Source organism: Hakea prostrata, chromosome 7 (genome assembly GCF_041222555.1).
Source record: "Hakea prostrata isolate BN-2017 chromosome 7, UWA_Hpros_2, whole genome shotgun sequence".
In the NCBI taxonomy this organism is placed as follows: Eukaryota; Viridiplantae; Streptophyta; class Magnoliopsida; order Proteales; family Proteaceae; genus Hakea; species Hakea prostrata.
Window position 1 is genome coordinate 39,321,327 of NC_142606.1, and position 62,024 is coordinate 39,383,350.

The 62,024-nt window shown below is 37.8% G+C and overlaps 3 protein-coding genes across 5 annotated transcripts; 2 read left to right on the forward strand and 1 right to left on the reverse strand.

The window, feature by feature from the left end:
* Nucleotides 1-7,176: 7,176 nt before the first annotated feature.
* On the reverse strand, nt 7,177-20,145 carry LOC149011101 (rhomboid protein-like protein). Of its 3 annotated transcripts, none has more exons than XM_089161839.1 (9): nt 19,836-20,145; nt 19,449-19,616; nt 17,400-17,524; nt 9,747-9,807; nt 9,368-9,534; nt 9,067-9,181; nt 8,750-8,952; nt 8,521-8,658; nt 7,177-7,580 (listed from the first exon to the last, which is right to left on the reverse strand). In XM_089161839.1, exons 2-9 carry the CDS (start codon nt 19,470-19,472, stop codon nt 7,475-7,477), a joined length of 939 nt encoding a protein of 312 aa, XP_089017965.1. In that variant the 5' UTR covers nt 19,473-19,616; nt 19,836-20,145; the 3' UTR covers nt 7,177-7,474. The 3 variants fall into 3 exon arrangements, with proteins under 3 accessions (XP_089017965.1, XP_089017967.1, XP_089017966.1); XM_089161841.1 differs by having other exon boundaries at nt 19,797-20,145; XM_089161840.1 differs by having other exon boundaries at nt 19,786-20,145.
* Nucleotides 20,146-28,102: 7,957 nt separating this feature from the next.
* LOC149011102 (uncharacterized) lies at nt 28,103-28,779 on the forward strand. Its single transcript, XM_089162560.1, has 2 exons — nt 28,103-28,357; nt 28,474-28,779. Exons 1-2 carry the CDS (start codon nt 28,103-28,105, stop codon nt 28,777-28,779), a joined length of 561 nt encoding a protein of 186 aa, XP_089018686.1.
* Nucleotides 28,780-29,677: 898 nt separating this feature from the next.
* Nucleotides 29,678-41,791, forward strand: LOC149011103 (uncharacterized). The gene is made up of 5 exons (XM_089162561.1): nt 29,678-30,154; nt 30,253-30,457; nt 30,574-30,643; nt 30,770-30,911; nt 41,606-41,791. Exons 1-5 carry the CDS (start codon nt 29,678-29,680, stop codon nt 41,789-41,791), a joined length of 1,080 nt encoding a protein of 359 aa, XP_089018687.1.
* The last annotated feature ends 20,233 nt before the right edge of the window (nt 41,792-62,024 follow it).

Consider the following 62,024-nt stretch of genomic DNA (forward strand, 5'->3'; position numbering starts at 1 on the left):
AAATGTCAAGATAAACTATCCCAATGATTAGGCCTTGAAATGAGCTTTCTACCCTCCTGAAGCCCATTTGAATCGACCTTCGAATGAAGGAGATAGAGGGCTAGTTGATTGGGGCGTTGCACAGTTGGATTGACCACCCCCTACCCAGGTGCTGAGCAAATTCGGATTTTGGGTTTAGAAACCCTATTTTATGATTCTTCCTCCACATGAACGCATTTTTTTTATGCTAGAGAGAGGCTGAGAGCTTGGGAGTGGAGAAAACCTTGGATTTTGGTGGGTTTCTTGCACATGGTGAGGTGCTGAAGCACAATTCATTGCGATAAACACGTGTAAAGATAAGAGTTCATGAAACCCTTCTTTTCCAACTACTTTGAAGGTATGTATGGATATTGAATGGTATGTTGTGGTGGTTGTTGATATTGGGTAGTAATGAATGCTTAATTTTGTCTCCTTTTTTGGTCTCCCAACCCCATTGAATGTTGGTTCATGCAATCCTTTGCATTTGATATGGATACAAACTCTTTAAGACACTTGCGGGGTGACTTAGAGGACCCAAATTGGGGCTTTTCATTTGGTAACTAATTGGGGTGATTGAAAGGTGTTTTGAGGACCCTATTATTGTTCTATTGAAAACCCCAAAACCCCCTTTTGAGTTGGTATCAAAATGAGGTCAAAATCAAGGAATGTTGGTTGCAACCCTAAGGTATGCGGTCGACCGGTCTTGGGAGGCTCAATCAACTGCCCCCTAGTCTGGTTGTGTGTTTTAGCCCCTTTGACCCCTGGTCGATTCATGATTAATACCCATTTGATTTCTCATGTTTCTAGGGTTATTTTGGGTCACTTGCACTCTCTTTTGGGGATTCCAATGGACTTTGAAGATTATTATTGTCTTTAACAGGTGAGCTAATACATTGCCATATTATGTATTTGATTGGTTTCTAAATTCTCATTTTTATTGATATTGGATATTTATTATGAATTGCGTGGGACTTTGCACGAATGGAAGGTAATGTGATGTTTATGTTAATTTACTATTGAAATTACTTGAATGATGATTGTGGAAATGATGTGATTAGATTGGATGGGGGGACACTGTCCTCTTATATTTATATATCGACTAGGGTTGTGGGTTCACCCATTACCCTGGTGACTCTATATTCACTTAGACCTACTAGGTGCATAGTTGATAAGTGTCTAGATGTGTTGGATAGGGAATCCTTGGGTACTACTATCTTTTGGTAGGGGTATTGAAATTGAGTGACCTGTGGTGGTAGTTGTTGGGTCCTGTAAGCATCAAGCAGGCCCATTGTCATCATGTAATGGTAGGATTGCATATGTTAGAGTTGCGCTCATGGGGTGTCCAATAGACAACTTGAATGTCATGAAGAGACATGAGAGGCATCCACCCCAACATATGTAAATGACCATAGGGTTGAGGAATGGGGTCCAATAGATGCCTCCCATTGAGAATACCATTCCTAGGTGGAGAAGGATATTGGACTAACATGGCACTAGGCATGAGGAAAGATACCTAGACCACATGTAGTACTAGACTTTATGACTTTGCATTTGGCCTAGGGTTACCTTGACACATGCCAGTTCTCAAACCAATGGTGATGTGAGAGAGTGTGACCTAATCCCCAGCCATGGTTTGATGTGACTTGACCCAACTACTTCGGAGAACCCAAGAGACGTCTCATGTTGAGGGAAGAGTGACAAGACCACCTAGATGAGGCTGGTGTGTATCTTAATGTGTGTTGATGAACACATTTATGTGTGAAATCTTATGATATAAAGCATGCATTTTATACATTTAGAGTGGAGCTACTTTGGGTTATGTTGTTTTTGCATATTTTAGGGTTTTCTCAGGATTTGAGCAAATATTTAGAGTTTTGGGTATGAGACATGCAATTTTACACATAAAGATGTCCAATTCAAATTCTTCCAGTGCTAAAATGGCCTGATTTGGAGCATGATGAACTGGAGATGTGATTATGGACCAACTCCAAGAATATTGTAATTTAAAAAAATATATTGGTGTATGTATAGGACCCACAAGTAATCAAAGATTAGGATTTTCTATTTTTTTTTCCATAGATTTTCTAGAAGATTTTATTTATTTTCTTAATTATTTTTCTCTCTCCCTACTTTTTATTTCTTTTACTTTATTATTTCCTTAATAAACCATTTCTTTTTTGTTAAAAAATATTTTATTTCTTTATTTCCTCCCTCTTCCTTCTCTACGTTTCTACATTACCTTATTTTTATTCTTCTTTTCTACCACTCATTCTCTCTCTCTCTCTCTCTCTCTCTCTACCCTTACATTCTCAAATGATTTTTTTTCTTTCTTTATTTGTTTTCTTTTCCTTTATTCTTTTTAACTCCTGTTTATTTATTTATTTATTCAATTATTATTATTATTATTATATTTTTTTCTTCTTTCCTTATTTCTAGCACATTCACCATCCCCTATAAATACGCTCTCCTCTTAGACCTAGGTTACACTTTTTTTTCTCTTTAACTTGTTTAGGTTTTCTCTAGTTCTTTGATTGCTTTGTGGGGTTCTAGATTTTAGATTTAATGTTTAGGTTTAATTTTTATATGTAATGCAATGATTATTCAAGTTATTTAATTTTTTTTATGCAAATGTAATTTCTTTCTTTCGATTAATGCAATTTTAATTTCAATTTCAATTCGAGTTCAAGCTTCAAGTTTTAATTTTGAAGATGATTTGTTTTCTCTGGGTCTAGCAATTCCAGATTTGGATCATTCCAAATGTGGTTGTTAGGGTTGGTTGAGATCCGAATCGATCATTTAAGGTTTGTTATTTATTTATTATTATTCAAGATTCGAGAATGCAAGTTGCCTGGTTGCCTTCATTGTTAATCTTCTCTCCCCCTCCATTCCCACTTCCATTTACCCCTCCATATTCTTAACTTAGGATTTACTTTTTAGTATTCATTTATTGTTTTCCTATCCCTTGGGCCCCTAATCAAAAGATGCATGTAGTCGTGCCTCTCTTTGGTTAATGTTTCCTTTTCCATTTATTGTTTTGTTATTTGTTATGTTATTTACTTTCTACATTTACTTTTTTCTTTAATATGTATTTCCCGATCAGTGGTGTAAGCTATGCAAAGGGTTCATGGTCAAAGTCATCTTAGTTATGCTCCCATTCCCTCGATCCAGAGCTGACACTCGAATTGCTTCCCTTTTATTTGTTTATTTATTTATTGTTTGCATATTTTATTCTTGTTTTTTGTTTATGCACTATTTATTTCTTTATTAGATGATGAATGGTTAGGTTATGTCTGTTTTATTTTTATTCTCAACTCGACTGCATTAGATGTATGTGTTAGGACCATTCATTTAGATCTGCTAATTTAGTTTAATTAATTAGTAAAAAAATTTGAATCCTTGCACTCTCGCATTACCATTAAGAGGTTAAATTCTAAAGTGGTATCTCCTTAAGATTGACCCATTAACTACACGATACCGTGTGCTTGTGGTTACTTTTATTTCAAGAACGCGCATCTACCATCGAGACCTCATGGTTAGAGTTAGGAGCATACTTGCATACTCATTCATTTATTCATCTTATTATACCTATATACATTGATTGATTATTGGAATGTGTATTGGTCATGTTGACCTCACTAAGTTTTGTTGAGCTAATTCCTTTTACATTTATATGCCTTTGTAGTTCTTATTATAGGTTATGAGGACTCCGTTCAAGTGGAGGGTTTGCCGCCGCCAAAATTCTATGAGGGACCAATTAGTGAGGAGGCGGGAATGCATGGGGACTTGTGCCCATGTTCGGATTGCTCATACGGAGACAAGTACTATTGAGGCCACATAGATCACTTATGACATAGTAGTTGCCCTAGTGACCATGTGCTATATTATTCTCATTGATCGATAGATGAGGGCACTAGTTAGTATTTTGAGCATCTCAAGAACATAGACTTTCGCTGATATGTAATCTTTTCTTAAACTTTGACAATTTATTTGACTGGACTAATTTGGGATAATGACTGCAATTTCAAATTATGGATAACTATAATAATATTTTAATACTTGATTAATACTTGCATCTTTAATCTTTTCTTGCTTTTTGATTATACTAAATCGTGTTGTGTTATGAATTTTAGCCGCGAACCTAGATCATGTAGTGTATCACCCCCGCGCAGTTCGGGATGACCGGAAGCCGGGTGGGGTGGATACCAAAGGCACTATCAGATACATGGTTGACAGTGGGAGATAGGGAGTAGAAGATACAGGGAAATTAAGCACATCGGGGGAACATCCGAGGGAAAAGGAGGATGGGGTGGGGATTGGACTTGTGGGGTAGAGGGTAAACTTACCGAAAACCACCTCTCAACGGGTACATCATCATGGGGGTGGGGAGTGAGCCACAACATATCCCAAAAATACACTCGGCCTAGATCTTGGATTTAGTTTATGCTTAGAGTATGGTTTAAGCCAGGGATACCAAAGGCACCCGAATACTCTAAGAGGACAAGTTCGGAGAGATGCCAAATAAAACTTGAAGAGGAGATGCCCTATGTAATGCACGCAATGGTAGTCTATTGAACAAATACACATCAAATCGAAAAGCAACACTTCAAAAAGACTGAAATGTGTTCCAACAATTATCCTTACTTGTATGATGTCTTTTCCAAAGACAATTTTCATAATCCTAGGTACACTAAGTACCAAGACTTACAGAAGTCATTAACATTTTATTTCTTTTTTCTTTACTCTTTTTTTATATTCAATTTTAGTATTGCATTACCATGTTCTGTCTATTTCAATGTACATTTTTCATTTCAATCATCATTTACTCTCATCTGGATAAAACTAGACACAATTCATACAATCCAATCATTTAAATATGAGAGCATGATAATTCTACATTTAACAAGCATAAACATCATTTCAAATTCATAATTCAACATCTCAAGAGTACTATCGACATTTCAATCTAGACAGTTCAATCAAGTCATTAAGCTATCATCCGATCCCATGTATTTCTATTCCATTCACAAAACAATATATCATGCATTTTCATAAATTACATAAGTGAGTAAATAAAATCAATTCTATATTAACATGTGAATGCTACATGTCTACTAAATAGAATCATCTACTGATAACATACATGGGTTGGTCAATATCATTTACTTGTTCCTATTCCATGTGTGTGTGTCTTGATCCTAATTCAGTTAAAAATCCACTCTCCTTCCTGTATCCCAAATAATTAACGACTATTTCGAATATGTGGGAGCTAACAAGGGTTTCTTCTTCTCTCTCCTCCCCTCATTCATCCTCTCTCTCTCCTCTCTGTTCCTCTTCTCTTTCCTCTAGTCTCTTTCACTTCTCTCTCTCCTCTAGTCTTTTCACTTCTCTCTCTCTTCCTCTCTTTTTCACTTCTTTCTCCATTGTACTCTTCCTCTTCTCTCTCCTCAGCCCTAACGTTTTCTTCTCCATTCCTCTTGTCTCTCTTCTTTCTTGTCTTCTTCTTCTCTCTCCTCCTTTATATGCTGCAGCACATGTATTTTTGAAGGACAGTTACATAGATTGTGGTTTTCGTAAAAAGAGAGAACCTACATAATAATTAAAAGATGAGAAGAAGCGGAGAAAAGAAATAAAAAGTGAAGTCGATGTGCTGTAGAACCAGAATAATTAAAAGAGGAGAAGAAGTGGAGAAAAGAAATAGAAAGTGAAGTACATGTGTTGTAGCACTTTCTATTTCTACAGCACATGTACTTTCTTTTTCTTTTCTCCACTTCTTCTCCTCTTTTAATTTTTCTGTGGGTTCTCTCTTTCTACGAAAACCACAATCTCTCTTAATGGCTGCTCTCTCTTTCTTCTTAACTCCCTATCAACTCTTTCTCTCTCTACTACATGCATAAAGGTAATAGAGAAAATATGTTTTCATCTTAAGATTCACTCTAAACACCTCACACGTATGATAGGCCACCTATTGTAAAAATCAACCACGCAGGTGGGAGGGAACCTCCTCCCTCTCTCTCCTCCTAATTCTCTTACGTGTGATGTAATGTATATATAACATATATAATATATACTATATTATGTATATGTATAATTAATTAGTAGCTTCTTTATGGGCTCGTGGGCCCGCTCTATTATCTTACGCAGTGCCACTCTGAGGTGTGAATATTAATACATCCGGGTTCAGAAATTTATGTCGATCATTTCTTCGTTTTCAGTTCAGTCTAATTCCACTATTATGGGACCCATAAGCAATGTCTAACCTCAACTAAAATATCAATTAGAATCTAGTCTCATTTAAACTATTTTTTAACTACACTCGAGTCATTTGATTAAACCATCAAACCAACTATCAGGATCCTTTAATAATCTTAAGAAAATGAGGGACATCACAATTTTGCATAGCATATTTTTATCATTTTGGATTAAAAAAAAAAACAGCCTATTGGTAGTAGGAATTTCCTAAAATTGGTAATGTCAAATTAAACAATAAATAAATAACAATCTATTAGAAGTAAAAACTTCTTAAAATTGCTAACATTAAATTGGAAAGTAAATAACAAAATTAAAACTAACATAAAAAAATTAAAAATTTTTTTTATTACCAAATTGAAAAGTACATATTTAAATTTGAAAATGAGTTTTTTTTTTTTTTCACTCATTCTTTTGACTAGAAAAGAAAATTGTTTAATTAAGTTTAAGTTTTCCCTAATTACTGAAGATAGTAATGTAATTTAATCTAAAGTGTAAATAAGTAATATAAAACCTAGGGTTAATTTGGAATTTTTAAATAAATAAAATATGCCAAAAAGTGGAGCCCACGGATGAAAATAAAAAAAAAAATTTCTTCCAAAAAGTGTTTTCACCGTGGACCTCACTGTTTTGTGTGGTCGGGAACCCGTTGGGGGAGCTGATCCCGACTCCACGGAAGTGGCATGAGTAGGACAAGGGTAGAGTGTCGTGGTGGTGGGATTGGAGGGAGCAAGATGGAGTTTTGGAACCAATGAATTTTGCTTTTGAAAAAAAGTAAGAAATGGGTGAAGGGCATATTTCTTTACCCACTTTATGACGATCAGGGAAGAAAGGGTTTGGGGGTTTAAATGAAATGCAAACAGTTATAAACATCCATACCGTTGGGTAGGAAAAAGTTATTAAAGGAGATGCTGGCAAAGAATACAGTATAAATTTGGTTTCAAATGGTTCTGAGTTCTGACATGTGACAAGAGGAAAGCAATCTACAACTGTTCCACTTAGCGTTTCTAACATTTTACAGCAACTAAAGAAGGTGGACACTGATGAAAGCAACATGTAGGCATTCTCCGTTTCAGTCTTGTCAATATACAATCCAAAACAAAACTCTTGACAATTCCAAAGCTAGGTATGCAAAAACTGCCCACTTCACGAGGGGTTACAGCACAGCAGTACAATTTTGTTTCGCTTGGGGCATAATTATGAAGAACTTTCAAACACTTTCTGCAGCATCTTTGTTTGGCAAATTCTCTGAACTTCCCCCTTTGGCCAATTTCTCTCCTGCTAATCTTTCTTCCAGTGCTCGGGCTCCTCTCTCTCTGTAAATGGAATGAGCAAAGCAATAAGAAGCTAAAAAACTAGTACCAACAAAAGAACAAGAAGAAGCATATCATGCACTTGTAACTGTTTTGTAAAGAAAATATGGAAGAGGAAATACTCAAATATTTAGTCAAAGAAGCTCTGAATCTCACAGAACTTCATGTAAAAGGCATCTTTTTTAACACTAAAATCAGACATGAAAACTGTAATCAATTCATCTAGCTGTAGGTTTATCTTGGAATGTTCTAGAACAACTAAATACTGAAAATAAGTAGAAGTTGTTGAAATGGAAGCAAGCCTTCACATATATGCTCAACTCGACCCCGACAACTTTCGTTATTATTGCACAAGAACAAAAGGACATCAGGTAACCCTAGCCATCTAGATTTGAGAGAACAAACCAACTCCCACTCCCAAACCACGAGGCTTAACAGAACCAAAAGTCAGTTGGAACTGCAGGCGCAGTTCGTGTGATTGTGACTGTCCCTCCAATCTGCATCAGACATCCTCAATGATATTTTGGTGCACTCCAGTTTTCAGAAGCGTACAAATTGCACTTCAATATTATAGATTGCAATTTATTTTGTCATAACCTGAAATCTTCTGACATAATTCTAAATTAGTTGTCCCTCAAATTTCAGATAACTCAGTGTAAATTCTATACAAATCATGGAACTTAGATCGATTTTAAATTTCTTTTGAGGTGGTGAGACAATAAGTCATTTACACAAAATCAGGACAAACACAAATACAGCACATATAAATATACACAAAAAGAAAAGGCACATTTAAATATGGTTCAAGCAGCTATTGCATTAGTGAGGACGGCTAAAGAAAAGCATGTACAGACTATATTGCACTACATAGATTCCAAGTACTTTGGTGCTACATGCAGCAAATAGGATTTTCATAACAGAACCAAGAAATAAGAAATACTACCTTCTTCTGGTTGCCTCGATAGGATCAGAACCTGGCAAGGAAGTGCCTCCTACAGTATATCCTTTGGCCTCATTTGAAGCCCGGAATCTTCCACATAGCATCCAACCAAATACTGATGCAATGGGGTCAATAACAGGTCTGCAAGCTCAAATAACAGAAATACAGACAGCATTACTACAAGTCCAGTTAGTGTTTGACAGAAGAAAAGGTAGAAATGTATCATTTTTACCGCAAAAATTCAGGGAAGAATGTAGAGAAGGCAAATTCTTCACTTGGGTCTCCCATGAGGTTGGTTTCAGGATTCCTCTTAAGATACCGTAGGTAAATCCAACTAGTGTAAGTGCCAAATATTAAGGTTGGAAGGTGTGAAGCTGACTCTTCTGTGAAGAAGCTTAGAGCTATGGAGATCAATAGCACAAGAGAAGGAAACCACTGGACATTGCAAGAAACAACAATAAGGGGTGAACGTCAGACGCATTCCAGATGCCATTAAAACTAAAAATGAAATGGCAGTTAAAGAATCCATTTAAAGAAAACAAACTACACCTTTGCTTTTATTTTCAACACGGGAATTGCAGAGAATTCCTGGTCTGGTACAATTTGCTTGATGCCAACCAGGAACCCTGCGAGGACACCATGGAAGCCGGAAAGAGGTGTATAACTACCAAGAAAAAGGAGATTCAAGTCAGAAGATCTGAAGGGTATATGCCATGAAGACAAAGACTTCAACCCTTTGATTGGTGTTTTGGAGAGGGGGGGGGGGGGCAGGTGTTTTCTAAAGCAAAGCAAATTAACACAAAGTGAAGCCCATGTGCAAGAATAACAAGTAAAGACAAAAATCACTTACAGGTAAAGCTCTTGCGTCATTATATAGTATAAGGCAATAGAAGTGACGAAGACACAGACGTAAGTCAGAAAATTAACCACAAAAATGAACTTCACGAACTCCCCAGAACCCCATATGGGTTCAAGAACCTTCCCAAGGAAAAGAAGACCAACTGCACTACTAACCACCTGAAAAACCATTTGACATTATTATTTGATAAGATCTAATAGAAAAAAAGTGTTCACCCTTGGCCAAAGAAGTTAACAATGAAACTAGAGGTAAAACATTTACTACAAAGGATCCATTTGTTCCACATGCTCTACAAAGGAAAATTTTCACGTACAATCGTTTGCACAGGAAACATTCAAAACAGATAAAATAGACTATAGGATAAGCATACCCCAAAAATTGATTGCTCAATGTAACCAGCAGTTAATAGGTTCCACCCAAATGGAATAGTCCTGCAAATAAAATTTCAGGGTACAAACATCAACTCCTGAGGTAAAGATCATAGTTATACATGTAAATGCTCTTGACAAGTTATGAAAATGATCTCTACATATTATTTGGGTGAAAATACACCCAACTTCTATTTTATTTTATTTTATTTTTTCCTAAGTGAAATTGAAGGTTAATTTGGTCAAAAGTGAGCATCAAATAATAATAAATAAAAAAATCACTGTTATCAGAGCGTCCAAGCTCCTTGGTTGCCTTGGGAGCCTAGGCCCACGACTTCTGGGGTTGGCCTGCCTCTCTGACCCTCTCCAATGCCTTGGTTGCCTTGCTGCATTGTAACTATGAAATAGATAGAGAATAGTGATGCAACCCCTTAAACTATTTTAATCAAACTATGGCTATTTTATGATGCAGCAGCATTATCATGGCTCAACCAGCATAAGCCACTCTTGAATCTCAGACCAAGGCAAATCTGAACCGAACCAGGTTTCTTAGGTTATTTGAGTAATTTCATTTTTCTTTATATTGTAGAGACCATTATATTAGGAGTCATTTTGGATTCCTGATAGTGTCCTTGTGTTCAAAAGGCCCAAAGAGGCTATAGAGCAAGTGTCGGACCCACCCCTCCCCATCAAAATCCCACCAAGATTGCCAACCAAGTTGGTTGACCGACAGTTCCTAACTCAGCAAGATCTTGTCAAGATATTGATCCAACTCAGTTTTTGGCCCACCAAGGTTGAGTTCACAACCATTGCATGCCTTTCACTCTACCCTACCCCTACTCTTCTCTCTATTTCTTCTCTTTAAATCTTTTTCCCCGAAGAGGCTTTTTACTCCTCTTCTTCCTTCTTCCTCATCTTTCACTACTGTAATTTCTTAAACCCATGTCCACAACAGCTGTTTCAGCAATGCTAATAGATCTGCAAGGTGCAGAAACAATCTCCCTTCTCTATTCTTCTTTCTACCTGGGATTTTACACAATAGTTATTATCTTAGGGGTGATACAAGCTGCCAAGTCTTCACTGTAAGTGTCGTGAGTTTGTGTGTGTGTGTGTGTGTGTCATGCACGTGTGTTCTGTGAGTCTTACTGTGCATCAGGTCTGAAGTTCTCCACCAGACACTGTTTCACCCATCTAGTCGGATTTCATCTCATGACCAGTTCAAGAGGGGAGGAGTTTATGAATCATACCTCCAGCTCCTCAGGATTTAGACTAGAAAAAGTAGAACCTAATTGAGTCTACTTTCCTGGTTTTACTGCTGGTCTTATTCCCTTCAGAATTGTCAGGTTGAAAAAAATGGTGACAACTCTCTACATATCTCATCATAGCTCTCCCTCTTTCCCTAGATTATCTTTGTGTTCTCTAGTTATTCAAAGTCAGTGACTGGCAGTAAATCTCTTGCCTTTGCTTCCAAGTATGTCCTTGCACAATAACTCTAATTCCTATTACGTCCCATCTTCTTTACTAATCAACCTTGCCCCCAGAAAAATATGGTTATTATGAAATTGCCATTAGATTCCTAATATTTGGATCTTTGTTAGTTCGTTGGGCATATGAATGATCCAAGTCAGGTTTTCAAACCCGAAATCTGCATCGATCCCACAACTGCAACTGAAAAGAAAAGGTTTGATATGACCCTAAAGTCAAGAACACAATCACAAGTGAGCTTTCCAAAGTTGAACTTGTCCAGGTCATGAGCTTCAAGACCTCAGAAGAGACGCGGAACCATTGGGGTGGTGCCAAAATTAAGGGGCCAAAGCTTTAATCTCAAGATGCACAGTTTCTTGAAAATGAATGAAGAAGAGAACATAGACAGCAACATGTAAAGGGTTAATGTCATTATAAACGCTATCGGAGGACTTGGGAAAGATATCAAAGATTTGACTCCGTGATAGCAAAGAAGGAACTCAGATCAATGCCAGATTGATTCCACGGTCTCAGCAATTAAAGATGCTAAAGACTGTAATTGGCATCAATATGAGGAAGAGTTTAACAACTCATAAGGTGAGGGGGCATAATCAAACCCTCTGACACAAGCAGCTTTTGAGGCATAAAAAATACAACAATCCAAGAAAGAGCATGATGAGGGAAGCATTAATGATGAAATGGAAGGCAACTTTCTCAGAATACTGAAAAAGGTCAAAGGCAAGTGCAGAAGGAAATTACCTTTCAAGTGCTTCAACTGTGGAGATGTGGGACATTTTGCTTCAAAGTGTAGACTCAAATAGAAAAAGGAAGATGACGATGACACCACTAAAGGAAACCATAACAAGAAAGAAATTTTCCAGAAGGGAACCCGGAAGAAGTTTCATCTCGAGGAAGTGCACCAGGTCCTCAGCTGACCAGTATGTCACTCTAAGGATAAGGGAAATGAGGCCTTCCACATGGCCTATGAAGAATAAAAGCAAGAGGGGGAAGTTGTAGTCTGATTCCAAGGAACAAGAAGTTGAAGTTGACTATGAAGAGTGAACTCATTGTAGAGCAAAAGGCAGAGAAAAAACATACAACAAGAAAGCAAACAACCACCTCTAGAAAACAAAAGAGACGATTCTTGAGTTAAAGGAACTTGAAATTTCAGAAGATTATTGAGGGACTTGAGATTCAACTCTATCTGAAAGCTGTAGACTGCAGTTAGCAGAATACTCTCCAGGGAGAGTAGGTAGAGTTCAAGAAACCAAGCATCCAAGCTGAGATTGAGAAGAGCCTCAACAAGATTGATGAGACTTAGATATCAAAGACCATCCAAACATCAAGTTTGGGTTATGCTTTGTGAATCCTTAAAGAAGAATAAGGCCAAGGCAAAGTCATACTGAAAATCTAGTCAGACTCAAAGAGAAGAGACAACATATAAGCCAATAGCAGTGCATGGCTAGGGAAAAAGGTGGACCACAGTGGCTACAACTGGGGCACCCCTCAGGAGACCAAAGAGAAATATGGCTCCCACAACTTGGCATGGTCCCTCAAAGGCTCAACTCTCAGTTTCATGGCTATCGCTTCAAGCGCATAACTTTGGTCACAAGACTTCTACTTTTAAGTTTAAAGTGATGGCAAAAAACCTTCACTAGTAGAAATTCCTCAACCCTGATGGAACAAACTGTAAAATGCTACAACTGCCACAACATTGGGCAAATTGCAAAGAAGCATAGAATGGTGTTTCCATCTCTACCAACCCAAGTGAGAAGACAGAACAGGAAGTCCCAAAACAAACCTAAAAGTGAAGCCAAAGCAAAGGTCAAGTCAGAAATCACAAGAATTCAAGAAGAGGGATTGGAAGGAGGACAAAGCAGAGATAAGTGATGGTGCTCTAGTTGTGTAGACGACATTCAAAGCCCAAAGCTAGCCTGCTCCTTTGATACTTGACAGTGGTTGTTCAAGCCATATGAGCAGCAACAGGAGAAGATCTGAAAGCTTTAGCTGTTTCAGAATGGCTAAGTGAAATTTGGAAACAATGATGGTGTCAAGATAAGAGGGAAAAGCATAACCAAATTGAACTATGGAAAGGTAAAGTCATAAGATGTTTGTGCATAAACTGTTGAAACTTGAGACACAATCTGCCAAGTATGAATCCGACCTGTGAAGGAGGCCATCATGTGATCTTTAACAAATTGGGCTATCAGATGAAGAGAGTGAGCAATTACCAGCCAGTGGCTGTTAGAGATAAGAGATATTATGATCTAACACGATAGGGGGAGTCCCCCAATCGTGGTTTCTTTGTTGCTTTAGGTGTTCACTTATCAGTGTCCTAGTCCAAGTGGGTTTCTAAAGTTTAGTTGGATAACAGTTTAGGAGTCATACTCCTTATGTAGTTCTATTTTGATCTACTATAAATATATGTGGAGGGCGGTAATGATAGAACCATACATTCGATCGCTCAACCTGGTTCCCCAATTGTACTCTCTTTCTTCTTCTCTCCAGCCAGTACTATTTACATCATAATATCTCAAATCTCGAACATTGGCAGCAAGGACAAGGACAGCTGGGACCTTGTACACTCTGTTAGAAAGTTTGGGAAGACAATTTCTGCTTGGACAGGAAGAGCAACACTGGCTATGGCACATGAGGCTTGGTCAAGATTACTTCTAAGAAGACCATTAGGTACATCCTCAACATCAAGATGTCCTGTAATAACACTTGTGCGTCTATCAAAGGGAGAAGCTCACTGGGACCATTAAAGGCAGGGAAGTACTAATACAATAAACCTTGGGACTAGTGCACACCAACTTGTGTGGACGTGCTAGGACACAATAGAGAAAGACATAATTAATATTGTACATCAGTGATTATTCAAGAATGCACAAGTCAGAGGCACTGGGACATTTATAGTTTATAAGAACCAAGTTAGAAAACAGGAAGTAAGAAAATTAAGGGTTGAGATCAGACAGAGGGGGGAAGTAAACCTGAAGGGACTTCATAGAGTACAATCATGATCTGGAATCAGAAGATAAATATCAACCACAAGCATAGAACAAAATTCCATCAAAACTTGCGAAATTTCCACCAAAATTCCCCATTTTGGAAAATGCGAAACGAAACTCATGAGGACCAAAAAAAAGTCCTCAGTTTCGATCGAAACTGTCGAAATTTCGTCGAAACTTGTCGAAACCTCGAAACCTGTCGAAACTTGGGAAATGTCGTGGGAAACTTGAGAAATTTCGTGTAAACCTAGAAAATTTCGTGAAAACCTAGGAAATTTCATGGAAACTTGGGACTTTTTCCTGTAAATTTTGTAGCTTTCCCAAATTTTCAATTTTTTTGTTTATTTCATGTTTTCCAAATCTATTTATAAGATAGCTAAGATGAGGGATAGGAAAAGTAGAGATCTTGACCATGTTAGATGTATTAAAAATGGAGATGGTAAAGTATTAGTTTGTGAGGAGGATATTAAGAAAAGATGGGAAACCTATTTCTCTAGTTTACTAAATGAGCATTCTTCAAGCACTTATGTTTCGGACGATTACACTTTTCACCAAGGCACCAAGGTCCGAACTTATATATGTAGAATTTCGATGTCCGAAGTAAAAGAAGCTTTAAGGAGGATGAAACTCGGCAAGACACAAGGTCCTGATGAAATCCCAATTGAAGTATGGAAGAGCTTAGGAACCCATGGACTAGTTTGGTTGACTAAGTTGTTTAATAAGATTATGAGCACAGGGAAAATGCCAGATGATTGGAGGAGAAGTGTTGTGGTTCCAATTTACAAAAATAAAGGAGATATTCAAAGTTGTAATAACTATAGGGGCATTAAATTGATGAGCCATACGATGAAATTATGGGAGAGAATAATTGAAACCCGTTGAGACACTTAACTACGATCACGGAGAACCAATTTGGGTTTATGCCGGAAGATCTACAACGGAGGCTATTTACTTAATTAGGAGACTTATGGAAAGGTATAGAGAATGTAGGAAAGATCTTCATATGGTATTTATTGACCTAAAAAAGCTATGATAGAGTCCCTAGAGCGTAATTTGGCAAGTACTAGAGAAAAGAAGTGTTGCAAGTAAATATATAGATATAGTTAAGGATATGTATGATGGTTCGGTGACTAGTGTTAGAACAGTGGGGGGACAAAGTAATGAATTCCCGATAACAGTTGGGCTACATCAAGGGTCAACTTTAAGCCCATATCTATTTGCACCGGTAATGGATGAATTAATCAAAGACATTCAAGATGAGGTCCCCGGTGTATGCTTTTGCGGATGATATTGTGTTGATTGATGAAACCCAAGTGGGGATTAATACCAAATTAGAATCATGGAGATTAGCTTTGGAATCAAAAGGCTTTAAACTTAGTAGATCGAAGACAGAATATTTGGTTTGTAACTTTAGTCATGATCGGCCAGATGATGAGGTGGTGATACTTGACGATAAAGAGATTTCTCAGAGTGATTGTTTTAGGTACCTAGGTTCAATCATAAGTAAAAGAGGTGATTTGGAAGATGAGGTTTCCCAAAGAATTAAAATAGGGTGGATGAAGTGGAGAGGTGCGTCCGGGGTCTTATGTGATCGGCGTATTCCATTAAAGCAAAGGAAAATTTTATAGGACCGTGTTCGACCAGCTATGATGTACGGTGCGAGTGTTGGGCGTTAAAAGAATCATATAGATAAACTCAGATAGCGAAATGAGGATGCTAAGATAAATGAGTGGCAAAACTAGGATGGATAAGATAAGAAACGATCATATTAGAGTTGGGTGGGAGTTGCTCCCATAAGTGATAAGCTAGAGAAAGTCGTTTGAGGTGGCACGGCCACGTCAACGGAGACCATAAATGCCCGACGGAGAAGTGATATAATCCATATTGAAGGAACTAGAAGAGCTAGGGGTAGACCTAAAATAACCTTAGGAGAAGTGGTGAGAAAGGATATGTATAGCTTAGGCCTTGTATCTAGCATGGCCTCGAACATAACTGATTGGAGGGCAAGAATCCATGTAGCCGACCCCATTTAGTTGGGACAAGGCTTAGTGTTGTTGTTGTTGTTGTTGTTGTTGTTCATGTTTTCCAAATACCACGACAAATACCCCCTCCATCAGGACTTCCCTATCCAAAGTGTGTATTCCCTCAGGTTGGTTACCTTAAGCATATTGATGACCAGACTCATAAAGTTATAGTTGTCAATTAACTTGAAAACCATAGGCATAAAATGTCATGGGATGTCTATGTTCGTTGGTTGGAGGAGAGAATGTTATAGGCATAGTACTACTCAGCTCACAAGATGAATCCATTCTAGGCACTCCTCTTAACATTAAGTTGTATTTTCCTTTTATTGTCAACTATTTTGAAGTTAGAAATTATATATTGAATGTTATGTGCTTAAGTAGTTAAGTTTATAATGTAATTTTTGGACAACTCTACATTGATGTTATGTACATTGAATGACATATTTACATTGATTTTTTTTAGCAAAATACAACAAATGTATTCTTTATACTCTAATTAGCTTAAATACAGGATCCCACCCCCAAAATACTCTTTAAAACCTGTTGAAACTTGATGTCGAAACTTGTACGGAAAAGTCCTCGGTTTCCTCGAAATTTCCCAAGTTTCCACCTAAGTTTCCCATTTTCACCCGGTCAAAACTTGAGTTTCCCTCATTTTTTACCATGACCACAAGAACACCTAAGCAAAACCGTATCATAGAGAGGAAGAACATTAGAGTCTAAGAGATGGCTAAAACCATGTTGACTGGGATAGATGCAGCAAACAGACTCTAGGAGGAGGCAATGCATACAGCAGTATACATCAAGGACAGGTACATGGTAAGGGCTTGTGATAGTCAAACTTTATATAAACCGTGGTTTGGAAAGAAAACCTGGGTTATGCATTCCCCTAACTGTTTACTAAACGAGCACTAGGGAGAGCAACTGAAGCCTTCAATTTAGTGGCATCCCCCCCCTTTTCCCCTCACAATACACTCTCAGTTCTGCAACTGCTAAGCACTTCAGAGGTGTTTCAAGAAAGTGTTGCACCAATTAAACTGGAAATATTTAGGCATGCTCAATATGGATAGTCAAGTGGTCAAAAGAAAGGAAGACTCGTGTGTAAATAATAAACATAATCTATCAGTGGTTACAATTTGTAGTCTAGAATGATGAGTACCTTGCAGGAATAAGGGCCAGGTACCCAGCAGCAGGCGGGAGCAACCGGACAATTGCATATCCACCAACAAGTACAGCAACAAGGCCCTTGCACAACCGAGTAAATCCAGAAAAGAAGTTGGAACCCTGCAATAAGAGTTATATACCAATCTAATTTATTTTTCCATTAAATAAGTTACTAAAATAATATCTGAAATTTGTCAATCCAAATAATGTGTAAAATGGGGTAAAGGTTCAATGAAACAGTGCAAGTGCACAACACATCTGCACATAGAATAAAAAATGATCATTTTCATTAAAGAATATCAAATAAATAAACCCTTCAATATTGGAGGAAAAAAGAGTAGAGATACTCTGCAGATTCAAACAACCATACTATTTGCCCGTTAATAAATTTTTCCTCAGAGAAGGAGAAGCAGTTGAAAGTTAATGGATCAGATGGCTTCATATGACTATGGTGGAGGACCGAATTTCCAAGGGTTGCTCATGACTGGACTTCATCCCCATTTCAGTTTCAAACAAATCGATAGCAATCCCAAAAGAGTTGGATATATAGCATTATCATAGTTATTAAGGCAATTTCTACTCAATTTGGGACACCAGACTTCTGTTCATGCATATCTCACAGAAGTTTGAAGAATGGCCTTCAATATCAGCATCTCAAAATTAACTCATGATATTGGCAGGTCAAACTACCAATTTATAGAGTCATATGCAATGAGCAGCTAAAAGAGTAAAGTCAAGCAGGGGCACAAGAGATTGCATTGCTATAAGTCTCAGACACGCAAAGCTACACAAAAAGCTGACAGTGCTAGGGTAGATAAGGTGGATGGGAGTTGGTTTATTAGACTGTTAGCATCACCTTTGTGAGTGCACCAATATTTATGAAGGCAAGAAGTGACAATGTGATAATATAATTGAGCCAAGACATATTTGTCAATCTTAACATGTCAGAAAGTCAACAACAACAGCAGCTTTCACTGAATGGAAACTTTTCAATAGGTTCTACATGGTGCACATTCCCATTAATGATTTTGTAGAAGTAATAATGCTCAAGAATAACACCACAGTTTCATGCTAGAGGACAAGGGTGCTTCTTAGGTGGGGGGTGGTACAAACTTAGTCTTATACAGCAATATCTTCATGTCAATAAAATTTCTTGATGATCTAAACATCTAATTTCATTTAGCAGGTCGGTTTTATCCCCTGTAGGCAGTTTACCTGCCTAAAGTATAAACATGCAAAATGAGAATCTTAAACAAATACTATCAATGGGAGCTTGAGCAAGTATACTTTTGGCTTTGTATTGGATGTTCACCTCCCCCAAATTGTTACAAAGTTCCCAATTCTTTGGCCTCAAGATTTTGTAACAAGCACGTCTTTAATATGATAAATACTACAATGTCCATGAAGTGAAATTCCTTTGAGAGGTAAAGATGAACTTTTTGTCAATGTTGGTAGTTGGTCCTCTCCCATTCCATACCCCACCCCGCCCATTGCACAAAGACCCCAATGTTGTTCCTTTGTGCTTCCTCAAAACCTCACTTTTTCCTGATTGTAGCTTTGAGCACATATTGCTGCATGACTGGATAAATTACATCCATGTAACTCACTGGTCCTAAGTAGCCCCACTGACATCCAAGATCCAATGAGAAGAGATAGAAAGTTTGGCCAATGGAAGGTGCATCCGAAAGCAAGGGAGAGAGTTGGCAGAAAAAATTTCTTTTGAAACAAATTCATAAAGCTATCTGCAAAGCCGCATTTCTAGATGAAACTCACACTTCAAATGTTAACAAATCCCCTTTGACAAGGGCAGACAGAGGGAGATCACAGAAATGTGAGAAGAAAGATAAAGCACAATTATAGAAAGATCTTAAGCATCTAACGAAGTCAAATATTTGCTGACGCACTATCGCATTGAAACATAAAACGTTACAGTGACAGATAAAAAGGAAAGAATCCACAGATATTGCTTCGGCTAAATTTTCAGAATTGAATTGAGCAAGGACACAGCAATCAACGAAAAGAAAAAGTGAAGCCCTCCACTTACTCCTGGAAGAACCTGAGAATTCATTGCCGGAAATTTCCGTGCTTCGGATTTTATGCCTGTGATCTTAGACTACCACCTTCTTCCTTTCCAGTTTTTCTGAGACAACAAACTATCAAGTAGATCATATAGAAACGAACGAATTTCAATTTGGAGTTTCAGAACTGAACCCTGCAAAAAAAAAGGGTAGAAGATCAAATTCTGACAAAAAATAACCAAAACCCACGTAAACCCCCCACCCCTGCGAATCAAGTTGGGAAAAGAAAATGCTGCAGATCTATTAAGACGAGAAAATCGAATTGGGATTCAGAGAAAATAATCAAGGAACTGGACAAATTACGCAATCCATACGCCGGAATCTGAGATCTGAGGTAGAAGTGTAGAACCCACCTCTCGAAGGCGAAAGTCGCAGCTTTGATCCGTCTGGTTCAAGTCTTACGAGAAGAGACTCTCCTAGGGGGTGAAGCTAATTGTAACTCTACTTGGTTACACTTAAAAACAGAAACCGAACGTTTATTTATTTTCCTTTTGACTATTGAACAACTCCAAAAATTGACCGTTTAGGCACGCTGGTATCGGACTTACTTAGTTTGAACTCCAATCCCAGTAATCGAAGAAAGTAGACATACAAATGGATACTCAAATCTTTCCCTGCAATGGTGTTTAAACAACCAGATTTGGATTCAGAAAATTTTTCCGGCTAAAATTTTATTTGTATGTTTAAATTTTAGATGGTATCTCTCTAGATGAGACTTTGTCCATTGCTAAAGTTGAATCTGTTAAACCCTAATTAACAAGTTGAATTCACTTTAATCTAAACCCCATCAATTACTCATAGCCAATTGGCCAAACTATGGAAAAATCATTAGATTTTTTTTCTATAAAAGGGCTGCTAATCAGATTCAGAAACTAGAAAATTAAATATCGGAAATCAAAAATGGAAAAATGACAATCAACTATAGTTTTTGGACAGTTTCTCTAATCATCGATAATTATCTGATATCCGATAAAGTTCCAATAAACTTCGAATACATTCCATAAATTTTTGCCAAATATCGAACCGGATTCGGATAACTATTTTACTTATCAAATCGATACGTATAATAGTATATTCTAGCTGAAATGATCCTTTTAGGGTCTAGAAAAAGGCAAACTTAATACGATGGAAATTTTTCAAAAAATGATAAGGAGAAGGGGAAATTTCAAAATAGGAATCAACGGACCCCTAGTCCTAGGGTAGCTCTCCCTTGTTTGCTACTCTTGAAGGAGAAAGGGAGACAATTCAAGATCCTATATAGGATGGGAACCCCACACTTTAGGGCATGGGTCCCAAGACCTCCAAGGGGGCCTATATACGGTTAGGATTTGTCGCCTCCACTCTCCTGGTTTAGCAAAGTTGATTTAGATAAAATAAATACCTTGGTTACACCTAATGTTATGTTAAGTGTATTTAATTTACTTGTTGATTAAGGAAACACTAGCTTTACACTCCACTCATTCAAGAGATGGATTTTTCATCTCTAGTCTATCTCATCAGTGCTCAGAGATGGCCTCCCTCCTCGATATTTGGTGGAAGAGTGTGAAAGCAGTGCAATCCTCTACATGGAGGATCTGAACTCCATAAAATTGCCCTTTCATTTGACAAGATTGAAATGAAATAAAACGAAATCTCTCATATTATACCTTAAGTATTATTTCATGAAGCTTCTTATATTTCCAAACACCAATGATTATATTATATGTGGACAAAACAAACTAGAGATATACAAATCAGAAGCTTGCTACATGTAACATGCCCACAGTAATAAGTTATTATGAATATATAACAAACCAATCAAATCAAAGCTCTTAATTCACTACTTCTAATTGTTCTCAATTAAGAGTTTTTTTTTTTTTCCATTTTGCTTACTTAAGTTGGGCTCAAACTTTTGTTTGCCTATTAAGTGGCAAATATTTCAGTTGGCCCAATTTTATGAACTTGAGATATTACAAAAAATCCAAAATTAAGTTTCTAACCTTTACTAATTAAGCTGAAATGTGTTCTGAAGTAAATGCCCTTTCCCCACTCAAATTAACATATTGCCCCTAGATTGAAGTTCCCTCCCAACATCTCTCTCTTGATCTCTCTCAACATCTCTCACATTCACTGTTCACACTAGTCATTCTTCCTCCTCCGACTCTGGCTACCAGACTCCATCGCCACCAACCGCTGCTAGTAGTCAACACTAGTGACATCTGTCACCTGTATAACCCGCAAACGCACCACCTCTCAACATCTCTAACCTCTGCAAAGCACTGGGCAACTTCCACTAGCAATTGTGTGAAGCACCACCCATCAATCAGCACCACCATCGTGTCCCTTGTGGGCTACAGGGTCTTCGATCATGTATATCAACTATGGTCACACCAAAACACCAATGCACACAAACACAAGCAACCTAGGTGCTGGGGGTACAGTGTGCACACCTGATGCTTGACGAAACGCCTATGTGAGCACCGTGTGTGCACACAGGCATACCACGATTGCAAAGCCCCCACAAGAGGCCTCAATGCAAGCCCAATGGCCCCCTGGCCCCCTTCTCGCACGCAGGCTCCTCCAGCAGGCCCCAATGCTAGACCAGCAACCCCCAAGAACCACCCCCACCCCTCGCGCGTGTGCCCAGCCCCCCACCTGAGGCCCCAATGCCCCCCCTCCACATGCTTTTTTACTCTCTTGCATTGTTTTATTGTAGTTCAGACAAAAGTTTTCTTTCTTTATTTAGCAAATTCTGCTTCATCACATTGTTTAGTATGATGGTTAATTACCCTTAGGGTAGGAAGCTTGGTCAAATTTTGCCATGCTCATGTCCATCTTCCACATAGTTATGGCTTAGTTATTTTCTAGCATATAATGAAGCTAATGTAGAAGATGGACACCCTCAATAATTATAGGAAATAGGGTGTTAAAGGAAAAACCTTTGTTTTCAGCCAATTAGGAAACTTCCAGGTTTGACATTGAAACACATTGGACTTCTATAATACTCTTTGCGTGTGTTTTGATGTATCTTTTCAATGGCAATTTTACCTTGGAGGTGAATAACTAGTCTCCAAAACCAGTTTAGGGACTGTTGAAGGTGAGCAACTGATTTGTAGAGGGAAAGTAGAACTCCTTTATGATATATGTCTACAATTGTTTCACAGTCAACGGTTAGATTTCAATACTTAGACTAAATACTCACATTGTCACAGCAACTATCCTAATTCAATCCTAGGATGATCCAAATTGCAAAATAAAAGTTTTTAATTTTAATTTGTTGCAATAAGGTACTCTTTAGGATCAACATAGTGCCACTTCCAATTTTTAATTTGTTGCAATAAGGTACTCTTTATAACTTGCTACTAGTTTTTTATATGTTTGTTTGATTCATTCATGTCTTTGGTTGCTATCACAAGGGTTTAACTAACTTTAAATGACTTCAATTTTGTTCCCACCTCTCTGTCAACCTATCTACTTGATGCATCCAAAAATGGTTCAGCCATCAAATTCCTACAAGACAGACGTTAGATGTGGCCCGACCGCATAGTCGGGTGGCCACCTTCGGAGGCTAATTTAGTAATGGATCACCACAAACTCGATGTGATCCTTTAGTTTATATAGAGTTTACCTGTGGTTCTCAACAATTAGATCAATCCTTGCCTCCTTTTTGCATCCACCCGATCATAGGGTTTTACCCTTCTTTCGGAGGTAATAGTAAGTTACCTTCTTTAACACGATTGCTCATTCCATATTGGTATTGGTTACCTTCTGGTGTACGATCGTGCATCCCCAATTCCACGGGATCACATCTCTTGTAACCGTTAAGGTTCCTTCCTCCTTATGTTATTTACTGGTTTGAACTATGGACCGGTTCCAACTGGGTTTCTTGACCCGACCGTGGTTGAACCCATCCACGACCAGAGTCCATGACCCGACCGCGGTTGGAACCGGTTTGGTGTTATTTTATCCTCATCATGTACTAAAGATATTCTGATTATGTTGCAAGGGCTGAATCGGGATACTCATTGGCAAGCAGGTTACTGTCCTACGCAAAACAGCCAAGCAATGTCCCCATAAATCTTTTTGTCATCCCTTCATTGTTTCAGACATAACACGAATTGAAACTTAGAAATTTTGTTTCATTTGGACTATCTTCCATTTTTTTGTTTGCAATTGTGAAATATGGTAGTCTAATGCATTTATTGTGTTTGTGAGTGTAGGAATATGGTAGTCTAATGCATTCATTGTGTATTGTGTATTGTGTTTGTGAGTGTAAGGAAATGGATATTAATGTTGCAATCCAATTTGAACTCGGTAGGAAGTTGTTTTCAAAATTTTTAAATCCTGACAAATATTGCCATATTGATATGCTTGAAGACATCTAAAATAGCATTTTGTGGGATGTCCCAGTTGGTCACAATGTGACCTTCAAAGTGAGAGGGCTTATTGAATCTGGGAGAATTATTGATGTGAACAGGGATGATACACTATGTGATATATTTAGCAAGCAAGAAGGGGGTGTGTATAGATTTCAAATTAATGAATTAAAATACAGACCCTCAACATCCCCTACCTATGCTATAAACAACTTCTTAAATGATGTTATTTGTCAGAGAAGAAGACCCTTCAAATCAGATGACATTGGATTTAGGTCATCAACAAGTCAAGAGGAGCAACACAACATAGTAGGTACTAGCAGGACAACATCAATTGCCCCCATAAAACTGACAATGTAGATATGGAAGAGGATGCATCGACCCCCAACCTCCACCATCAACAAGTGCTCCACCTAGTCAATATGAGTTCAAGGTGGGTGATAGGTTTGATGATCTCTATGCTTTCAGGGCATCCTTGGCAAATTATGTTGAGCAAGAAAGCTTTGAAAGACAGTTGACAAAGAATGAGAAGTGTAAGGTACTTGCAAGGCCGCAAATGCAATTGGAGACTATATGCATTGAGGACCAATGACAATGGTTAGAGTATTGTTGTGAAAAGATACAACCCACTGCATGAATGTAAGAGGAAGCGAGTACAAACTGAGGTATGTAGAGTTGCCTTTATTTGGTTACATTTAAATCATGTATATAGTAATGTACATTGAGTCAACTTATGTATATTTGTATATAGGGAAAGCGAAGGATCACTAGGGCCTTGACAAGGTCCCTACAAGATGAAGTATTGATTAGGAAGCGTAGATCTAGGAAGGTACGAGAGAAGAAGAGGCTTCCATGTTGAACACCTGCTGCCTCAATTTTTCCACATAGACTTGAGTTCATGGTTGGAGACACATTTGATGATGTGTATGCTTTTAGGACTACACTTGATAAATATGTGAAGCAAGAGGGTTTTCAAATTGGATTATGGTCCACAATGAAAAATGTAGGGTTGTCTCCATTTGCAACTTGAACGGCTGCCCTTGGAAGATTTATGCAGCAAAGATTGACAAAAACAATAAGACTGAGTACAAAATGCAAGTGAGGACCTACAACATGAAACATACACGTCTGAGGCAGGGAGTTGATGATTCTATAAGAATAATGTCATCTTATTACATAGCATTCACATATTTTAGTTGAGAACATCGAGTCAACTTGTAGGTGGTTATAAGTACTTCAACTATTGTGGTCCACTGGTGGGTCGTCTAGAATAGTTTCAACTTACATTATATATGTATATTTCGGTAGAGTGGCACACAGGGGAGGCAAGTGTCTGAGAACATTAGCTGGAGAAGGATGGATTCCTCTTCTTCTATTCAACAAAGAGTAATTGAGAAGAGGAAGGCACATAATCGTAGAAGGGAGGGACAGAGGGCAACAAAGGAAGCGACAACAAAGACGATAGGTTTCCCATCCCATGATCATCTTTGTTGTTTTATTGTGGGAGCAAAGTACCAAATGAGGCCAACCAACCACTGGAGGAGCAAAGATATGTTCTAGATAGTAGCTACAATTTTCATGTATGAGTCAAAGTTGGTTTTGTTAAGCTGTACATAAACAACTCAGAACTCACATTTTATTATACTGGTTGGTTTAATTGAGTTGTACTAGTGTTGTAGATAAACAATGCAAACTCACTGATTGTATTTACCAAACACTTCACTTTTATTTTTCAGTTGTACTAATCATTGGCTAGTTCTACAAATTCTAATGGGTTTTGTTTCAGCCAGAAGGTGAGTAATTAATTTTTATCTAAAATTAAATACTCAATGGAGAGGCCAGGAGTAACAAGAATAGGTCAAGAGTTGCAACAGGGTAAAATTCTTTGAAACATGATTAGCATGGGGATCCATATCAATATAACAAACAAATTTGAAAAATGGAAGAAGAAAAAAAAATGATAGTGGGACACTAAAAACAAAACCCATTAAAAGAACACACATGGAGCATTGTCCTTATCAAAATTAAGTCCACACAGGATGGGGGACTCTCACAGGCATTTTGTCAAATACCTAACAAGGTGTGGTTGTATTGAAATTTTGCATATGGTAAGGGTATTTAGGTAAATGTAGGTCCATTTAAGTGCACAGTGAGTTAAGATGTAAGTATGTCAAATATAACACTTAAAAGCAGGATCTGGGATCTCACAAGCATTTTGTTAAACACCTAGTGTGTTGTGATTAAATTGGAATTTTGTATATAATGGGTAAGGGTATTGTCCATTTAAGTACACAATAGAGTTAAAATGTGGGTTGTGTTGTGTAAAAAGTTGGTGAGAATGTGGGGTATTACCTTGCGTTAACTCCCAACGTGGGGTATTGCCTTGGGTTAACTTCCAATGTGGGGTATTACCTAGATTGTTTCATCTTCAACATAAGCCTTTCATTCTACTGTTGTTCTGTGTGCAACAAAGTAGATTTAGGGTTAGAATGAAGAACATCAGTGCCACAATGTCTCCCCTCTCATTTGGTGCTTGACATTCAAGTTTGGTTTAAAATAATGATACTTAATGGGATATGCAGTTATTCTGTTGCCTCTATTACTGATTTCCATTTTATAGTAGCAACAAATTCTTTGGTATTGTTCTTTATCTTTCATCTGTTACCAGTCACGTATTCATATGTAAATGCAATGAAAATTGGAAGATTATTGAGCTCAAATATTGGAGGATACATTTGAAACTGATTCAAAATCTAGTTGCATTGATTATGTTCTCTCTTATAGTGGCACCATATGTTTCAAATGGTTCTTTGCAACTCCATTTGTTTCTAGTCATTTATTGATATGTAATGCAACAAATGTTGGAAAATTATTGTGTGTAAAATACGCAAGTCCATAAATAGGCAGATTTGTTTCTAAGCAATTATGATGATTAGATGAATTTATTTGTTTCATCTAAGGTGAAGATACAACATTCATTAGTGGGTTTTGCAATTTGTATGTAAAAAAAATGGGTTATACAATTTCTATGTCCTGGAATTTTTTTTTTTTTTTAATTTGATTTCTTTTTATCAGATGAGGATACCACAAAATGTGCATGTTTACTTGCTTCCTACTAAATGCATGTGGAGTGTACTTGAGCTTAATCCATGCTTACTTGTTTTCTACTAAGTGCATGTTTAGTTGCTTCATGTGACCTTTATGTCACGTATGGGATATTCAATAGCATGTTGTGCTTCAATTTTATCCTCTGTGATATTGCTTGTCAAATTCAATAGCATAATTGAGGGTCTTTAGTTTGATTACAATTTACTATTATACTGAAGTCCTTTTTTAATGGTGCATGCAAATGGATCTAAATTACTTGCTGCAATTTGAATGGAACAAGAAGTCTCATAGGGCGCGTTTGATAACACTCTGAAAGAACGTTTCTGGCGTTTTTTTAGTCTTTAAGAATGGAAGAACGGATTAGAAGTGTTTGATAAAACGGTTCATTCTTCTGTTCTTAAAGAACGAACCGGCATTAAAATTGGTCTTAAGAACACTCTTTACAGAACATCTAAAACTTGTTTTTCTAAAAGAACAAAAACAAAACTCAGAAATCATTCCCGATAAAACCCCAGCTGTGTTCACGCAGGGTTCAAATATAGCTTCTCTATAGCTCTCAAAGAGGTTTGAAGGTCTACAAACCGGCATCGCCTCCACGGTATCTTTCGTCTCCTCTAGTTCTTCATCTCCTCAATGCTTGCTATGGATTTGGTTGCAGGTAGAGTCGATATAGGGTTCTAATGAAACCTTGGAAGGCTTGGATGCCGGAGAACACCACTCGTCCTCTGTCTTTGTTCCGATAAGCGATTGCTTCCCTTGAGTAAGTTGATTTCACTGTAAAAAAATTTCTCTCTTCTTTGCTTACGATCAACTCCCCATTTTATTTGGCAGTTCATAGCAACAAATGCTACTTAGTTTCATCATCAACAACCTCTTCTCATTGGAGTAAGGTAAGAAATCAAAACGATTTGGTTTCATGTGTAGTGGCTTAACTGGGTACTTGATTTTTCTAAATGCTCTGCTCGTTGGATAAGATTTTTTTCCTTCTTCCTTCTTCTTTTTTTTTTTTTAATCTAAATGGTATTGCATACATGTTATAGATTGTGAGTATAATTCTAATTTTTATATTTTGAATAGCTATAATGGCACAACCTACTAAGCCAAAGAAAGAGACTGCAAATTAGTCTGATAAAGAGGTCAAAGTATTTATTGAATTGATGCTTGAGCATGTCAACCTTGAGAACAAGACAACTACAATATTCCAGAAGCATGCATGGAATGATATCCACCAAAGGTTGGAGGTTGCCTTGGGTCATCCATTTATGAGAGAACAACTTCGAAACAAAATGAATAAGTTGAGGTTAGAGTATAGTGTCTTTAAGTCAATTCTAGATACTACAGGATTTGGCTGGAACTCAGAGACAAAAACAGTCACTATGGATGATGAAGAAGTGTGGGACAATGCTATTAAGGTACATGATGGTAGTTCCAGTAAATGTTGATATCAAAGTAGTTTTTACTAACAAATTATCGATACTCAGGTTATTATACCAATCAAAGCTAATTTATATTTTGTTTTAATATTTAGGAACACCCAGAATGGAGTAAATTTAGGAAGAATGGTATACCATACTGGGAAGAGTTGCAACAAATATTTGGAGAACATTATGCTCGAGGAGACAGAAGGAAGAGTCAAGCATCTAAACCTATAGCAATAAAAGATACTAGAGATTATGACTCTCTAGATGAATTGAACACAGTTACACCTCCAAATCCCACACAGAAACGCACTATTCAGGTGGAGGTTGATGAACCTATTGATGTTGAAGTACAACAGAATAAGAGCCATCCAAATAGGACACCAACAGCTAAAAGGAGGAGTATTGGGACATAAGCTAGTAGGTCATTGGCAATAGTCAGTAAATATTATTTCTTGGAAGATGGAGAAGGAATCTCGTGCAAAGGCTGGAAATGTTGCTCCTACTACTACATCAATCGACTTTAGCATTGAGGCATGTTAGATTATCTTAGACAGCATTGAAGGAATATCCAAAAAAACTTACCAAAAGGTACTACAGTGGATGTGGGATGATGCAGAGTGGAAGAAAACATTCGTGACAATTGTTCCAAAGAGGAGGAGTTGGATGATTGACATGTTGCAATAGGATGTAGTTTAGGCCTTTTTGATGATTGGTTTAGGAATATTTTGATAGTTAGGCATTAGCCATTCCTTTTGGAGTTGGATACCCATTTTTTGTATGGTATTCATATTATAGTAGTCATAATGATGTAGAGTTAGAGAATGACTGCAGGTACAAGACATGACAAAAATTAGATTTAGATATTCCACATGATATAGATAGGCAGAAGGGCACAATGCTAACAAAATGTCCATTCTTTTTGTGATGTAGATGAGCACAGTGTTGACAGGATGACCATTCTTTTTGTATATATAATGTGTAATGTTGACGTAGGGAGGTTTCCTTTTATATGTACTTAGAGTGGGGAGGGTATGTATGTATTTTTTTTTGTATGTATGCTCCACTTATTGATGCAAATGAAACTTGTTTTGTACAAATGTATGTAAATGTGTTACTTTCGATGTTGTATGTTGCACACATTTGAACATGTTAGTGATAATATTACAATTAATTATTCATGTTGTGCTAATGATTACATATTTAACAATGACATTTTTCTAATATTAAGCCCATTAACTTATCATTATTTCTATGAAAATTGACGCTATCATCTTCATATGTATTTTGTCTCTTGATGTTTGAATTGCAATCATGTCAAGTGATTTAGATAGAAATTCTCTATCATCTGATGAAGATGATAGTATAGTCCTTTTGTGGCTGGTACCCGTCATTAGTTATTTGATTCCTAGAAGGGAACCATGTAGAGATGGCCGGCATCCAGGACCATTATTTGTACATGAAATTTTTACAAGCCATGCAGATAGATGCTATCAAGAATTTAGAGTTGAACGACATGTTTTTCAGAACATTTGCACATTAGTGATACATCAAGGATGGTTGAAAGACAGTCAATATCTCAAGGTTGATGAACAAATTGCAATGTTTATGTTAATAATAACCAAGGGCTTTAGTAGCAAGGATGTTCAAGAAAATTTTCAGCATTCTGAAGAGATTGTCACTCGATTCTTCCGGATTGTATTGAAGGCTATGAGGCAATTAGCAAAAGAAAAAATTCAACCACCAGCATTTCATCAAATTCCAGAAAAAAATATGTACAAATCCAAAGTGGTATCCCTACTTTAAGGTAACAAATAAACAACTTAAAGCTTACATGTATTTATTTTATGTAATCATTATAGTTATAATTACACATTCATCTAATGTAGGATTGTGTTGGTGCAATTGATGGGAGTCATATTAGTGCTGTAGTACCTAGAGAAGAAGAAGGAAGATATAGGAATAGAAAAGATATTATCACACAAAATATGATGTGTGCGTGCACCTTCGACATGAAATTTACATTTGTGTATGCTGAATGGGAAAGTAGTGCAAATGATAGTCGAATCCTTGAACAAGCACGTAGAAATGCAAGTTTGTAGTTTCCACATCCGCCACTTGGTAATGATGGGCTTCATGTTATATTTGATTATTTTTCATATTTTCATGCATTTGATTTTATGTAATTATGTGAGTATTTCACTTTGTAGGTAAGTACTATCTTGTTGATTTGGGATATGCCAATCAGTTGGGGTTCCTTGCTCCATTTAGAGGTGAGAGGTATCATCTACCAAATTACAAAGGCTACAGATGAAGGCCTAGAACAGCTTATGAGATGTTCAATTATCGACATTCTTCTCTTAGAAATGTTATTGAGCATAGCTTTGGCTTTGTGTTAAAAAATAGATTTAAAATCTTGAGAACAATGCCTAATTTCCCGATTGACATCCAAAGTGATATTATAATTGCTTGTTGTGGACTACACAATATCATCCGTGATGAACAAATTGGAGATGAAGAATTTGTTGACCTATGGGAAGATGATAAGGTAGTTATAGATGAATTGAATCCAGATCATCATGAATACATTGAGGGAAATGAAAATACGAGTCAAAGAGATAGTTCCAATGCAATGAGTATAATTAGAGTTAACATTGCTAATCAACTAGTTAGAATGCATGGAATGAATGAGATACAAATGTAGCTCTACATGGTATTCTCTTTATATGAACTTGATTTAGGAAATGTTGTTTATTATGTACTTGGTTAAAACATTATAAATGAAAACTAAGCTTATGTACTTCTGTAATGAAGGATAATATTATGTATTTATTTGTTTTGACCTTCATATTTCTTGGAGCTTTTTACGTGTGGGTCCCCTTAGTAGGCCATAAGCTAATGTTGGGTCTCTTTAATGCAAAATATTACTTGTAGGTCCCAACTATATTAACACCTTTAAAATTTAAAGAGCTTCAAGTATATTTAGTGAAATGGTATGGTGCCGTTTCAAACACCTGCAAAATGGCACCATCCCGTTTTAAAGTTTGAAGGGGTAGTGAAACGGCATAGTGTCGTTTTGCAAGACTTTGAAATGGCACCATGTCGTTTCAAATTTTAAAGGGCAACAATTAGTGAAACTGCATGGTGTCATTTCACAATTACACAGAACAGCACCATGCCATTTTAATTTAATTTTTTTTCTCCTTTCCTCTAGTATGTGTTGGTTTAAAAAAATAGTCATCGGATTCATCAGCACTAAGGTACCTCCATCGAAGGCTTTACTAAGTTGCTTCAAATTCATGTAAATTGAAAGTGTATTTCAAACACAGCTAAACTAATTGATAAACGTAAATGCATAAATAACATGTACATAAAGGCTTTGCTTCAAAATTTGGCTTTTGAAAAAAACTATAAAAAATACATACCAAATATTCATTAAGAGGATCCAACATTAATTTGCATTAAGGGGACCTAACATTAGTTCATGGCCTACTAAGGGGACCCACACGTACAAAAATCTAGTTCTTATTTGTTAATCCAAGTTTTTAATTGGTTTCATACACATTTGAATTTGGTATCCATATTTAATGTGGGGTGTGAATTTAGTCATATTTATTGTTTTAACTATAAATTTTTGTAATAAGAACATATTTCCTGTAACAGTTTTATCAAACATCCATATGTTCTATAAACATTATTTTTCCATTCTTGGAACAAGTTTATCAAACACCAAATTGTTCCTGGAATACTTTTAGAACAAGTTTATCAAACGCCTATTTTCAAACAAAAAATGTTCTTTATGCATAGAAACATGTAAAAATGGTTTTACATAAGAACTGGTCTCCTTGGAACGGAAACATTACCAAACACATACATAGAAAATGAGTTGACCTAGATACGTATTCTTATATTGAGTTGGTTACTGACATTTATGACACTATGCTTAATCATGTTGAAACCAGATATAAGGTGGAGTTCAGAGTTACGACTCGTCTTGCATGTGGGAATTCATTAAATTTCATAGATGGCCATTCATTGACTTGGATGCTCACATTGGCCCAATTGGATATAGTAAGGTTGGACATGGTAAGGGTCCAAGTCAATGATGTAACATTTGGTACAACCAAAAAAATCCAAATACACCATTAACGGATTGGATGGTAAAATCATACGATGGAGCAATCCTCCCCCCATACTTAGATGACTTTGGAATGTTGAGACCACCACCACAAATCAATATAGTGCAGCCCTTGCATACTATAGGATCCTACTCACAACTTGGAGATAAGAGTGTTGATGAACATCAAATATATCTATAAACACCATAAAGTCCATAAAGTGCATGGGATTTGAGTTGTACCTATGTGGATTTCATTTTATTTCTTTCTTTGTTTGAGTGTAGGGAGACAATCGTACTCTTGTTGAGTGTTCTACTGGAATTTGATATCTGTAATGATAGTTTAATCATAAGTTTGAGTTGTGGATTTGAGTTTTACCTATGTAGATAGTAAATTTGTACTTGAAAATTAATGTTGAATATTCTGAGGCATTCCTAGAATCCACTTGATCATTATATAATCTATGATCTCCCAAGTGAATCCATTCAATAGATTTCAAATTTTCAGTATCATGCATCTCATGAATCTACATGAACCCGTTTAAAAACATTATTTTCAACCAATAAAATTCCAGTGCATATGATGTCACTTATTCATTTTGGCCTGAAACTGTGACTACTTGGTGATCTTGTAGTTTTGCCAACCCCGGTTCCAAGGCTTTGCACTATCCGTGTTCGTCCGGGCGCACACCGGCGTGGTGGGTGAGTCTCTCAGCGGGAATTTTTTGCATCCACAAGGTTTCGATACCCGAACCTTGCTTAAGCGGACCAAGCTACTTACCACTTGGACCAACCCCTGTTGGTTATCTTGTAGTTTTACTAAACAAGAGAATGCACCTTTTTTTTTTTTGTGACATGCATATATGGTTATGTTGACAAATCCCTTCAAAGAATTGTCTAGGAGATAATTTGTGAAGTCAGTAGATATAGAATAGAAGATCTAGTGGATTTGTTTGGTGATTTCAATTCTATATTATCTTGCATGAAAAGGTAGGGAGAAATTGTAGGCGGTGGAAGGAACATCCAGGCATTTAGAGTATGGTTATAGAGTGTGGTTTGATCGGGAAGGGTTGTTAGGCAATAGGAGGAGAGTAGGAGGATAATATAAGATATAGATTTTATCAAGCCTTTTCCATTCATAAGTGGCTTCTGATGTATCCTAAAACTCAAGTGTTCTCTAAGGTAGCTTTGTCGTCTGATCCTACCTTAAATTATATGATCACTGAATAGATTTCTATACTTAGGGAATCCGAAGCTTGAGCAGCATAGTACCCTCTCTAATGTTTGCTTAGCTGTAAGGAAATATTTGAAGAATTCATCTATAAAACACCCCTGCAAAATTCCATTTATTTGCAATACCACTTGTGGATTGCATCATTACATATTCTGAATTTCTATATTGACAACATTCTAGGCCAAAAATCCTACATTTACATGGAGAACTGCTAATAAGGCTTCATATATGTAAGTGGATAAAAACAATCATTTAATTAGAAAATGATGAAAGATCAGATTTCTTCCAAAATCTTCATCTCATTGAAACAATTACATCAGTTAAGCAAGTACATCAAGTGATTATCTACAATCAACCGACTTTGACAATGCATCCATTATGATTACATCAAGTGATCCAAAAACCCACCCCAACTACCTAGTCCATGCACCACCACATAATACAAACCTATACCTACATTCTTCATTAAGGATTAATCATTTTTCATTTTGGCTTGGTCATTCTTGATTGAGGCTTGATCATTTCTTCATTAATAGTATTTCATTCTCCAGTTGCTTTACTCTTCTCTTCAATAGCTTAAAAGTATCTTTTTCTACTCCTCTAGGAGAGGGAAGTACAAAACTTTGTGTGCTTGCTTCTCCAACTGGATTACACCACTTAAAAAACCCATAGCCATGAAGAAAACTTTTGCATGATTGATAAAGCCTATCAAGATGCTCATCTGCCTCAGAAATCTTGAAAGTCGCTTTCCTCCCACATTTGTAATTGGTGTTCTTATACTTCAGATAGTTACTTTGACAATCATTGACACTGGAAGTCAACATCCTACAAAATGTTCCCCCTCCCCCACCCCCACCCCCACCCCCAAAAAAAAAATTAGAAGAGAAGTAGTAAAGCTCTAAATAATACAAAATATATCAAAACACAAGCAAAAAGTATTATAGAAGTTCAATGAGTTTCAATGCCAAACCTGGAAGTTTCCTAATTGGCTGGAAATATAGGTTTTTTCTTTTAACACTCTGTTTCCTATGATTCATTGAGGGTGTCCATCTTCTACATAAGCTTCATTATATGCTAGAAAATGACTCAGCAATAATTATGTGGAAGATGGACATGAGCATGGCAAAATTTATCCAAGCTTCGTACCTTTAGGGTAATCAATACTAAACAATGTGATGACCTTTAGGGTAATCAATACTAAACAATGTGATGAAGCAGAAATTTGCTTAAAAAAAAAAACAAACTTCCATCTGAACTACAATAAAACAATGTAGGAGAGTAAGGAAACACGTGGGGGGGGGGGGTTAGGTGGGCCGTTGGTCCAGCGTTACGGCTTGCTAGAGGGGCCTGCATGGGGGGGGGTCAAGGGGGGGCCACTGGGCCTACGTTGGGGCCTCCTATGGGGGCTCTGCGAGCGTGGTGTGCCTGTGTGTGCACACGGTGCTCACATAGGCATTTTGTCGAGCTGCACACTATACACCAAGCACCAGGGTTGCTTGTGTTTGCGTGCGTTGGTGTTTTGGTGTGCCAAAGACCCATGACCATACCTGATATACACTATTGAAGACCTTGTAGCCCACGAGAGACATAGCGGTGGTGTTGATCAATGGTTATACTTTACACAGTTGCTGGCGAAGGTTTCCTAGTGCTTTGCAGAGGTTAGAGATGTTGAGAGGTGGTGTGTTCGTGGGTTATACTATTGACAAAGGTCGCTAATGTTGACTACTAGAAGTGGTTGGTGGCTACGGAGTCCAGAAGTAGTCGGAATCGGAGGAGGAAGAACGGTTGGTGTGAACAGTGGATCGCAAGAGAGATTAAAGAGAGATACATTGGGAGGGAACTTCAATCTAGGGCCAATATAGTATTTTGAGTGAGGTAAGGGCATTTATGTCAAAACACATTTCAGCTTATCAGTAAAGATTAGAACCTTAACATTGAGTTCTTTTGTAATATCTCAAGTTCATAAAATTGAACTAACTGGAATATTTGCCACTATATAGGCAAACATGAGTTTGGGCCCAATTTAAGTGGGCAAAAATGGCAAAAAAAAAAAAAAAATTCATTGCAACTCTCCTCACATGCAGGCCTGCAATTCAGGGGGGTTCGACACAGCGCCCGCCCCCCGGGTCTTCCCCACGCGCCCCCACCCGCCCTTGAGTTAATGTTGCCAACATGAAGACCATCAATCGAGAAATTTCAGAATCACAAGAATCTCGGTTCGGTTCAAACTTAGTCCTCCACGTGTTAGACCAACCAAGTCAAGGTTGGTTGGATAAATACAAAGGTTGAATAATAAGGGCCAAGCGAGATTCACCGGACTCTACTCACATGATCGGTGGGCTCAAGGACTAAGCTTCACACAGCCCCTCAAAGTCTTGAACAGCTTGAGCTAGTCGGTTCTAACTAGTTGCCAACATGAAGACCATCAACTGAGAAATTATGAGAATTACTGCAACTGTTGCTTTGACATCAGCCATTTTGATTTGATGATTGCTTAGGCTTTGAATCTTGTCTAGAAGTATTAGAAGAAAGGTTATTTGAAGGAAGAAACGAATAAGAGAGGGAGTTATATAGGTTTATTTGAGCGTGCGAAAGGATAGTGTTGTGAATTGCGTGGGAGAAAATCAAAAGGAAAACAAAATCTCTTTTACCAAAGTGTCCAAGCATTTGTTTCTTGGTTCCTAAGTCTTTTGAAAGTGACTGTATCATATATAACTCAATTCCTAGAATTCCAATCCTCTCCATCTTGCGTTGTCACCGGTACTGTTCATGGCGATGAGTGAACAAATAAAATCTCAATCACTGGATTGAAAGGCTAAAACGGATTCCAGAATACAAGTTCAAGTATAAAGACTACGTGTGATCTTATCGATTCTTTTTGAATAGAGCAAATCACATAAACTCCACCTGAATTTACAAACTATTACTGTTACACCTAAAATCCATTATATTACAAACATTCTCCATGCCTAATTCCGCTAGTTTTTAATTAAAAAAACATATTTACTGAACCAGATTTGGATAACTATTTTAGTTTCAAATTCGGAAACAGATAGTGGTATATTCTAGCCGAAACCGATACTTGTACAGGTCTAAAAAAGGGCAAACCCGATAAGATGGAGAAATTTCAGAAGACCAAGAGGAAATTTAAAAAAATCAAATGGGAATCCACAGCCTCTTAGTCCTATGGTAGCTGTGCCACTGTTTGCTACTCTTGACGGAAACAATTCAAGGAATCCGGATCATCATCCCTCGACGAGTTTTTCCACCACAAAAACGGTGGCTCCACCTTTGAAAAAAAAAACACTCCCATCACTACCCCTGGGCCCCCCTGTATTTTGTGGTAGTAAGCCGTCGGGGAGCACTGTCGCTGATCCAGACTCCAATTCAAGACCCTAGATAGTATGGGGACCTCACACTTTGGGGCATGGGTCCCAATACCTCCAAGAGGCCCATATGTGGTTAGGATTTGTTGCCACCACTCTCTTGGAAGATTTTTTTTATGTTATGTGAGTATATTTAATTCAAGTAAACATTATCTTCACACTCCACCACTCATTCAAGAGAGGAATATGATTGTTCATCTCTATCAACATTATCATGCTCAGAGATGGCCTCCCTCAATATTTGATGAAAGCATATGAAGATAGTGCAATCCTCTATATGGACGATCTGAACTCCATTAAATTGCTCTTTCTCTGACAAGATTGAAATGAAATAATATTATCTACTTACAAACACGAATGATAATATTATCTATTTACAAAAGAGACTAGAGATATACAAACCAGAAGCTTGCTACATGTAACATGCCCATAGTAATAAGTTATCATTAATAACAACCTAATAAAAGCTCTTCAATTCACTACTTCTAATTGTTCTCCATAAGTAGTAAGGAAGGTTGATTCAGACAACCCACGAGATTTATCGCAAGCCTCCTCACATGCAAGCCTGCAATTAGGAATGCAACGCTGAACACAAGATCTGCGCCCTTCACATGTCGTTTCACACGCCGGCCTGCAATTAGGCATGCACCGGTCTACACAACCGTCTTGATGAACAGCTTGAGTTGATGCTGCCAACATGAAAATCATCCATTGAGAAATTATGAGAATTGCTGCAACTTTTACTTTGTTTTCAGCCATTTTGGTTTTGATGATTGCTTGGGCTTTGAATCTTGTTTAGATGTAAAAGAAGAAAGGTTCCTTGAAGGAAGAAACGACGGAAGAGAGGGAGTTATATATAGCAGGTTTGTTAGAGCGTGTGAAGGGGGGAGTACTGTCAAGTGGCGTGGGAGACAATCAAAAGAGAAGATCACTTTTGCCAAGAGTCTAAGCATTTGTTTCTTGGTTCCTAAGTATTCTACAGATGAGGCCATTTAAGGTTTTCCCACACTATTGTAGGAAAGCGCCAAACGAAATTTGCCTGGAAAGACTGGGGAAAGAAATCTGAATTGGAAAGTGATTGCTTCATAACTCAATTCCTAGCACTCAGATCCTCTCCATCTCGCGTGTACTGTGACGACAATAAAATTTCAATAGCTGGATAGAAAGGCTGAAACAGATAGGCTGTAACAGGGCCAGACTGGGCCGGGCTTTTGCAATCTCAAACCCAGCCCTATATGTTCTAATCTTAGCTCATTTCCGCCCTGGTCCTAGTTCAAGGCCAAGGATTATTGTCCCTATTCCTAAGCCCTATAGAGCCAAGCCAAGCCCATTCTCACCGTAATTGGCCCTAATTGGGCCAGGACGGGATGGGTTGGCCCTGATTGGCCCCGACCTCGATTGGGTCCTAATTCCGACCATGATTGACCCTTTCTTCTTGGCCCTGATTGATCCTGATTGACCCTTTCTTGGCCCTGGCCTTAATTGACTTTGTCCCTAGCCTTAATTGGTCTTATCCTTGACTTAAAATATCAAATGTAAATTTATATAATAATAATAATAATAATACATAAAAGTATCACAAGTAAACTAAAAATAAAATTCATAGAAATATAAGATTATTCAAAGCTCCTACAAAATGATAAAATAGTCAATAAGTTGATAGTGTTGCTTTAAACATAAATAAATTCACACTCCATAATTTTATGACTCAGAATCCCCCCTTGAAAACCTAAATCAACCAAAAAAACCAAATCCAAAACCCCCCATAACAAAAAAAAAAACAAAAATTTTTTTGGGGTGTTTTTTTTGGGTGAAAAGAGGAATTACTCCCCCCTTGTTTTTTTTTTTTTTTCCTCCCCCCCCCCGCTCCCCCCCCCCCCCCCCCCCCTCTTTTCTTCCCCCCCCCCCCCCCCTTGCCTCCCCCCCCCTCTCCCTCTTTTTTTCTCAACTAAACCAAATTGAATAAAGCTCTGACCGAGGGAAAGAAAATCGAATTCACTCAAATTGGTGATATTACCTAAAATATTTTCAAAATAAATGAAACTTATTGCGGAAACCAAACGATTGGAATTTTGTCCATTATAATTCAAAAAAATGAAGTTTAGTGAAGTAAATCAACGATAATTTAGTATTGGTATTTTTTTCATAGTTAAAGAAAATGATATTTTAGTTACAAACACAACTATCCATCCTTAATAAATTTTTCTGAAATATCACATTGGAGGTAAAAGAAAGATGTCAATATTCATGATGAGAAGTTGAGGTGTAAATTTGTTAAATATTAATTCTCTATATACTAGTTTTTATTATTTATAATATATTATCTCGCCTTAGTCAAAAAAAAAAAAAAACAAAGTCAATGTCTTTTGGAAACTAAAAATGACTTAGTTCGAAAAATAAAAATTACCTTAAAAAATAATATAAAAAAGTGAACTCATATATAGTTTAATATGATCAAAATGACTGAAGGTCAAAATCGAGACTTATAGTTATATCAATATTAATATGATGATTAGGGTAAAAATCTAGTATATGATTAGGTTCAAATTAACATTAAGACTAAAGCCAAAATTAGGGTCAGGACCACGGCCAAAATAAGATGGATGCTTACTACATTGGTAGTAATGAGGATATAATTTATTTTTATTAATTTTCTACAAAACATGATCATGTTTTAATAAAATTTGGACACTTGTCAAGTATTCACCCATGTGGATTAAAATTAATTTATCTCCATATGGGTGGAGGGTTTAGACTCAAATTAGGGCCAGGATCAAAGCCAAAATCATGGGCCTAGATCAATGCCAAGATCAAAGCCAAAATCAGGGCCAAAATCAGGACCAAGATTAGGGCCAAAATTAGGGCCAATCAGGGCCAAAATCAAGGACGGGCCAGGATGGGCTGGGTGGGCCAGAAAGTAATCCCAAGCCCGCCCTTAGAGCCAAAATCTTTAGCCCAAGCCCTATTCGGACTTAGGGCGGGCTTAGGGCAAGCGGGTCAGGGCCGCTAGAGTCAAACTTGCACCCCTAGAAACAAATTCAATCTATCTAGAAATGGCTACAACAGAATCAGTCCATTTTATTTTTCTAGGACTACGAAGGTGACTGCCGAATCCTCTAGGCAGTCCAAACAACCTATCAAGTCCTCTAATGGACCTGGTTCTGTTGCTTCCTCCTTTACTGAGGAGAACCTTCCGCTAGCCATCCAACGCTTCGACTTTCCTTCCTCGTACCATCTTAGGGCCCCCACTTTTGATGAGAGGGTTAATTCGATCCTTCCTGGCAAATTTTCCTTGTATATAGATACTCTGAAAGCGGAGTTCGCTTTCCCTTTCTTCAATACTTTGTTTTCTGATGTTCTAAATCATTGGGACATTTGTCCCGAAATGCTTCTTCCCAATAGCTGGCGTCTCATCGTCGGCTTCTTGGGTTTATGCTTTGAACTTGGCATCATACCTTCTCTTCCTCTCTTTGTACATTTTCATGTTCTTTCTCTTTCCCATCCTCCTGGCTGGGTTGTGCTTTCCAAGCGCAACAAAGTTGAGCTTGACTGGTGGGGCAACATTCTTGCCAAGGGAACTTGCCCTTCCAATCACAAAGGGTGGCGCAAGCGGTATTTTTTCTGCCGAGCGCCTCAATCAAACCTTAACTTCCCGACCACCTGGAAACTGTACACTTCATACTCTGAGGGCAACCGGGTCCCTCAACTATCCAAAGAAGACAGAGCTGTTGTCAAGAAGATCAAGTCAATTCCATGGTATCAAGAGATACATGGATATGAGATGGAATACAACTCCATTCTTCAATACTGGGGGTTGGCTCAACGTGAGCTTTCTAACTGCCATGTTTCGCTTTCTTGAATATATTGTGAACTTTTTCAACTTTCTGACTTTCGTCTTTCTTTGTAGTGCCTCCAAGAATGAATCCAAACAACCTTCGGGTGAATCCAGACAATATTTGTTGTGACTGTAGAGCAACGGTCTCCTCAAGCATTGACTGCAGAACATGTGGCTTCTATGCCTCCTCTAGACCCCTTATAAGGGTATTAGAAACTTGAAGCCAGTGGTTGAGGCTTCGGGGAGAGGGAAGAAACCGATGGTAGAAGAGGTCGAGGCCCCATCTCCCATTCGAACCAAAAGGAAGCATGACTCAATCGATGCTTTTGCCCCTAAGAAATCCAAAAAGAATAAGGATTTAGGAGATCTTCGTCCCTCAGTGGTCGTTGACGGAGACAGACCGAGTCACGCAAGACCACGAGAAGGCTGCCGAGTGGAGCTCTCTCGGCCTTATGCCTGCCGATCGGCAGGCCTTCGAAACCCTGCAAGACGACACTCTGGTTCGTCTTTCCACGAGGTATTACTTTTCTTGAGTTTTTCACTACTTGCTTTGTAATCTCTCCTGGGATTTTTTGATAATCCTCCTACTTTTCCTAGGAATGTTGTGGTGAGCTTCTACCAACACATGGAAGCATTGAGCCGAGTTGGTCGTAGTGGCTCCTTGCTGCAGACCTGTGAAGAAAATTTGGCGAATGCCAATTCTGAAGTTGACCGGTTGAAGAAAGCAGCCGAAGAGTCAAAGGAGGAAAATGACAAGGCCATTAGTTCTTTGAGGAAAGAACTTGACTTGTCGGTCAGTCGTCTGCCTGCTGCCGAACTTGAAGCCAAGAAGCAGAAAAATCTTGCTACCGCATGAGCTGAGAGCCTTGAGTTTCAAGCCAAGGATAACGAACGTCTGAAGAAGATGGCGGTTCCCAGCAAACCTGAACATCTTTCACAAGATCTTCGGAGGGATTGCATTCGAAAGTATCTAAATAGCGTTCCTTTTACTGACCGATGGGTTCATTCAACCTTCAAGCTTATCGAGAGGGGCAGAATGATGTTTGGAAAAAGATTCTTGAATTTAACCCTTCCTTTGACACAACTCCCTTTCGAGCGTGTGTCACAAGGAAATCTTTGAGAAGCTTGAACTGCCTTTCCCCAATTGGGTTTGGGAAGAAGAGGATCCCATTCCAACAGATCTAGACATCGAGAAGTATCTTGCTGATTCGCCGCCTCTTCTCCGAAGAACCTCAGAAGCCTGCCTCAAACAAAGATCCTTCGGCCGAAAATGTTAAAGACCAATAGGAAGCTATCTTCTTTTTTTGTGTGAAAGGGTTGGCCCCCCACGGCCTTCTATAATGAAATAGAAATTTGCCTCCTTTTTCTCGAACTCTTCCAATGATTGCCATAATACTTTCTCATATCGTATTATTCCCTCACGCAAGAGATATTTAAGAATGAGATAAGTTATCATGTAGATTAACTTGTACCTTAATTGAAGATAACACTCGGGACATCGAGGGGATGCGTTTAGGAGCGTTAATTTGATTCTTCCGAACCTTTTATGACATTTGACAACTTTATCTCCCGACTACTCCTTTTTTATGACGAAGTCCAAACGTTTCCTTGTATTCGCGTACAAGTTGTTCTTCCCAAGAAATTGGAAATACTCTCTTATTTAATACTGGTGCGACGGTTGGTATTTGGCAGTATCCTCGTATCAGGTGAACATTGTTCCACGTGGAAACCTAGGTTAGCCTTCAAGTTTCGAATTTGAAGCATTGTTATCCCCTGACCGTTGATCTTGCATTTTTCGGAATTCGAAACGTCTCTTCCATCCTATCCCTTGATTAATTTGGGCTTTCAACCGTCGCATCACTCCTTGAGGCTATTTAAGTTCCTTAAGGGTGCTTCAATCTTTATCCTCACTATCTGCAAGCTATTCTTGTCTGCTAAATTTGCAAAGTAGTATTTTGTCTTCCTTTGCTGTCTCTATACTCTTGTCCTCCAACAATATCTTCGATCAGAACCTGAACAAGTAAGTTTTCTCCTCTGTCATTCAGTTTTATCACGAACTTCTTCCTTCTCCCTGAGTAATCTCCACAGTATTTATACTTGGGGTTTACTCATTTCAGAAGTTCCCCTGTTTGGGTATTTCTTTCTTCATCTGTTCGTCAAAAATCTAGGGTTTTCCTTTTCTGCTATATTTTGTTGGATTTCTTGTACTGATGATGCTTGCTTTTCATTTGTAGTGCCTCCAAGAATTAACTTGGATAATATTAGGGCGAAATCTTGCAAGAAGACTGCTCCAGTGCTAACGAAGGTTGTTCCCTCTGAGGTGATTGCTATTGGTGAATCTTCTAAATGTGGGGAGATTGCTGTTGGTGAATCTTCAGATCAGGTTCCCACAGCTTCTATTGATGCTTCTCCCACGCTTCCTTTGCCTAGAGAGACAGTTCGGTCTTCTAAGGAGGATGTGGCTCCCTCCGTCGTTGTTCGCACTGTTGAAACCCCTGCTGGCACTACGCTGGAGTCATCTTCCATGATGAAGACCCTTCAGGCTTCTAAGGAAGATGTGGTCCCTGCAATCATCGTTCGGGCCTCCAAACCTGACTCTAGTGCTTGTTTCGCATCCTCCTCCAACCCTTCTAAAGAGATTTCCAAGAGGCCGAGGATTTTGCCTCTAGGAAGCGCCCTCGGTTGGCGGATGATGTGTTCCATCCTTCCTGGTCGTTGAAGAGATCTGACTTGGTGACAGGCGATTTTAACAAGGCACTAGAATGGTGCACTACGTTGTTCAAATGCCTGTCGAGAGCAAAGCCTTCTCTATGGTCCCAAATAGGGAATTTATGAAATCCATGGTGATGTAAGTTTCTCTTCATTACCTTTCGTTCTGAAGATTTTTCTTTTGCTCTTGACTAACTCTTAAGTTGTTGCAGGAGTCTTACTGGTAATTTCCACAATCAAGTGGAGGCAGCCTTTAGACTCAGTGGACTGAGTGATGAGCTTTCCAGGCTTCGGGAAGAATCCAGAGCCAAAGATGTTGAGATTGCTCGTCTTGGAAACCAAGCTTGGGAGATTGCCCGAGAGAAGAATTCCGAGAACAAGCGTCTTCGTTCGGATTTGGATGGTGCCAGGGAGAAGATCCGGCAGCTGGAGCGGGAAGTTGGAAAGCTTTCAGCAGAAGGGCGAAAGGGTCTAGAGCTATATGAACGCCTCAAAGGCAAGCTGTTACCCTTTTGCCCGAGTCCCTTCCGATTGATGTTCGCAGGGCTTGCATCTTCAAATATTTGCAGAGTAAGCCTTTTGTTTACATGCTAAACGCTTATAACTTGCAAGCATATCGGGATGGTGAGAACGAGGTATGGGAATCGATACTAAGGAGAAATCCTTATTTCAACACGACTCCCCACCGCGCCAATTGTCATCCTGAAGTGTTTGCAAAGTTGGGACTTCCTCTTCCTGCTTGGGCCAAGGATGTGATGGACCTTCCACCTCCAGATCCGGATATAATGCATCATCTTGATGACTCTCCTCCTTTGTCTCCTTTTAAAGGATTCAGCTATGAAGAGCTTGCCTTGAATGCAGGTTTGATCAAAGATCAGGTTTCTTCCGGAAAAGCTGGATAAAGAGTATGGAATTGCGGAGGATTTTGTAAGTTAGAATTTACAAAATGCTTCGCAATCCCCGAGGGAGATAAACAAATGATAACATATGTTTTCCCGACTCTGTTCTTCTTGAATCTGTGTTGCTTCTTGACTGTATGTTGCTTCGATCTTGTGTTAGAGTTCTTAACGATCAGCGACGATGACTTTCCTTTTTGACCAAACGAAGATTGTACCTCAACACTTGTTATCTCATATGTATATTTGATGTAAAGGTTGGCCCCTTCTGGTCGTTTTAAAGGAATAAAGAATTAACTTCATCTTTAAACTTTGTCAGTCACTTGAGTCTCTATTGTAGTAGGTCTTAGTTGTTTCAAAACAATGCCTTTACTTAGAGATTTCCGTAGAAATTCAATAAGTTTGAGAAGGAACTCACTCGGGTTTTAATCCGATGCCTTGTAGAAGGTCCCACACGGGTTTTAAACCGATGCCTTTACTTAAGGATTTCCGGAGAAATTCAATAAGTTTGAGAAGGAACTCACTCGGGTTTTAATCCGATGCCTTGTAGAAGGAACTCACTCGGGTTTTAAACCGATGCCTTTACTTAAGGATTCCCAGAGAAATTCAATAAGTTTGACGAAGGAACTCTCTCGGAGGTTTCAATCCGATGCCTTGTAGAAGGAACTCACTCGGGTTTTAAACCGATGCCTTTACTTAAGGATTTCCGGAGAAATTCAATAAGTTTGAGAAGGAACTCACTCGGGTTTTAATCCGATGCCTTGTAGAAGGAACTCACTCGGGTTTTAAACCGATGCCTTTACTTAAGGATTTCCGGAGAAATTCAATAAGTTTGAGAAGGAACTCACTCGGGTTTTAATCCGATGCCTTGTAGAAGGTCCCACACGGGTTTTAAACCGATGCCTTTACTTAAGGATTTCCGGAGAAATTCAATAAGTTTGAGAAGGAACTCACTCGGATTTTAAACCGATGCCTTTACTTAAGGATTTCCAGAGAAATTCAATAAGTTTGAGAAGGAACTCACTCAGATTTTAATCCGATGCCTTGTAGAAGGAACTCACTCGGGTTTTAAACCGATGCCTTTACTTAAGGATTTCCGGAGAAATTCAATAAGTTTGAGAAGGAACTCACTCGGGTTTTAATCCGATGCCTTGTAGAAGGTCCCATATGGGTTTTAAACCGATGCCTTTTGATTTTGTCGTTGGATCTGATCTTGAGTGTTGTGTGATGCCCCCAATCAAAAGACAGTATGTTGAAAACTGAGTTGTATTGATTGAGTTGAATTTTGTTACATCATGAATGAAAATGATAATCTCTTCAAGGATAATATTTCTTCAAGTGCCTGGCATTCCACGAACGATCCAGCTCTTTCTGCGTTGTCATGTTCTTCAGCTTATAAGCTCCCAAACCGACTGGTTTAATAACCATATATGGGCCTTCCCATGAAGGGTCCAATTTCCTCTGATGGCGTGGATCTGAAGCTAAGGTATTCCTCAATACCAAGTCTCCCGCTATGTATCGACGAGTCTTCACTCGGGAATTATAATGTGACACTATCCTTCGTTGATAATGTTGAGTTCGTGCTATTGCTTTTGCACAAACTTCATCTAACAAGTCAAGGCTATCTAGCAGTCCTTGTTTGTTCGCTTTTTCTTCGAACTCTCTTTCTTGTAGTGTTCCAGCCATTACTTCAACAGGTGCCAACGCTTCAAATCCATAAGCCAGTTTAAAAGGAGTTTCTCCTATGGGTGTTCGAACCGTAGTTCGATAGGCCCACAGTACGTTGTGCAATTCTTCGACCCATAAGGCTTTATCAGCTTCGAGTCTTCTCTTTATTCCCTCAAGTAATGTTCAGTTTGTAACCTCTACTTGGCCGTTGCTTTGGGGGTATGCCACTGATGACATACGATGCTCGATCAGATAAGTTCCGCAAAATTGTTCAAATTGTGGGTTATCAAATTGAGTTCCATGATCGGTCACAATTATTTTTGGCATCCCGAACCGATATATGATAGACTCGAGCACGAACTTCTCCACCATTCGTTCAGTGATTGTTGCTAAGGGCGCTAGCCTCGACCCATTTGGTGAAGTAGTCAATTGCTACTATAAGATATTCTCTTCTGCTAGATGCCTTGGTGAACTTTCCCATGATATCGATTCCCCACATCGCAAAAGGGATGGGGTCTAGAATCAAAGTCAAAGTTTCAGCTTGGCTTTTAGATACCGTAGCATGGATTTGGCAATTGCTACATCGATGAACATACTCCATAGCAACTTGATGAAGCTTAGGCCAATATAGACTGAGCCTCAAAATTTTGTGTGCCAGGGCTCAACCGCCCATGTGAGCACCACAAATTCCTTCATGTACTTCGGCTAGAGCTAATTCCGATCCTTTGGGACCCAAGCATCTCAAGAGGGGTCCGGAATAAGATCTTCTATATAGCCTTCCATTTTGCATAATGAATCGTGTTGATCGCACCTTGATTAATCTTGCTTCTTTTGGATCTTCTGGCAATTTATCATCTCTCAAATATTCCACGATCGGATCCATCCAACACCGTTCAGCTTCATTATAGGATATCTCTTTCTCCCGATAACTTGGGAATGTTACTTCTTCTATATAGACCGAAGGGTCTAAATTCTTTTCCTTGGCATTGGCTAATCTTGATAGCTCATCTGCCATTGTATTTTCTTTTCTTGGGATCTGACATACTTTCAGATTCCTGAATTCTTTTTGCAATGCTTGCACAATCTCTTGATATTTTTGTAATCGGGGTTCTTTGACGCCATACTCCCCTTGTACTTGATTGACAATAAGCTGTGAGTCACTAAAAATAGTTACCTCTGCTATGGCCAATGCTTTTGACAATCGTAGTCCAGCTATTAGGGCCTCGTACTCTGCTTCATTGTTACTTGCTTCGAATGCGAATCTTAATGCATATCGAATAATGAAACCTGCTGGACTCTTCAGAAGAATTCCAGCCCCTGCTCCTTGCTTATTACTCGAACCATCCACGTATACCTCCCAAACGGTTGGAATAGTGGGTTTGGCAATTTCCTCCACCGGTGCAGTAGTCTCGACTACGAAATCGGCCAATGCTTGGGCTTTAATTGCCGTTCGAGGCTTAAAGCTTACTTGGAACTCACTGAGTTCGACCGACCAAGCTACCATTCTTCCAAACAAATCAGGTTTACGAAGAACTTTACAAAGGGGAAAAGTAGTAAATACCTCGATTGGATGAGCTTGAAAGTATGGCCGTAGTTTTCTAGCTGCTATCATAAGAGCCAGAGCCTACTTTTCAATCTGAGAGTACCGTGTCTCCGCGTCGAGTAATACGTGGCTGACATAATAGATTGGCCACTGCTTTTTGTCTTTTTCCCGAACGAGTACCGCGCTTACCGCCAAAGGGGATGCTGCTAAATATAGCTGTAAAATTTCTCCCTTCTCGGAGTCGGGACAATAGCGATGGTCTTCCCAGTGTTTCCTTTAGATCTTCGAAAGCCTTCTGACACTCCTCAATCCATTTTGCCTCCTTACTGCCCCTCAAATCTTTGAGTGCTTTGAAAAAAGGTAGGCACTTTTCTCCCGATTGTGAGATGAAAAGATTCAATGCAACTACTCTCCCCGTTAAGCATTGCACATCTCGAACAGTCTTGGGGGCTTCCATATCAATCAAAGCTTGTATTTTGGCTGGGTTAGCCTCAATACCTCTTTGTGATACCATAAAGCCCAAGAACTTGCCTGACGAAACTCCGAAGGCGCACTTTTCCGGGTTCAGGTTCATTTGGTATTTCCGCAGTACTGAAAATACCTCTGCTAGATCTTCGATGTGCTTTGCTCTCGCAGTGCTTTTTACTAGCATATCGTCAACATACGCTTCCACGTTCTTCCCGATCAAGTCTTTAAAAATTTTGTTGACGGCCCTCTGATAAGTAGCCCCTGCATTTTTTAGGCCAAACGGCATGACTTTGTAATAAAAACTCTCACGATCAGTCATGAAAACCGTAAACTTTTCGTCCTCTTTGTTCATGAGGATCTGGTTGTATCCTGAGTATGCATCCATGAAACTCAATGTTTCATATCCTGCTGTTGCATCTATCAACAGATCAATCCTGGGCAACGGATAACAGTCTTTTGGGCAAGCCTTGTTGAGATCTGTGTAATCTGTACACATCCTCCACTTTCCATTTGCCTTTTTGACCATTACCACGTTGGCCAACCAGATCGGGCATTCAATGGGTTCAATGAAACCAGAGTTCTTCAATTTGTTCAACTTCACCCTGAACGGCTTCGTACTTTTCTATGGAGAAATTTCTCCTCTTTTGAATTACTGGTTTCACCTTTGGATCTATCCAAAGTTTGTGCTCTGCAACTTGCCGATCAATTCCTGGCATATCGTCCGCAGACCATGCGAACACATCGTTGTTTTGTTGAAGAAAAGACTTCATCTCCTTTTTGAATTCTTCCAACTGCTCTCAGACCCGATATAAGTAATTCTTTTTTCATCATCGGGATACAGCTGGATTTGTTCCAACTTTTCTACCGGCTTGGGTCTTTGCATTTCTACCTCGTCCCGATCATCTCGTATTTCTATTGGTAACGCAGTTACCTTTCTTGGGCCCTCCTTATCCTTTAAATATGCTACATAACATTGTCGAGAGATTCTCTTATCAGATGAGGCTTGACCGATCCCCATTTTTGTCGGGAATTTTATTTTCAGGTGCTTTGTTGAAACTATAGCACCTAACTTTGATAAGGATGGCCTTCCGAGGATGACGTTATAAGCCGGAAGTTCTCGAACCACCAAGAAGTTTACCCGAACGGTAGCCTCTTTGGGGAAACTTCCAATCGACAGATCTAGCTGTACTGATCCTTCCGCTATTGCGGACGATCCCGCAAAGCCATATAGATGCGTGGATGACGGCTCCATTAAGTCTTCATCCACTTTAAGCTTTTGATAAGTTGCATAAGATAAAAGGTCTGCAGCAAACCCGATGTCAACTAACACCCTATGTACTTCACGGCGCGCGATTTCTACCTTGATGACTATGGCATCATCATGAGGTAAACAGACGCCTCTTTCATCTTCCTCGCCAAAGGTGATCGAACCCTCACCATTCGGCCTTTTGCACTTTTGTGTTTCTCCGGTCCCAACAAACTTGGATTTGGCTTTTAGCTTCCGGAGCGACTCAGGTTCGGGACCTCCAAATATTGTTAGTATGGGTGATCGAGTGGCATCGATCACTTCCTTACCTTTCTTAGATTTAGGAGCCTCCGTCGGTTGTTCTGGGCTAACCGAACGGTCCCTTTTGTTACCTGTGTCTCGCTGTTCCGCTCGTCTTCCTCTGACGAAATTGGACAAGTGCCCTTGAGATATCAATCTTTCGATATCCGCCTTTAGATGTCTGCAATCATTGGTATAATGACTGTAATCCTTGTGGAAACGGCAATACCTTTCCCGATCTTGCTCCCCAGGTTAGGTGGGAAGCTTTGGAGGCCACTTCAAGATATTATGTCTCTTGATAATATTTAAAATATCAGCCCGAGGAGTATTTAATGGAGTATACTCACTTTTACCGGGAGATCTTTGGTGCCACGCCTGGTGAGGCTTTCCAACTCGATCACGAACATTCTGTTTCGGCTTCTGCTGGTTCTCAGGGACCTTCTGTCCTTTTGTAGAGGCTTTATTGTCACCCTGGCGTGCATCTAGGATCTCCGTCACCTTTACCTGCTTCTGGCATCTTTGTACTAGTTCATCATAAGTGGTAGGCATATCTTGAAGTAATAACTCCAAGAGTCGTTAGTTAGTGAGTCCAGTGAACAAAGCAGTTTTAGCCACTTGCTCATCTAGATTCTCTATCTCCATTGTGACCCTGTTGAATCTTTTCAAGTATTCCCGAATCGATTCACTTTTCCCTTGTCTAATAGTGAACAAGGTCTCCTCGGTCCTTTTGATCTGGATTCCGCTTTGAAATCGTCCTATGAATTTGCGCGCCAATTCTTCAAAATCCACGATTCTTCCCGACGGGAGATTCGAAAACCATTTCTATGTGCTGCTCCAGTCAAGGATGAACCGAAAACCCTGCAAAGGATTTCATCGGAATTACCCACAACAGCCATAGTTTGTTGATAATAACTGATGTGAGCGGTGGGGTCTCCTGAACCATCGAACGTGGGAAAAGTCGGCAAACGGAAATTGTGAGAAAACTGATATCCGGCTATGGGCCCGGCAAACGGAGTTTTTTGAACAATCGAATAAATATCATCGGTTATTCTCCCTCTCGCCAATTGTCCGAGTTTTTGATTGATATTGGCCAATTCTTGACCAATATGTGCGGATCGATCTCCGACGACACGATCATTCTCTCGAGCAACACGTCTGATGGTTGGTGAGTGAGTTCGTACTCCTGCACCCAACCTTGTATTTGAATCGGTTGTACTTCATTGCGGTCCTTCGAACTGATCGTCCCGCCTAGGGAGTTCTCCCATTCTCCTATGTTCTCTTTCTCGCCACCGGTCGCCTTCCCAGAAATTTTGACCGACATTCTGTTCATTGATCAGTCTTTGCTCCCGTTGTAATGCGCGCCTTCCCGCATCACGGTGACCGGGTGCTTGCGGTGCCACCACTTGTCTGGTCAGCGCACGGAGCGTCTGACTTACCTCCAACAACTGGAGTTTCAGTTGATCCAGTTGATACTGGAGTGGATCTGGAGGATTATTACCTCCTTGACTACCATCTTCTCGTACTTCAAGAGGTCGACTCCCCTCAGGGATATCTGGATTATTTGCTCCGGGAATTTGGACGCCGGCATCTCGCTAGGCCGCAGCAGCCGCTGCTGCTGCCGCCGCTGCCGATGATCTAGTCACCATGGCTTTTCTGAAGCATTTCCCAAAGATGGCGCCAAATGATGCGTCCAAAATCTTCTCAGCCCTTAGATCTCCTGTGGATGACCTGCAAAAACGAACGTCAGATGTGGCCCAACTGTTGGGATCGGGAGTCCACCTCCGAAGGCTAAGTCAGTTGATGAACTTAATCATAAACGGCTCTACTTGAGCACAAAGCTAAGGAATGAATAACGAGAATACGATTCAGATTGTATGTGTCCTACCTTGTGAGTAGGTGATGTCTTATATAAAGTGTACCTTCGAATCTCCTTCGTTGGATGTATTTGAGCCTTCTTCGGATGGTCGTCAGATCTTAACGGATAGATCCGTTGAGTGATAGATCTCTACTAGGTTGGACTAGTAGATGACTCCTTTGATAATACGATCATTATATGGTAGTTATCCATATAATAGTGATAAGTGACAACCGCCAAATGCTGCTACCCGTCTCTTTGTCGATTAGCTTATTCCGATCGTAGCGGATTAGGGCGTGCTTGTGACTAAGTTAGTTTTCTTCCTCAGCAAGCTATCTCCTGGACCTGGCTAGCTCGGAAGCGAGTCGATTCCTTTCGTCCCGACCGGGGTCGAGGGTCGAACCAAGATTGAACCAGGTTCAATTATATTTTCTCCATATCACTTAGTTTAGGATCTACTAAGATGATCACTCGTAAAAAAACTCTCTTTTTTTATAAAACCCAAGTTGTAGGTGAAGCCTATTTCCAGTTTCTAGGTTTTCTTTGCATGTGAATGTACTTTTTTCTTTGACTTCTTTTATTTAGTGCTCCCTTAAATTGGGCTCTCTCTCTCTCTCTCTCTCTCTCTCTCTCTCTCTCTCTCTCTCTCTCTCGCTTCTACATTGACCATTGGTTTTGTTCCTGTTGTTGAAATCTAGTTTATCAATTGGGACATGGCCGTACAACCTTTGTGCCTCTATCTAAGGGCAAGTAAGTTTTATACTATTAGAGAACTCTTAAATTCACAATTGTCACTGGCAAGCAATTAGAATACATTTGGTGAGTTCACAGTAATGAAGGACTACTTTTGATCTATTTGGCTAATTTCAACATAAAATGCTCAAATTACACGTCAATGTTATATTGTGATAACCGAATAACTAGAGACACACGTAACCGAAAGAGGAGAAGGTGCAAAAAATGGCATGACAACTAGTTAAGGCTCGGAGAGGGGCGCAGGTCTGCCAGTCATATCCCGACTACCACCACCACAAAAACAAAAGAAAAAATAAATAAATAAATAAATAAATAAATATATATACATATCCAACATCCCCCACCACAAAAACCAAAATAAATAAATATACATATAAACAAGAGAGAGATTTTCGACATGGAACAATGTTTTTCGGCAAGGAGCTAGCGATGGCAGATTTCTTCAACAGACAACGTGAAGGTAGAGGATGAGTGACCTAAGAGTTGAGTATGGAGGGTAATTTAGTCATAACACCCCCTAGGCAAAATGGTCATTTTAAAATTAACATAAAAGGTGAAAAAAAACTTAACAAAGGGTAATGAGTAGTTTTTCAAATTGTAAAATGGGGGTAGTCAGTAATATTCCCCACATAAAGGGGCAGTTAAGAGTTTCACCTCAATTAAAGGGGGTGCCGTATAAGAAACTCTTGTATTTATGTTTATGATCTGTTTATGACTAATTAATTATTATAATATATTATAAAACAAGAATATGAGTTTGGTATGGTTAGCTAAATAATATATTATATATCACTAGTTTGTTTTGGGTTGGTTTCATTTTGTGTGTGTGTGTGAATGAAGGGATTGGTTTTAGCTTACCTTGTTTATATGTATCAGTAATCTTCCACATGCAGATGCACGAATAGCTATATATGAGGGTATACAAAAAATATGTAATATATCTCACATTTATGGAATGGTAATTAATTAATTGTAAGATTTATGTACAAAATTACTAATAAATCTCATAATACTTTGTCTATAGAGTTTAAACGTTAGGTAAAACTAGTCAAAATTTGCTTGGGCCAGCTCTCAACTAGAAAACTCATCCCAAGTAATATTGTAGGTATCCACTAGATAATATATATATATATTTATACTAGTAAAGATGTACGTGCAGATGCACGTGTGGTTTATTCACGTCGATTTATTATTAAAGTGGTAGAGTCGTTTTGGAGGATTATCCTTTTGGTTGATTTTTAAGAACATTTGACATATTGATTGGTTAAAAAATTATGTTTTTTTTTTGTTTTTGTGATGTGTGTGTGTGTGTGTTTTTATTTTCTCATCTCCCCCCCGGGGGAGTAAGACTTGTTCCCCGTGAAACCAAGAATGGCAATAATAGAGGTGTAAATTGATGAATGTTGAAACTATACAAGCATGCAAGAATATTTTAAACATTCAGACAAGTTGATCAGAATTTGGTGGATGTTTTTTTACCTGTTGTGGAGTATTCTGTTGCTTCTTTTCACTGAATCGATGTTGATTGTTCAATAATCCTGTAAACAAATATTTGATGAATGTGATGAGTAATATGTAGTTATGTTTATAGTAATGTATATTAAATGTTGTTTTTTTATTACCTTTCAATAAGAACTTCTATGTAGACCACATTCTTTGTGTAATCTTCTAATTTTGATGCTTTGTTTTTCTTTTTGATGCATACTTTTGTTGTTGACATCGAGATTCCCCTTGATAATGCAACGTATAGTTGTCCATGTGAGAATACTGGTTCAGGTAGATAGATTCCGACCTTTGGTATTGTTTGGCCTTGTGACTTGTTAATCGTCATTGCAAAGCTTAGACGAATTGGGAACTGCTCTCTTTTTAGACGAAATGGATATCCTTCATTTTTTGCCAGGCATAATGGTATTCTTGGAATTGGAACCAAGTTTCTCTAGAACTGACCAATTGCAATTTCAACTAGGATTACATTCTTTTGAAGTTGTCGACAAACCAATCTTGTTCCATTGCATTCTCTTTGTGCAGGATTTAAGTTTCTTAGCAGCATCACAGGGCAATTTTTTTCAATATCAAACGATGAGGTGGCAATCCATTTGGTGCCAATGAATTGAGAAATTCATCAGGGTATTGTGTGTCTGCATCATTTGTTGTTGAATCATAGCTATAGTATATCAGACGTTCACCTGGGAATCTATCAATCATTATTTCATTTATATTGTCAACTATTTCATTTTTAGTTGCTAAAATTGCTCTTTCTGTCATCTCTTTTGTTGAGTAGAGCTGTTGTTGTTGTTCAGTGAATATTTCCTTTATTAATTCTTCTTTTCCTGCTTTTTCATCTTCCATTTTGATCAATATTTCCTGTGGTATTTTGATCATATCTTCTTCTTCTGTAGATTCTTCTCCATTTTCCACCCTCAATAAGTATTCACTGAATCTGGAATCATTTATGGCCCTCATATTTGTTGTTAGCTGTAACTTTTGCATGGTGGCCCATAAATATGATCTGAGCAAATTGGATTTCACTATTTGTGTTCTAGTTCCACGAGTTACAACAGGTAATACTTATCTGAAGTCTCCTCCAAAGACAACAACTTTTCCTCCAAATGTTGTTGTATTACCTATTATATCTTGGAATGTTCCGTCAACTGCCTCAATTGCTTATCTTTTGGCCATTGGTGCTTCATCCCATATAATCAACTTTGCTCTTCGAATCAATTCTGTTGTGACACTTTGCTTGGAGAAATTGCAGATACTTGAATCTTCAATGTTAATTGGGATTTTAAATCTTGAATGTGTTGTTCTTCCTCCTGGCAATATTGAAGCTGCAACTCTAGAAATTGTTGTTGCAATAGCTATTCCATTTTCTGCTCTTATTTTTGCTAGTATTGCCTTGTATATAAATGTTTATCCTGTTCCTCCTGGTCCATCAATAAAGAATGTCCTACCAGTATTGGCTTTAACTGCTTCTAAAATGATGTTGTATGTCCTTTTTTGTTCGCTATTCATTCTGGTTGGTGCCTCATAATCTTCTATTGGAATTCGGATTGCATATTCATCTTGAATTTTCTTAAAATGGTTCGCAATTGTTTCATTACTTTGTCCTTGAAGCTTTGGGAGATCATATTGGTCTATACTGTGACCCATTGACTATAAGAAGTGATGAACACTTTTCAAGGTTTCATTACTTTTATCTTTTATGCATGCCGTTGGTGTATTGAAGTCTTCAAAATGTTCTTCCCATAGTTTTTGAACATCTGCTGGTTCACAATAGACCAATATTGTTGCAAATAGTTTTCGGACCATTATTGGCATGTTGAATAACGCGCCATCTCTTAGGCACCCAGAAATTGCGTTGTCGCTTTTTAGTAGTCCTATTCTTCTTGCGGCTTCTTGGAAAGTGTTGCATTGTTCTCCATTTACATACATAAGATTTTCAAATGATGTTGCTCATCTGATGTTATTCAGTAGCATTCTCAAATAGAATCGTTTTCCTTCAATTGGGATAGCCAAGTTGATTCTTCCAATTGCCTCCTTAATTTTTCTTCTTGTCTTGCATTTTGTTTGATTATCCCACACAAAATTCTTTGGGAATTCTTTGTATAAATAGTTCTTCGCATCTTCACATACTGTGTTCATTCTAAAGAATTCAGTCAACATTGTTCTTGCTATATTATCAAATTGAATGACATTAATGAGATCTCTATTCTTCCAGGACCAAACAAGTTGTTTGTTTGGTAGATGCAATTGGAGGTTTATCACATAAGAGAACATCTCATTTAAATTGTATTCAAAGATTCTCCACATTGCTTTTGGTGCTGATACCCACCTTACATCCCTATATTGCTTTATTTCATCCATTAGATAATCTTCAGCGTTGTATGCTAAATTGCAACCTGGTCATGCCCTTTATATACATACTTATAGAGATATTTTACTGCTTTCAAGCCGGAGCATATCTTTACATTTATATGGCAGTCATATCTTGTCAAGAGATATGGGTTCCAAGGTACAACCCATCTATTATCCAATAGATGTTTCCTTATCATGACTTTTCTGCCATTATTCCTTCTTCTGTAAATTGGGTATGAATCTTGTCCTTGCATTGTTTTCTCATTGTAAGATCTTGGGTAACGATTCTTACAAACCCCATTTCTCATGCAAACATTATGTCTATTCAAATCTCCACAAGGTCCATGCATCATATGCTTGACAACCTTCTCATATAATTGTTGTTATTTATCTTCATTTGGAATTTCAGCAGAAATATACTTGTCAAAAGTATCCGGATTTGTGATTTTGTTCTTTTTGAAAAATAACCAACATGTGTGCATGTGGTAATCCCCTTTTCTAGAATTCAATCACATGTACGTGTGCTGAAACTTTTCCAAGTATTGATTTCTTAAACAACTGCTCTTTAAGATCGTGAAGCTTTGCTCTGAAAATTCTTGCAGTAAGATCTAGCCTATCTTGTGCAAGTTGTCCTTCCAGTAATTCTTGTTGAATCTTAATCAAGTCGGGATTACAGGTCATAGTGATGAAGAGATCTGGTTTACCAAATTTTTGGACAAAAACTAATCCATCAAGATATCTTCTACGCATGTCTCTTGGTCCTCCAATAAATGAAGCAGGTAGGACCAATTTTTTTCCTACATGATTTCCCCTTATTTCTCCAGTTGATATACTATCAACAATTCCTTGGTACAATTCAGTTCAGATGTTTGATTGTCTGCAGCGGAAGAAATCTAGTCTTGTTGCCTCAATTTTTATGTATATGTCCACAACGAATTGATGTAGCAATCTTCCAGAGTGTAGTAGAATTGAATTATCATGAGCTCTAATTTGGAACTTGTAGCAATAATATGATTTAGGAGATATATTTTTTTTTTTCCTTTCATCGAAACCTACAGATATAATAAAAATTTAGGTTTTTTTTTTAATTTATTAGTAGAATTGTAATATTTTGGTTTTATTTTTAATTTTGAATATGTTACCTTCATCATGTTGTCTAGCTGCTTGAAAAAGGGCATCCTCCTCTGAAGTTATTCCAGTTGAAATTGTTGTTGGGGCCCTCTTTTTTTTAATGTTTCAATGCCAGCCAATTTCTCCATTTGGGTATAACAATGGATACTGTAACGCATCATAGCAGCCATAGTAATGTTTCACCGAGTGTTTTTTTCCTGAATTTCCTTGAATAACAATGTCACATCTTTCTTTGATGTTTGGATTATTTCCTTCAATCCATATGCCTGCTACTTGATCTACTATAGGCTTGTTATACACTCTTTGGTCTAGATTGATGTCACTCTTAATACTATTTCACGAGACTCTAGAGGTTCAACATTTTTCAAGCTTCTGAAGAATTTTGCATATGGATTATTTGAAAGTATTTGCATTATTTTCAACACTATTGGCTCTTTCAATTTCATATTTTGAAGTATCTTCATTCTGTTTTCCAGCTTATTATCTGTGTCGAAGATATACAATTGCAAATAGCTGGGGCTTTCTCTTTATTGAATTTTTTGAGGGAGTTCATGATAGATTTGTCCTTGAGCTCTAAACGTATAAACTCCTCCTTTGGCATTCGCTAGTTCTTTATCAACATGTACTCCAAAATAAGTAAATGAGAAAATACTATTATATGCCCTTATATATCTTCTGAAATCTTGACTCTATTGTTTGAGTAGTGAAAAGTTCATATAGGTCAGTTGGAATTGTTGTTTGTGCTAGTACCACATTTCCATTTGAGCAGCATAATGAAGGAGGTTCGTATTGAAATTTCTTTACTCCACAGTGTATAAATGGTGGAACTTGTTGTAGTATGTGTATGTTGGAGCATTGTAGTTCCAATTCTGTTGAATTGACATAGTACATTAGTTAGCTATGATATATATATATATATATATATATATATATATATATATATATATATATATATATATATATATATATATATATATTGAATAGAAGATCATAATATGTGTTACCTTCTATAATTTCTGTGTCATTCTGAATTTGATTTGAGGAGCTTGAATTGTTGTCATATTGTGTTTCTATATGCAACTGGTTCACTGATTTTTGGACTTCATGTTTTCTTTCCCTTTTTAGCCTTCTAAATTCATTGTGCTTTTTCCTTTGGTGTTCTAAACGCTTATTTGTTCGTTGCATAGTTGTTTATTGTGGGAAAAGAAAATGATATGCAATTATTTTTTGATATGTAATTGTAGATGTACGTAAGTAATGGATTCAGTACTTTAGAATATATTTGGCATTATGTTATAGTTGGTTATATTGTCAACATAGTTTTTGGTTATATATATCATACTACTATATTAAAAGTATGAACTCAATTGTAGATGGCTACATTTAGTATTTCACAATTACCCCTCTAAATTGACACAATTTTAATTTGGTAATCCTTTGCATTAATTAAGAAGTATGTCCACAATTGTAAATACAAATTATTGAATTCATTATATTTATTAATTTGGTCGTATTTCATTTTCCAATTAATCATTGTGGTAAGCAAATACGAAGAACAAGAAATCAAATTAAATTATCATATTATCATTCAATTATGGAGATGATCCTCATATGGAATTAAATTCAATTAGAATTTGGTATTCCTTTGCATTAATTGAGAAGTATGTGTACAATTGTGAATGCAAATTATTTAATTCATTTTATTTTAAATTAAATTATCATATTATCATTCAATTATGGAGATGATCCTCATTTGGAATTAAATTTATTTTTGAATGAAATCAGTGAACAATGACTGAGGCGCTGATAACCCCTATAACCGTTTTTCTAATTGTCATTTTATTTCAAATTAAATTATCATTCACTCAGTGAAGAATCCACAATTTCATTAAATTATGGAGAGAATCCACAATTAGAATTATTCACTAAATGAAGACTGAACGGCTGTCTGATTATTGTTAACCATTATGGTAAGTGGAATTGAATTGATAACCCTTATAACCGTTTTTTTAATTGTCATTTTATTTCAAATTAAGTTATCATTCGCTCAATGAATAATCCACAATTTCATTAAATTATGGAGAAAATTCACAATTGGAATTATTCACTAAATGAAGACTGAACGGTTGTCTGATTATTGTTAACCATTATGGTAAATGGAATTGAATTTGGTATGGAATCACTCAATGAGGAGTGAACGTCCAATAACCCTGATTATTTTTTAATTTTTTTTGTAGAGTCCAATAACTCTGATTTCCGTTATAGATCTCAAATAATTTACAAACAAGACTATTAAGCTGCCCAAATAATCCCATACATATTGAACAATTCCTCCCTGCAACTCTCTTCCACCGAAGGAAACAATTATGGGATCTTAAATTTTTGAACAGTTGCAGCTCCATTGTCATTCGAACCATGTCCATTCGAAAAGCAAAGTTGATTATATGGGATGAAGAGCAAAGTGGAATTATATGGGGAGAATAATGAGAAAATGACATACTAAAAGATTCCAAAAACAATCACTGGAAAATGATATACATGAGTTCAACAATTTGGTTGGGGATGGTATTATGAAGGGTGCGACAACAAGGGAAAGGGATTTCTGGTTTGCACAGACAGGCGAGGGAGTAGGGAGGGTTATGCAATGGGTATGGGAGGTGATTCTAATTAGTTTTGGGCAGAATGAGGAGTGAAATTCACCATATCAATTCCCTTTAGTGGCAGAGAGTTGCAGGGAGAAGGATGAAATAAAACAATCTAGAAGAATTCATATGTTAATGGTGATTTTAACATACCTGTACAATTGTTGTAGGTGTTGTCAGAGTGACGAATTCAATTCTCAGAATGGACGTAGTTAGACTGACAATGGAGCTACAATTGTTCAAAAATTTAAGATCCCAGAATTGTTTCCTTTGGTGGAAGAGAGTTGCAGGGAGGAATTGTTCAATATGTATGTGATTATTTGGACAACTTAATTGTCCTGTTTGTAAATTATTTGAGATCTATAACGGTAATCAGGGTTATTGGACTCTACAAAACAAAAAAAAAAAAACATTCACGGTTATTGGACGTTCACTCCTCATTGAGTGATTCCATACCAAATTCAATTCCATTTACCATAACGGTTAACAGTAATCAGACAGTCATTCGGTCTTCATTCAGTGAAAAATTCCAATTGTGGATTCTCTCCATAATTTAGAAATTGTGGATTCTTCATTGAATGAATGATAATTTAATTTGAAATAAAATGACAATTGAAAAAACGGTTATAAGGGTTATTAATTCAATTCCACTTACCATAACGGTTTAAAGAATCGACAAATTGTTCGGTCTTCATTTAGTGAATAATTCCAATTGTGGATTCTCTCCATAATTTAATGAAATTGTGGATTTTTTCATTGAGTGAATGATAATTTAATTTGAAATAAAATGACAATTAAAAAAACGGGTATAAGGGTTATCAGCGCCTCAGTCATTGTTCATTGATTTCATTCAAAAATAAATTCAATTCCAAATGAGGATCATCTCCATAATTGAATGATAATATGATAATTTAATTTGAAATAAAATGAATTAAATAATTTGCATTCACAATTGTACACATACTTCTCAATTAATGCAAAGGAATACCAAATTCTAATTGAATTTAATTTCATATGAGGATCATCTCCATAATTGAATGATAATATGATAATTTAATTTGATTTCTTGTTCTTCGTATTTGCTTACCACAATGAAATACGAACGAATTAATAAATATAATGAATTCAATAATTTGTATTTACAATTGTAGACACACTTCTCAATTAATGCAAAGGATTGCCAAATTAAAATTATGTCAATTCAGAAGGGTAATTGTGGAATACTAAATGTAGCCATCTACAATTGAGTTCATATTTTTAATAGTAGTATTATATATATATTAGGAATAAGGATATTTTATAATATACTTTCAAGCATGATCAAACCCACGATCTCCCCGTTGAGAGGTGTTGGTCTTACCAATTGAATAACCCTGCAATGGTCTTCAATTGTCTACTTCTTCTTTTTTCGTACAAAGATATTTTTATATTATATAGGGGATATGGATATTACATATGCCTCAGCCCTCAATAGGAGTTGACTCTACAACCTTTTCACTAAAAGATGGTGGTCTCACCTATTTACTATTTTTAGATCTAATTGATAAAAAAATTTAATGACCGTCATTAGATATAAGAAGGATATAGGTAATGTCAAATGGCTATTTAGTTATCAATGACAAATATCTCTTAGGGCTTGTTTGGTTACATGAATCTACGGATGTGAAATGAAATTAGATTTTAAATCTATAGATTTCAAATCTGTGGATTCACGGTTCCAAAAATTAACTATTTGGTTAGCTTCAAATCCATTGAAATTTGTAGAGTTTTGTTGGATTACTCTACATCAATCCACAAATTTCATCTATCTTATACTTAGGGTGACCCATACCCAATAATTCACGTTTTTAGGCAAAAAGATGAAAAACTTGGATTTCATGAACCTCATAATGTCTTGCAACTAAATATGTATCAAATCCCTAAACACAAAAAAAAAAAAATAATTAAAAAAAAAAAATAATAATAATAATAATAAAAAAAAAAAAAATAGGGCAAACAAAATTTTCCAATGGTTCCAATC

Bases quoted from the DNA above. Each gene is read 5' to 3' on its own strand.
- LOC149011101 (XM_089161839.1), bottom strand. From the start codon at position 19,472: ATGAATTCTCAGGTTCTTCCAGGA. The intron at 9,808-17,399 runs GTACTCATCATT...TTTTATTTGCAG, and splicing joins CTGGCCCTTATTCCTGCAAG to GACTATTCCATTTGGGTGGA. The intron at 9,182-9,367 runs GTAAGTGATTTT...TTTTCTTGGTAG, and splicing joins ATGACGCAAGAGCTTTACCT to TTATACACCTCTTTCCGGCT.
- LOC149011102 (XM_089162560.1), top strand. From the start codon at position 28,103: ATGCTTGAGCATGTCAACCTTGAGAACAAGACAACTACAATATTCCAG. The intron at 28,358-28,473 runs GTACATGATGGT...TTTAATATTTAG, and splicing joins TGTGGGACAATGCTATTAAG to GAACACCCAGAATGGAGTAA.
- LOC149011103 (XM_089162561.1), top strand. From the start codon at position 29,678: ATGTCAAGTGATTTAGATAGAAATTCTCTATCATCTGATGAAGATGAT. The intron at 30,458-30,573 runs GTTTGTAGTTTC...TTCACTTTGTAG, and splicing joins ACAAGCACGTAGAAATGCAA to GTAAGTACTATCTTGTTGAT. The intron at 30,644-30,769 runs GTATCATCTACC...GTTAAAAAATAG, and splicing joins GCTCCATTTAGAGGTGAGAG to ATTTAAAATCTTGAGAACAA.